The 71,657-nt window shown below is 40.1% G+C and overlaps 5 protein-coding genes and 1 long non-coding RNA gene across 7 annotated transcripts; 3 read left to right on the top strand and 3 right to left on the bottom strand.

The window, feature by feature from the left end:
* Window positions 1-18,033: 18,033 nt before the first annotated feature.
* LOC139779364 (uncharacterized) lies at window positions 18,034-21,987 on the top strand. Its single transcript, XR_011719872.1, has 3 exons — window positions 18,034-19,924; window positions 20,013-20,146; window positions 20,235-21,987. It is a non-coding gene; the product is annotated as an uncharacterized lncRNA (long non-coding RNA).
* Window positions 21,988-31,635: 9,648 nt separating this feature from the next.
* On the bottom strand, window positions 31,636-37,203 carry LOC139779360 (uncharacterized). The gene is made up of 3 exons (XM_071717706.1): window positions 36,048-37,203; window positions 31,850-32,048; window positions 31,636-31,702 (listed from the first exon to the last, which is right to left on the bottom strand). The coding sequence occupies exons 1-3, from the start codon at window positions 37,201-37,203 to the stop codon at window positions 31,636-31,638; spliced, it is 1,422 nt and encodes a 473-aa protein (XP_071573807.1).
* Window positions 37,204-37,508: 305 nt separating this feature from the next.
* On the top strand, window positions 37,509-61,176 carry LOC139779373 (uncharacterized). The gene is made up of 5 exons (XM_071717723.1): window positions 37,509-37,577; window positions 39,123-39,301; window positions 47,081-47,273; window positions 56,806-56,885; window positions 56,979-61,176. Exon 5 carries the CDS (start codon window positions 58,798-58,800, stop codon window positions 59,425-59,427), a length of 630 nt encoding a protein of 209 aa, XP_071573824.1. The 5' UTR covers window positions 37,509-37,577; window positions 39,123-39,301; window positions 47,081-47,273; window positions 56,806-56,885; window positions 56,979-58,797; the 3' UTR covers window positions 59,428-61,176.
* Window positions 47,761-48,519, bottom strand: LOC139779359 (uncharacterized). The gene has a single exon (XM_071717705.1). It carries the CDS (start codon window positions 48,517-48,519, stop codon window positions 47,761-47,763), a length of 759 nt encoding a protein of 252 aa, XP_071573806.1.
* Window positions 49,309-50,813, bottom strand: LOC139779372 (uncharacterized). Of its 2 annotated transcripts, none has more exons than XM_071717721.1 (3): window positions 50,336-50,813; window positions 49,927-50,255; window positions 49,309-49,854 (listed from the first exon to the last, which is right to left on the bottom strand). In XM_071717721.1, exons 1-3 carry the CDS (start codon window positions 50,604-50,606, stop codon window positions 49,573-49,575), a joined length of 882 nt encoding a protein of 293 aa, XP_071573822.1. In that variant the 5' UTR covers window positions 50,607-50,813; the 3' UTR covers window positions 49,309-49,572. The 2 variants fall into 2 exon arrangements, with proteins under 2 accessions (XP_071573822.1, XP_071573823.1); XM_071717722.1 differs by having other exon boundaries at window positions 49,309-49,785.
* Window positions 61,177-62,606: 1,430 nt separating the features above from the next.
* LOC139779369 (putative nuclease HARBI1) lies at window positions 62,607-64,393 on the top strand. Its single transcript, XM_071717720.1, has 3 exons — window positions 62,607-63,072; window positions 63,135-63,360; window positions 63,424-64,393. The coding sequence occupies exons 1-3, from the start codon at window positions 63,037-63,039 to the stop codon at window positions 64,338-64,340; spliced, it is 1,179 nt and encodes a 392-aa protein (XP_071573821.1). The 5' UTR covers window positions 62,607-63,036; the 3' UTR covers window positions 64,341-64,393.
* Window positions 64,394-71,657: the final 7,264 nt, after the last annotated feature.

Genomic DNA, 71,657 nt, shown 5'->3' with positions numbered 1-71,657 from the left:
ATCGAATACGCTGCTGTCGTATGACGTGAGGGAGAAGTCCCTTCTGTGAGAGACTCTGCTTGGCGTACGGTCTGAGACGTCTGAGTTTGAGTCTGTTTGTGTCGGGGTCAGTCTATCGTCGCCGTTACCACTATTATTTTCGTTATTCTCGCGCGCTAAACTTACGTCTATTTCCTCGAACGAAAATTCGCGCTCTATAACGACGTTAGGGTGCAGTTCTAGCACCGGCGTGTCATCGTCTGAAAATCGCAAGTCTAAATTTCGCCGCACGTGGTCTAATGCTTCGCTGTCTGGATGTCTTGCGGCGCGAACGGGGGGTTGACGGCTATGTTCAATCGCACGTCGCGCTCGCTCGCTAAGTACGAAAGACGCGTTGCTGACGGGGTGATGTCGGGGTAATTCGTCCGACATCTATCGGTGCTAGCGATTGTAATTTCGGCACTCGCGAGTTTCGTTTTTCGGCGTTCGCAATCTCTTGGGACGCTCGCGATTTTTACTATCGGCGCTCGCAAGTATAAATTGAAACGGACTTACAATAATGTCGCGTAGCGCATGGTGTCCGCTTTCCGCTGAGTTGTCGTCCGCTGCTACGCTGTCCCGCTGGGCTGCTTCGCTGCCTCGCTGCTCCGTTGCCACGCTGCTTCGCTGCTTGGGCTGGCGAGTCCGTGCGGTAGGTCGGGGCCTTCTCTGGTGTCGCTGATAACACTCGGCGGCTGCTACCGTTGTTTCACTCACTCTGGATCTGGCTGGCTGTTCCTCTCGTCCGGTTAGCAGATCCCACCGTTGCCACCAGTTTGTCGTGCCGCGCCGTGAGGTCTGTCTCAGGGCCGGCACCGGGTTGTTGGATCCGCCGGGTTGGAAGGGAGAACGACACTCGCGAGATTGTGGTTGCAGAGGCGTTTAATAAAACAGATAGTTCTGCGATACACGTGATTTACTTTAATTCACTACCCGGACTTGCGGGCGTAATAAGAATACGGACCAACGCGGTTTGTGCTCGGATTGTCGACTGCCCGCCGCTTATCGGAAGGGCGGGCTTTTTATCGCTCGGAGGTACTTCCTCGTTGCCGACTCAGCTGTCAGCGCTTTTGCTTCCGGGCTCGGGTCAGTAGCCTAGCGACCTGGTGAAGCCCGGAATGCCACCTCAGGTGTATTTGGCAATTGCCGGAACTTGCGCTGACAGCTCGATGTTGCAACCAGGTCAACTTGACTTCCGTCTTACAACAAACCTAAAGCAAGAAGAAAAATTTTTTTTTTAATTTATCGATTTATGAAATTAATTCTTTTTCCGTATTATTTCTCTGTTCTAAAATGACTCTTAAGAGTTCAAAAGAAATTCATTTTTATGTCTTCAATTCTGAGTCCTTCTTCAGATATAAAAGAAGTTCTTTTCATAAGAATTCGCAATAAATTCAAAATTATGCTTCGATACTATTCCAATATATGGAGCTTTATCTGAACGCTAATTTGTATCTGAAGAAGGATAAGAAAGAATCCTTTATGATTTATCTAAAAAGGATTTATCAAAAATCTTCTGATCCAGTTTCTGTCTCAGAAAGAACATAAAATGTACTACCCTTATGAAAAAGTACACTCAACTTTGATGGTTAACACCCAAATTTGAGTGTTAACACTAAATTTACGCCCAAATTTGAGAGTTAACACTCAAATTTGGGCGTAAGTTTAGTGTTTGTCATCAAAGTTAAGTGTCAACACTTAAATTTAGGTGTAGATTGAGTGTTGACCATTAAGGTTTAGGTAAGTTCTGGGTTTAATCCTCAATGATAAGTGTATATTGGGAGTTTATTTTCAATGATAAGTGTAGGTTGGGGATTAAGCCTCAAGGTTTAGTGTAGGTTGGAGATTGATCCTCATCGTTGGATGTTGGTTTGGTGTTAACAGGATGTTAACCTTTAATGTTCTATGTCGATTTAATTAGTGTCGCCATGATCCCTTTATCGTTGGGTGTCGTTTAAATGTTATTGTGTTAATCTTCGTTAAGTGTCAATTGACGGCTTGGTTTATTGGAAAAGTGTTTCAGATAAAAGTTGAAAGGTTTGAAGGGGGCCAATAGACGATCTTATTGGATTTTGGATCCAGGGCCTGTATTGAGCCCAATAGGGCCTAAGTCAAATTTTTAAATGAAAACCCCTATTTTTTATTGTACCATCTTTCTCTATTAATTAATTTGAACAAATTTAGTTTGAAAAATTCTTTTATTTGCTTAATACTGTAGGAATAAGTTTTATGTATGTAGGATTAAGTTTTATGTTTATCTGTATTTTCCCTTCTGTCGCATGTCGGTTAGGCATTTAGGCGCGGGATACCGCGATGCGTGCGTCCGCAATTAAAATCGGGAGAGTTCGGCATGAATGAGTTCGGAATGAATTCAGGCAGGTACGCGGAAAAAAGAGAGAAGCGAGAGCGACAAAAGGAGTCGTGTACGGAGAGCCGAGCGAGCAAGACGTGTGCGAGCTTTTTAAATAAACGCCTTCTTATCGTTAAAACCATTGCCTCGTGAATTCATATTTTTACAATTGGGGGCTCGTCCGGGATCGAGGCTAACGAGAAGGTGAGGAACGAGGAAAAGAAGAATAAGGAAAGCATGTCGCACAACGGCGAACACGACGGCGCAGAAGGCACGTTGCGAGTCGACACGATGACGATAGCCCAACTCAAAGACGAGCTCAGAGGACGTCGGCTGAAGGTGACGGGCAACAAGGTCGATCTCGCAGCACGACTGAAGGCGGCTCTAGTCCTGGACGATCAACACGAAGAAGAAAGCGACGACGACGGGTCCAGCGGCGAGAGCGACGACGAACAAGATGGCGCCGGCGCTAATGGTGCCGGAGACGACGAGGCACGGAGTTCAAAATTCGTGCCAATTTTCAAGGACGTGGAGGAGTCAATCGATACTTTCAGTGGAGACGACGGCAAAAACATAAAGACGTGGATCAGGGAATTCGAGGACCTGGCGAAGTTGTGTGAGTGGAATGCGGTACGGAAAATAATCTACGCGAAAAGACTGTTGCGAGGCTCTGCTCGATTGTTTGTAAAACCTGACGATTGTGGGAAGACGTGGAAAACCATGAAGGCCGCCCTGAATACGGAATTTGCACTGAAAGTGGACAGTCACATGGTGCATAAGGAGCTGCAACAAAGAAAAAAGAGGACCGATGAATCCTATCACGAATATTGCTACAAGATGATGGAGATAGCAGCCCGAGCGGATGTCGAGACGAAGGCAGTCCTCCAGTATATCGTTGACGGTATTGACGACGAAGGGTACCGTAAGTCTGTGTTATACGGTACAAAAACTGTGCGCGAATTGAAAGACAAATTCGATATATACGCAGATATGTTCGGTAAAAGTAAGTCAAAAACGAGCGAAACTAAGAAAAAAATGCCTTCGAACACGGAGAATAAAGACGCGAAACGTTATTATAACTGCGGCGATAGCGATCATTTAAGCGTGGCATGCCCATCGAAAGAACGGGGTACAAAATGTTTCGGTTGTAATAAATACGGGCACATAGCGGCGAAATGTCCCAAAGGCGCGAACGCGGAAGAGAAAAAAAGTTGCAATATCGTACAGTCAGGTTCCGGTAAATGCCGTAAAGACGTTGTTATAAACGGTACGAAGCTGAGCGCACAATAATAAATTCGGGTAGTGATATTAGCTTAATGCGCAAAGAGCAATATGAACAGATCGGGTCACCGACTCTCGGGAATTGCACGATAACATTCCGATGAGCGGGCTCAGAAGAAAACACAACGTTAGGGGATATACATCTAAAGATTTGCATTGATATGGAAATCTACGACATTGTCGTACACCTCGTTCATGACGGAATAATTCCACACGGTATGCTTATAGGATCCGATTTTCTAAATAATGTCGAAGTACACATAAAAAGGGGTGTCGTAAATATTTCAAAGATCGTAAACAATTTCGCGGTGTATAATAATTATCAGAGGTGTATTCAGTACAAAATAACGTCGTGGATTTGTCGCATATTAAAGATGAATATATTAAAAAAGAAGTAGAATGTTTAGTAACAGAATATAGGCCGAAAAAAAAGAAAGAGGTAGGTATTAAAATGATTATAGTCGTAAAAGATAATATTCCAGTTGCCCAAAACGCGCGCAGATTATCTGTAGCGGAAAAAGCCGAAGTAGATTCGCAAATGCGTGTATGGCTTAACGAAGGGATAATACGATCGTCGCACAGTGGGGTATTAGGCCGATTTAGGCGGCCAAAAATCAATTTTCTAAAACTCACTCCACATATTAAAAAATGCCATTTGGCAACGCTAAATAGTCAGGGATACCAATTCCCACCCACTCCGCGCATTCAAGGGGCCAGCAGACCTGTCAAAACTTGATCGTCTCTTTTAGTGCACGTATCTTTTCTCGGTGTTAGCATACTTTCTGCAGTAAATATTTTGTATTCGGGATAGAGCTTGAAGTAAATAGCTATTGATTGTGATGAAGTGGGTACGTATGAATATATTTTAACTATTTTTATGAAGATTGTAACTATTTTGACAAAGCGTTTTGAAAAAACGTTTTTTCGTTATTTTCTTACGCCAATGTTAACAAACTCGAGGATATTAGTATACTCTTCCGGGTGTTTCCCGGTAATTTTTTTTACTATAATAGAAAGGTGAAGGTTTCTATTTCACGATTTCGTAAAGATCAGCCGCAGAATCGCGCAGTTTTCCATGATATAGGTTCATTAACCTCTAGAGAACGGAAAGTCGATTTATCGACTTTTAATGATTCAAGTAAATTTAACGTGATCAGTGTTCTTTATTTTATTTTATCGTCTGAGAAAGATGTTAGACAATGTGTAGATAATGTACAGTGACAATGTGCAGTGTGTTTAAAACATTCTATTCGCAAAAGATAGTATATTGTGCACCAAGGGGCGAAAGTAGCGTTTTTCAGACGAGTGTGAAGTTTGCCGCCCTCGCCTTCGGCTCGGGCGGCAAATCACACGAGTCTGAAAAAGCTTTCGCCCCGAAGTACACACGATATTTTTCACAATACCTTTACGGAAAGTTCGACTTCCATGCCTAGAGAGAGGCGAGAGTGGTCAATTTTAAGCCAGGGCTTACTTTCCTCCCTAGGGCGGAAAGTGGTTACTTTCCACCCGCTAAACAGGGAGGAAAGTGGTTACTTTCCGCCCGCTATGCCGCCCTGGCGTGAAATTGGCCGCTTTCGCCCCTCTCTACAGGCATGGAAAGTCGAACTTTCCGTGGAGGTGTTGTGAAAACCTCATTTATTTGTTGCGAGTGTGACAAAGCTGTTTGCTTTGTACCGTGCTTGAAAAAATGTGAATTTTTTGACCACGTGTTTATTTCTGGTTTAAATTGTTCAAATTTTATTTAAAAAACAATGAATTAGTAAGACAGCACGTTTAGACCCACTTAAACTACAAAAATAATTTTGGCCGCCTAAATCGGTCAAATACCCCACTGTGCGTCGTGTTCTGATTACGCTAGTCCCATAGTTTTGGTAAAGAAAAAGAATGGCGCGACTAGAATTTGTGTGGACTACCGAAGACTTAATGAAAAGATAGTTAAAAACCGATATCCCCTACCGTTGATCGAGGATCAGTTGGATCTTCTGCAAGGCGCGAGAGTGTATAGCACTTTAGATTTAAAAAACGGCTTTTTTCATGTACCGGTCGAGGAATCTAGTTGTAAGTATACTGCGTTTGTTGTCCCTAACGGACACTATGAATTTTTAAAGATGCCATTCGGCCTATGTACTTCTCCGGCGTATTTCCAGAAATATGTTAACGCAGTCTTTCGTGATTTGACGAATGCGGGGGTTACCGCGATTTATATGGACGATATAATTGTGCCTTTAAAAAATGAGGAAGATGGATTAACGCGGCTTAAATCGGTGCTAGAAACGGCGGCTGAATACGGATTATCGATTAACTGGTCAAAGTGTCAGTTGTTAAAGTTGAAAGTAAATTTTTTGGGGCACATATAGTAGAGGACGGAAAGGTTACACCTTCCGAAGAAAAAACCGATGCGGTAAGACATTTCCCAAAGCCGACAAATGTGCGTTCTGTACAAAGCTTCTTAGGCCTTACGGGGTACTTCCGGAAATTTGTGCCGCAATATTCATATATCGCGCGACCGTTGACAGATTTATTGAGAGACGGCGTTGACTTTATTTTTGGAAAAGAACAAGAGCGCGCATTCAATCAGTTGAAACTTATACTTAGCGATAAACCTATTTTGCATTTGTATCGTCCGGCGGCAGAGACAGAACTACACACTGACGCATCCGCTCTTGGATACAGTGCGATATTATTGCAACGCGATAGCGAAGATCGTATGTTCCACCTGGTGTATTACGCGAGTGGCAGAACTACACCGGCTGAGGCAAAATATGATAGTTACAGACTGGAAGTGTTAGCTATTGTCAAAGCGTTAAAGAAATTTAGGGTTTATTTGATCGGAATCCCGTTTACAATTGTAACCGATTGCAGGGCGTTCATGCAGACCATGAAGAAGAAAGACATTTGTGCACAGGTAGCGAGATGGGCGTTCTTCCTTGAAGATTTCCGATACACGATTGTTCATCATCCCGGCAACAGCATGCGGCATGTGGACGCATTGAGTCGGAATCCATTACCGGCAGCTATGTTAGTGGAAGAATGCGAAGATAGCATATTAATTGGCAAGACTTCGTCAGAATCAACTAGAAGATGAAGAATTAGAAGAGATTAAGAAGCAAGTACAAGAAAAACAAGCGGACGGATTCGTGATGATCAACGGACTATTGTGTAAGGAAGTCAACGGCGATACTCCAATCGTCATACCAAAATTGATGCAGATTCCTCTAATTCGTCAAGTTCACGAGCGCGGCCACTTCGGATGCGCAAAGACGGAACAACTCTTGAAACCTGATTATTGGATGAAAAATATGCACTCGAAGGTCGAAAAGGTAATTCAAAATTGCCTCGCGTGCATCATGTCTGCAAAGAAGACTGGCAAGCAAGAAGGATTACTCCACTCGATTGACAAAGAAGGTCCACTAGATACCTATCACATAGATCATCTGGGGCCGATGCCATCGACGCAGAAAAGATATCAGTACATATTTGCAGTGGTAGACGCCTTCACTAAATTCGTGTGGCTCTATCCGACGAGAAGCACCAATACGGCAGAGGTTCTCAACCATCTGATGAAACAATCAGCTGTTTTCGGAAACCCAAGGCGAATAATTTCCGATCAAGGATCAGCGTTCACATCCCACGACTTTAAGTCCTATTGTGAAGACGAAGGCATTAAACATAGCTTAATTGCCACCGGCATACCAAGAGGAAATGGTCAAATTGAGCGGATAAACCGCACGTTGATCCCGTTATTGACCAAGCTATCAATGCCACAGCCGGCTTGTTGGCACAAGTTCGTCACCCGTGCGCAACAATATTTGAATCATGTACCGAGTCGAAACACAGGAATGACGCCGTTCTATCTTCTCTTTGGAACGCAAATGAGGTTAAAAGAAGACCCTCAGATAAAAGAAATCTTGGAAACAGAAAATGCAGTTATTTTCCAGGAAAAGCGCGATCAACTGCGAGAAGAAGCACGCAAGAAAATCTCCAAAATACAAGCTGAAAATAAACGGACTTACAACAAGAAGCGGAAGATACCGAATAGTTACAATGACGGCGATTTAGTAGCTATCCAGCGAACTCAAGGTGGACCAGGCCTAAATTCTGCGCAAAGTTTTTTGGACCATACCAAATCAAGCGCGTTCTACGTAACGACCGATATATTGTGGAAAAAGTAGGCGAAGGAGAAGGTCCTCGAAGAACTTCAACGGCTGCCGATCATATGAAGCCGTGGGCTAATTTCCACGAAGATTCCATCGAATAACGAAGACTCGAAAAAAACGACATATGAGGTCAGATGTCGGTCGAATGGCCGAGTATAGGATTAAGTTTTATGTTTATCTGTATTTTCCCTTCTGTCGCATGTCGGTTAGGCATTTAGGCGCGGGATACCGCGATGCGTGCGTCCGCAATTAAAATCGGGAGAGTTCGGCATGAATGAGTTCGGGATGAATTCAGGCAGGTACGCGGAAAAAAGAGAGAAGCGAGAGAGACAAAAGGAGTCGTGTACGGAGAGCCGAGCGAGCAAGATGTGTGCGAGCTTTTTAAATAAACGCCTTCTTATCGTTAAAACCATTGCCTCGTGAATTCAAATTTTTACAATACTTTTTGAGATATTCAAGGAAAACTTGGTAACATTTCAATATTTAGCTTGTGATATCTTGATGATTGTTTGCCAGAGAAAAAAGTGGTACAGAGGCCTTTTTAACTTAATTTTATTTCAAAAATGTGCTGTTGCATGTTGCAATAGTATACTCCAATTTTTTTTAAATATTTGTGTATGCATCTTCTTGGAGTGTTTACAAATATTTAAAAAAATTGAAGTGTTATTGCAACAGCATATTCTTAAGATAAAATCAAGTCACAAAGTCCTCTATACCACTTTTTCCTCTGGCAAACAATTATCATAGTATCACAAGCTAAATATTGAAAAAGTTACCAAATTTTCCTTGAATATCTCAAAAAGTATTAGGCACATAAAAGAATTTTTCAAACAAAAGTTGTTCAAATTAATTAATAAAGAAAGATTGTACAATAAAAAATAGGGGTTTTTATTTAAAAAATTTGACTTAAGCCCTATATTGGGCTCAATACAGGCCCTGGATCCAAAATCCAATAAGATCGTCTATTGGCCCCTTTCGAACCTTTCAACTTTTATCTGAAACACTTTTCCAATAAACCAATACTTTCTGAGATAATTGATGGAAATAATTGGTACACGAAATAAAACCTTATTATATATATAAACTTTGCATAGTGTGTGGTGATGTTCTCTTTTGCGGGTATGTATTATCGGCGGAAGCAAATTGAGAACATTTAAATATGGGGTTTATTCTCTTTGGGTGTTACTTTCATTTGAGGGTTCATATTTTTAGGGTTTATACCGTCATTTTTAAGGATTAACCATTAATTGAAGGTTAACTATCACTTGAAGGTTAACCATCATCCAAAGAAAAACCCTTAAAGTTGGGTGTGATTAAATCTTTAAATTATGGTTAACCTTCAATTGGCGGTCCGAAATCACACCCAACTTTAAGGGTTTTTCTATGGTGTTTTTTTAACGGTTAACACCGAAAGTTGAGTGTATTTTTCCATAAGGGTAGGTACTGGATTTTGCCATCTCTGCACTGTGTGATATCTCGGATCGAGGTATCACAAAAAATATTAGAGCCAAGTATCTCACAGGTTCGCCTTTTATCCTAGTGCGTAAGGATTTTTGCTTACGAGAAGGTACTGGCGCATGTAGACGTCGTGGCAGCGCATGTTACTAGCGCTCGGCCGAGCGAAAATTTTTTAAGTCTCCTCGCGGCATGTTGCTTTCGTGCCGCGGTCGTTACCTCCGGCGCAGCCCGAGCAAAAGTTTTTTAAGTCCCTTCGCGGCGTGTGGCTTTCGCCGGGACGAATCAGTACGGCGTCCAAGTCCTCTCGGATTGTTTTATTGGCTAAAAATAAACTTGAGTTGATCTTTATCTATACTATTATCTATCTATACTATTATATAAAATCCTTACGGGTGGTGTATGTTTGTGCGTTTTTAACTTAAAAACTATTGGACCGAATTTTTACCACAAGTATATAAAATAGGGGTAGAATTTTCCGGAAAATGCTATAGAGTGTGTAGTATTTCGTTACCGATTTTCTGGCAACCGATTTTTTTAATTTTTTTAATTCTTACGGGTGGTGAAATTAAAAAAATCGGTTTCCAGAAAATAGATAACGAAAAACTATACACTCTATAGCACTCCCCGGAAAATTCTACCCCTATTTTATATGGTTTTAATACAAATTCGGTCCAATAGTTTTTAAGTTAAAAACGTACAAACATACACAACCCGTAAGAATTAAAAAAATTAAAAAAATCGGTTTCCAGAAAATCGGTAACGAAAAATTACACACTCTATAGCACTCCCCGGAAAATTCTACCCCTATTTTATATACTTGTGGTAAAAATTCGGTCCAAATACACCACCCGTAAGGATTTTATAGATATAGATTAGATAGAGTATAGATTTTCTGGAAATCGATTTTTTTAATTTTTTTAATTTTACGCGAAGTAATTGACCGAATCTTAAAGAATTTATATACTACTAGCTGGTTACCCGGGCTTCGCCCGGGAGTCGTTTTTCTTAAAACGACTTCATTTGTGTTTCAGTAGATAGAGTACAGATTTTCTGGAAACCGATTTTTTTAATTTTTTTAATTTTACGCGAAATAATTGACCGAATCTTAAAGAATTTATATACTACTAGCTGGTTACCCGGGCTTCGCCCGGGAGTCGTTTTTTTAAATCTATACTAATACTAGCTGGTTACCCGGGCTTCGCCCCGGAGGACATATGTAAAAAGACAGGCAAATAGATTCTTAAGATTTCAAGGAACATATTGGTATAAGTTTTTTCAAAATCGGTCCAATATTTTTCGAAATATAAAAGCAAACATACATACACACCTATTTATTTCGAGTATCATGAAAGTGAGGTTGAGATTGAATTTGGCGATGTTCGTTAAAGCGGTTTTTTTTTAAGAAAATTTGTACTTTTTGTAGAAATGTTTGTGGTTGCTCTAACTTCTGAAAATTTTTAGATATCGATCTATTTCTAATCATTATACTATTATATAAAACCCGATTGTTTGTCTGTCTGTCTGTCCGTCCGTCTGTCCGTGAATTACTCATTCGTTAGTGGACCGAATTTTTACCAAAAATATATGAAATAGGGATAGAATTTCCCGGGAAGTGCCACTGCCATGATGTGTATAATTTTTCGTTACCGATTTTCTGGAAACCGGTTTTTCTAATTCTTCTAATTTTTCGGGAAATAATTGACCGAATCCCAAAGAATCTATCTATATAAAATAGAATGTCTGTATATGTATGTATGTATGTATGTATGTATGTATGTATGTATGTATGTTCTTTATACACTCTTAAACTATTCGACCGAATTTTTACCAAAAGTATATAAAATAGGGGTAGAATTTTCCGGGGAGTGTTATAGAGTGTATAGTTTTTCGCTACCGATCTTTTTGGGAACCGGTATCCGAAATTTTTCCAATTTTTCGGAAAATAATTGACCGAATCTTAAAGAATTGTATATAGGGGTAGAATTTCCCGGGGAGTGCTATAAACTGTATAGTTTTTCGTTACCGATCTTTTTGGGAATCGGTATCCGAACTGATAAAGGAATTTTTTTCGATTATAATATTGAAACACAAATAAAGTCGTTTGAAGAAAAACGACTCCCGGGCGAAGCCCGGGTAACCAGCTAGTTATATATAAAGTAGGGGTAGAATTTTCCGGGGAGTGTTATAAAGTATATAATTTTTCGTTATCGATTTTCTGGAAACTGGTATAAAAAATTTTTCCAATTTTTTGGGAAATAATTGACCGAATCTCAAAGAATTGCATATGAAACAGGGGTAGAATTTTTAGAGGAGTGCTATAAAGTGTATAATTTTTTGTTACCGATCTTTTTGGAAGCCGTACCGAAATTTTTCCAATTTTTTGGGAATTAATTGACCGAATCTCAAAGAATTGTATATGAAGTAGGGGTAGAATTTTCTGGGGATTGCCATGATGTGTATAATTTTTCGTTACCGATCTTTTTGGATTTTTCCGGAAATAATTAACACACTTAATCACTACATTAAAAAATGACTATCTAATTTGCTGATTTCACATAATATATGAAAAAATAAATGACTATCTAATTTGCTGGTTTCACATAATATATGTCATTTTGAAATTGTAAAACAGAATAATATATTGAAATATATTTTAATTTCAAACGCTAAGTCAAAATGGAAGATTTTAATAACACTCCAAACGAAATACAACAATTTCGAAATTATAAGTAGACACATTAAGTAAATATTCCAAATTAGTCTATATACATGTATTTATTTTATTCAAGTATGTATTATTTCATAATTATAGTTCTAGATTCTAGAAGATGGAATGGACGAATTATTGCTTAATGCCATTATTAAATATGAAAATGAAATCGAAGAAAAAAGAATAGTCACAGAAAATAATCGGAAGAATAATTTTGAAAAATGCGAGGTCTAAATTAAGGAAGATAATAAAGCCAGCGGTAACATATTAAAGTCTACGAAAACAGAATAATATATTGCAATATATTTTAATTTCAAACGCCAAATCAAAATGGAAGATTTTAATAACACTCCAAACGAAATACAACAATTTCGAAATCGTAAGTAGATACATTAAGTAAATATTCCAAATTAGTCCATATACATGTATATTCTATGTTGATTTATTTTATTCAAGTATGTATTATTTCATAATTATAGTTCTAGAAGATGGAATAGACGAATTATTGCTTAATACCATTATTAAATATAAAAATGAAATCGAGAAAAAAAGAATAGTCACAAAAAATAATCGGAAGAATAATTTTGAAAAATGCGAGGTCGAAATTAAGGAAGATAATAAAGCTAGCGGTAACATATTAAAGTCTACGAAGAAGTTGAAGAAAATGCACCAAAAATAATAATTTTAAAATGAAAATTAACTTATATAGAAACTTAACATTTATATAGGAAATGACCGGCCGTCAGGGTCAACGCAGATCCTTGTGCGTAAATGTAATAACTTGATTTATTATCCTCTAGTACATCAAACCGTACATTATCCGGACGTTTCGGCTTAGGTTTAAGCCATCTTCAGCAGTAACGAACATTTAAAGTCACACGTTTTCCGTGCCGTAAGGCGAATTTGCTGATTCACATTCAGAAACCTCGACCATTTAATCCCTATCTGTAATTTGTTTCAATTAGTGATAAGATATTGAGAGGAAACTTTTAGCAACTCACCAAACAGTCCGAAAAACGTGGAATAAGACGTCATGTATAACAAGAATGAAATGCGAGGAGACTCAACGGTCTCGTCGAACACGCCACACAACAATAAAATGACAAATTTGCAGAGGAGAAAGCGTGTCATAAGTCAAAACAACGGCAAATTTTATACATAGTGTGTCAAGTCAATAACATAAATTAAAGATATTTGGTATACCAATGGTAAGGCAGGATCTAACAACGTCATATTTTATGTACCAATAGCGAAGTATTACTGAGCATGGATTACAATTTATTGAGAACCGTGATATATGCGTGATGCAAGAATTCTGTGTCATTTTGTAAATTAATACCATTCTTTTGTAGTTTGATGTGAGTCATTTCAGAGACTAATCTCCTGGATAAATATCTTTCGCTATCTAAAATTTGGATATTCTCCCAATTGAATTCATGATCAAAATTCAATCTATGTTCTGTAATAACCGATTGAGTCGTTGTGTTTCTATGAATGTGGTTGCGGTGTTCTGAGATTCTAGTTTTAAGTTGTCTCATCGTTTGGCCCACGTATGACGCGTCACAGTTTTTACAAGAAATTTTGTATACCACATTTTTATTAGATTGGATTGGGAGGATATCTTTCTGCACTTTAATGAATTTCTTAAGTTTGTTCAAACTATAAAAAGACAAGTTGACATTTTGGTCTTTAACAACCCTTTTAAATTCTTTGGAAATACCCGGAACATATGGAACAGTGAATCACGTACATCGTTCCTCTTCGTTCGTGGGTGGAGACTCATCTTGTCTGCGAGTACATCCATTCATACGCGTCACTAATTAGATGACGAGGCATTTGGCTACCTTAAGAGAGTCATAGTTACTCCCTTAGGACACCTGCGTTATTTTTTGACAGATGTACCGCCCCAGTCAAACTCCCCGCCTGGCAGTGTCCTCGAATCGGATCACGCGGGAGTATTAACGGCGATCGGCCGCGAGGCCTTACGCCACTCTGACACGCTTGGCTCTAGAACACCGTGACCGTCGGGGCACGAAGCCCTCGGGGCACGCGTTCCGCCTAACCGAGTAAGTAAGGAAACGATGAAAGTAGTGGTATTTCACAGGGACCTAAGTCGTCTACAGACGATTCCGAGTCTCGACATCGAACTCGCGAAACTCATGTTCGACCGTTAGACGCCGTGCCGTCGTAAGCGGTGAGATCCCGACGACGGGCAGAGGCGCCGTACGGCAAACCGGGCTCGTGCGACGACCGGCCCGCGAGGACCGGCCGCCTAGTAGTGTGTCACATTGTTTTGAGCCTTTCGACTCACGAGACTCCTAGAGATATCATTGCCACCTTTGACTAGAGAGGATACGGCCTTAGAGGCGTTCAGGCATAATCCCACGGCCCCAAATATCTTTAATTTATGTTATTGACTTGACACACTATGTATAAAATTTGCCGTTGTTTTGACTTATGACACGCTTTCTCCTCTGCAAATTTGTCATTTCATTGTTGTGTGGCGTGTTCGACGAGACCGTTGAGTCTCCTTGCATTTCATTCTTGTTATACATGACGTCTTATTCCACGTTTTTCGGACTGTTTGGTGAGTTGCTAAAAGTTTCCTCTTAATATCTTATCACTAATTGAAACAAATTACAGTTTTTCAATTATTATGACGCAACAGGAATGTACGTGTTAACGTCTTGAAAGCTCGCGACGGACTGTCCGGGAGGAACGGGTCAAATTCTCCCACCTCAGACTCACGCATGCGCTGAGTCTGCCTTTTAGGCGCGTAGCCATCGTATTGGCTGTTCGTACCATAGGGTGTAGATGGTACGACTCCATCTGCACTTAGTGCGCCGAGTCGGTGTTGGGACTCGGCACCTGCTCTAGAGATGCTACACTAAGTGCAACGGCGTGAGTTGGCTATCGCCCGACTTTCGCGCGTGAACCAATCACGTCGCTGCACCGATAAAAATCGCGCAAGCGAACAAGGAGTCACTCGATTTGCACCGAGTGACTCTTAAAAGTCACAATGACGAATCCCGATTCCAGGTAAGTATTCACAGGTAATTTTTACCCATTTCTAATCTTTTTCTTTCTTTCAGGTACCCAGGATCGTTATGGAGTCGTCTCATCTAAAGTTAAGTATCAAAGGTAAGTATATCGCGACTTAAAACTATCGCACGCATAATCTAATAATAATCAATCTTAAAATCGACAGGAAATCATGTAAAAGTATCAAAATCATTATTAAATAGTTAAATAGGCTGAAAGCCATCAAAAGTGTAACAAAGTACTGTAAAGTGTAAGAAAGTGTAAGTAAATATTCAAAACTATAGTAATGTGTATAATAAATCATAATTAATGTAATTTGGCCTGGAATCGCTCCATTCGGCCCCTCTCTCTATTGCAAAACATAATTGTTAATAACACAGGACCACAAAAAAAATCGATGAAAGGTTCCTTTGATCAGACCAGGTGTATTATATGTTTTTGGGGTCGCTGAACATGAATCTGAAGTCCGTTTTGCTCCATCACGTCAGGATTTTTTCCTAACCTCAAAAAACATGGCGGATATTGACGGATTTACTTAAATCTTGGTATCCAGGGGTTTTTGGGGTCGCTGATTACGAATTTGAAGTCAGATTTTCAAAATCCAAAATGGCGGCTCAAATATGGCGGTCGAATTTTTAAAATATGATTTAATTTTTATGAAACTTGGTATCTAGGGGTTTTTGGGGTTTGCTGATTACGAATCTGAAGCCAGATTTTCGAAATTCAAAATGGCGGATCCAATATGGCGGTCAAAATTTTGAAAAATGTTTAGAACTCGATGAAATTGTCCGTACAGAGATTTTTGGGGACGCTAAATCCAAATCTGACATCAAATTTTCAAAATTCAAAATGGCGGATCCAATATGACGGACCGATATTCGAAAAACAAGAGAAAAGTTCGATGAAATCGTACATTATTACGTTTTTGGCGTCGTTGAATCCAAATCTGTTGTCAAATTTTTAATATTCAAGATTGCGAATCAAATATGGCATCTAGAATGGTTAAAAGGTCCGGAACTTGATAAAATTGGTAATATCATGTTTTGAGGTCACTGAATTCGAATCTGTCATCAAATCAACACCTTAGAATTCAGATTCTTAAATAAAAGAAACTTTCCAAAGAGGTAAATATTGTCTTATTCTACTCTCAGCATGACCCAGAGAAAACGACGTGGACGTGGTAGATTTCTTTCTCCTTCGGGGTACTTGTTTTGAGTGAGCCCCCTTGCCTCTCACTGTTTGAGGTGTGTAATTAACGTCAGTCCCCTTGCCTCTCACTGATCGGGGTGCTTGATTTATGTGAGTCCCCTCGGCTCTCACTACTCTTAAATGAGCTTATGACTTTGTAAACAGATATTTTATGTGACTTGACTCTTAGAGTGATAACGAGTTCTTTTATAGAAATTGTCTACGCTCTTGCACAATTTTCTTCTTGTAGCATTATACTCATCAAAGGCCAAGTTACCCACCAATGTAGAGCTGCGGTTGCTTGATGACGACGCCTGCGGACCCGCTTTCCCATCCTGACCAGCCACCGATACTGGGATTCCGTCTCCCTGCATCGTACTTTTTTTTCGTGTGCCTACCATGACGGCATAAGGAGCGTGATCCAGGGACTTTGCCAGATCACGGAACAACTCCGTTGCCCGCCGTCACCACGTGGAGGTGCCCTGGATGCAGACACACGAAAAAATCTGAGATTCGGGGTTTCGGCCTCACGTGCATGGAATCTGAAAATCTGACTTCAAATTCGTAATCAGCGACCCTAAAAACCCCTGGATACCAAGTTTCATAAAAATTAAATCATATTTTAAAAATTCGACCGCCATATTTGAGCCGCCATTTTGGATTTTAAAAATCTGACTTCAAATTCGTAATCAGCGACCCCAAAAACCCCTGGATACCAAGATTTAAGTAAATCCGTCAATATCCGCCATGTTTTTTGAGGTTAGGAAAAAATCCTGACGTGATGGAGCAAAACGGACTTCAGATTCATGTTCAGCGACCACAAAAACATATAATACACCTGGTCTGGTCAAAGGAACCTTTCATCAATTTTTTTTTGTGGTCCTGTGTAATAAACTGAAAATCTAATAAATTTGAGTAAATCTGCACCTAAAATGCTAAAAGTGTAATAAAAAGTGTAGAGCCGCTACTGGCTCATCTCGCACGCTTAATCCTAAGATGTAAGTGTAATTAGTGTAAGAAAGTGTAATCAAAGTGTAGAGCCGTCGCTGGCTCATCTCGCACGCTTATTCTAAGTCGTCGAGTGTAGATGGTGTAAAAAGTGTCGGAAAAGTGTAAATGTTCAAAATGTATCAAAATGTTGATAATTAAATATCTTTGACTCTTGATTGACCAGAAGGGTTGTTTTCTGAAACTGAATCGTTAAATCCTTGTAATTATGTGAAACTTACGTCTTAATTGGCTGAAGGCCTGTAAAAGTGTAATTAGTACTGAAAAGTGTAATGAAGGTGTAATCGCTAATAAACTCTTAAAACACAAGTAATCGTTATAAAATACTCAGGAATTCGTCCTCCTCGTTGTCAATGTAAGTAGTGTAATCTAAATAAACGTATAATATAAAATTAGTTGAATTATCAACGCTGGCTGGAATTATTCGCAATTATATAAGCTTAAGGCCCAGTTCAACAGTGGCCAGTTAGCTTAACTAGTAGTTAACTCTTACTCTCCTTCTCTTTCTAACCTTTGAGGGCCTAAGTGTAAAATGAATGTTGTTTGACTCGACTGTCACTCGCGGATCAATCGTGGATCGACTCCTATGCTTAAAATTAATATGTATAGTGTGGACAGTGTATAAAGTGTAAGGACTATGTCCATATTCGGGAAACAAGTAAGTATAGGGAAAAATATTATTACTGAAATTATTATAAATTCTTTAAATCTCATTATGGCACGTGAAATGGTTTTAATGTAACTTTAGCTGAACTAATTAATAATATCATATATACTGCAAAAATAGTAAATAAAATTAGAATGAATATCAATATCATTAAATAAAATCTGTCAGGAATCATTGTCGGAACTTTGGTGTGGTAATTGAAAATGTATTTTATTGTTGTTCGCTTGTCGTATATATTTCGCTGTCTTTTATGTGTCATAAGTGTCACTGTACTCTACTCGGTGTAGAAGGTGTATCTTCGTGTATCGCTTAATTTTAATTAACTTATAATCTATCGTGCTTAGCGTAATAAAATGTGGCTATTTGCCCTAAAGTTTAAAATATCCAAAGTGTACCTTTCAGGTACTTCACGCTTATCGTATGTTATTATTTATATAGAAAAATAAAATATGAATAGAATTTCATGTCACGCAATCAACTAAGGAATAAAAATTATAAAAGGTTCACAATAAAATCCTTTGCCCTACAGGCTCTCGTACACAATCTCCTGCGATTCGACTGCACTCGGCTGCTGCTCCATCTCCACTTCCACGACCGTCGACTGGCTCTCGTGGACCTCGGCTCGCTGCTCCCTCGGCTCAAAATGGGAAAGGAGGATTTATCCTGCGGTTCCAAGGGACAAATGGGTAAACCTGGTGTCTAACCTTAAAAATGCACACTGACCCGGGCAGAGTTTGACCGGCGAATTTAATGCAGACCGTACGTGAGGGTTCGTATTTGTAGGAAGAGCCGTCTTTAACGCGTCGATTGAGTCTGTGAACTTCGAAGGGCTTAGGTGAGGATTCTATTTCACCGAGCAGACTTTCAATAGGGAGCGATTGAGGGATATCTTTAATGATCCCGGTTTTCGTTGTTTTGTACGAAGGAATAAATGCTTTAAGATTGTATGCCGCAAGAGATTGATCGTCTGTAAGTCTATTAGCGACTTTCGGGCTAGACAAGAATGCTTGGACGTGGCCTTTATTATTTTTCTTTATTTCCAGAAGGCCTGTTTTAACGATTTGCATGAGAGTGCGGCCGATTAAAAGGGGGTGGGTGCTGACGGGTTTAGATGCATCTCCCGGTTTGTTATCCAGCGTGCGCACGTGCACTATGTAGGGTTTTTTTTATCTAAAGATGTGTAACGCACGTTAACGAGTTTCCGAATTGTAGATAGGGATGCCGAGGTAGATTTTACGTTGTGATTTAAATCGCTGTCGTTCATGTTACCTTGGTTTGTGGATTTAGTGCTTTTACTTGCCGAGATCCCTCGGGCGTCGTTGGTCGCTTTTCTCTTATTTACGGGTGAGGCGATGTCCATTGGCGTTTGTTCCGCGATAGACCGCGCAGCAGGCACCAAGGGTAATTCGGTTACGATTTCGTGCCCGGACGGGTTTTCTGGTGTTGGGGAAACAAAATCCAAGCTATTGAGCGATTCCGAGTGCGAACTCGAAACCTCGACGTCGCTATCGGGAGAGGTTGTTGCGTTCCTTCGGACGGTAGCTTCGAATTTTTCATGGATGGGGAGGGGAAAGGAAAGGTTAATGGCGGTGCGCGAGCGCGAGCGCAACCGCGTGTACGACGTCGAGCGAGAGCGGGTGCGAGACAGGGGCCATACACTCCCGTACTATTTTGTCGTATAGCGTTTCAGCGCCATCTAATCTATGTCCCTCGTGAAAATGGAACTACGTAGCCAAAATTCAATATGGCGTCAGTTGAATCAGTCCCGAGTGGCCGAGTCGCCGACAGTCGCCGAGCATCGCCGAGTCACGTAGGTCACGTACATACCAGTGTATACGTAACGGGCAACCGGGCAACAACGGGCGAGCAATCACGAGCATCGCGACTGATCGCGACACGGAGTTATTACGATCGGTCATTTTGTGTGGTATCGTTGTGTACATACATGGATGTGTCTCGTGCGTCGTCCTGAAACGTTGCGTCAGCCTCTCGCTTTGGCCTTCGACGCATTCCACTTCCACATTCGCAAGGAACGGGGCAGATTGGTAAGTTAATGATCAGAATTCTCGTAAATGGTGAATCGAGCGAGAATCGGCAGTGTATTAATGTCAGTGTTTTTATTCTATTTTTCAGAATCGACGATCGGCCGTTCCTCTGTGTATATTATTCGGACGTATCTCGTGCGTCGTCCTGAAACGTTGCGTCAGCCTCTCGCTTTGGCCTTCGACGCATTCCACTTCCACATTCGCAAGGAACGGGGCAGATTGGTAAGTTAATTATCAGAATTCTCGTAAATGGTGAATTGAGCGAGAATCGGCAGTGTATTAATGTCAGTGTTCTTATTCTATTTTTCAGAATCGACGATCGGCCGTTCCTCTGTGTATATTATTCGGACGTATCTCGTGCGTCGTCCTGAAACGTTGCGTCAGCCTCTCGCTTTTGCCTTTTGCGCATTCCACTTCCACATTCGCAAGGAACGGGGCAGATTGGTAAAAGATAAATTTATTGAGATAAATATATTTGTAGCCGACGTATAGCCGATTTGCAATACGTAACGAGTACGCTCGACGAGCGGCAATAATGATTAATAATGATTCGAGTAAATTGCAAGCGAATTATGTCGAGCGAATGAGCTCTCTGCATCTCATCTACACGGAAAAGAATAAACAATTCAATTGGATATTATTTTATCCAAAGATGTATTTCGATTATTAAAACAACTGTCTGATATGTTTTCGTTTAAATAATATCCATTGGAATTAACTGTTTGTTTGTAGCGGCCCGTGACGCCGACGTTTAATTGCGGCGTATTTTTTTCCGTGTAGCGTGGAACATTCTTTGACATACCTGGACATTCAGTTTCTCCGTGTTCGGAATCGTTTGGAATCGTAGCCTCTACGCGTGATATATTTAACGTTTCGTCCTTTATATGAAGTGCGACCTCTCGCCGTCAAATTTATTTGTTTGTCATTGTACCGAAATGACTTGCCGACATTGTCAATGTTGCATCTTTGTAAGAGCATCGGTTTAAAACGCGAAAATAGTCGTATGCTGCATTTCAAATTTCAAATTTTTAACTTTTGATTTCAAATTTTGTCCATTTTTTCTTGACCGTACAGTCGCAGAACTAGTTACAAATCTCGCGCAGGTCATTGGTTACAATAAATTTTTCATTTGCTCATGTGGTTTTTTTGCTTGAAATGATTTTTTCGGTTAATTTTTTTTGGTCTTTTCCGGTTAATAATGGCGATTGTTAAACAACCGCACATAATTTATGGTTCATATAGATTTTAATGTGATTTTTCTGCTTTAAATGATTTTTCTGATTTAATTGTAATATATCTTTTCTAGTTAATAATTCATTCCAATTTAAATATCCTCGTAATGTCTTTTGGATTTGCTGGCAGAGTTGGTCAAAGTTATAAAAATAATTGTAATGATCTCTCCAATTATGTCACTGTCACTACATTTACGCGAGCGTTCCTTCTGTAGTAACTTACGATAATTGACTCGCGGAGTAAATTATCGTAAGTTACTAGAAAATCCCGTTTACGCAAAGGAATTATTGTAAGTTACAGATTTAACGCTCGCGTAAACGTAGTACGTATTAATACTCCGGTCATTTTCTTTTTATAATTAAGTTTTTCTGTTGCTTTCACACATTTCGTATTTGTTTATAAAGAAAATGTGTGAAACAGCGATCTTAAATTATCCAACAATTATCCATTTTGTTCAATTCAGGATTGCATATGAAATAATGAAACGATTTGGATCCTTTACACTATTTATTATTTCGTATACAATTCTCACAGGCTTTGAATGTAAACATGGAATGTAAACTAGTACTACGTTTACGCGAGCGTTACTTCTATAGTAACTTATGAGAATGCATTCGTTTACGCGGAGTAAATTATCATAAGTTACTACAAAATCCCGTTTACGCGAAAGAAAATCTCGTTTACGCGAAGAAATTATCGTAAGTTACTACAGAAGTAACGCTCGCGTAAACGTAGTAGTAGTATAGGCCAATAATATTATTGTATTATAATTTTATTACACGCAGAGTTGTATAACAACAATAAAAACATTTATAAAACGTAAATAATAACTTTTTTACTCATTTCAATATCCTATATTTATATATTATATTTTTTAAAAATAATTTAATTTTTTATTTTTATAATAAATGTAAGGGCCAGTTTCACTATCTCCGATTAACGTAATCCTTCGAAACTTATTCTTTGTCTCTTTCTTACGAAAGAGACAAAGAATGAGTTTCGAAGGATTACGTTAATCGGAGATGGTGAAACTGGCCCTATGGATACTAAAACGTTGCGCATTTTTACCGACGGATGACGCCATTTTGGCTACGTAGTTCCATTTTTACGAGGGACATAGATTAGATGGCGCTGAAACGCTATACGACAAAATAGTACGGGAGTGTGCACCCCCTGGTGCGAGATCGCGGGATCGCGGGCGATCGCGGGATCGCCGGTGCCCAGAGCCAGAAGAGTCGCGATCGTACGGAGAGGAGGTCCGCGGGGACATCCCTGGGCCGCCCCCTCCTACCGTTGCAAGAGGCCGAAGCCTCTTGCATAATGGCCACGTGCGCGGAGATACGGATCCGATTCACACGCCGAGAACGAAATAGATGAGGGATAAAGGGCTCTGACAAGATTGTCAGGCGTGCACGGTACGAGACGGTGAGAAATCGTCCGTCACTCGCAATTATAGCACACTACGCGAGAGATACAAACACGGGCGGAACAGCAGCACACGTCCACTCGTGACCGCAGCTGGCGCGCGAATCTGAATAATAATATCTTGTGGTGAATGTGTACTTATAGGGTGCATTCGTTTACACAGGGCTGCGTGCAGAAACATCACCCGAGCGCTGAAAATCTATAGTGCACGTAACATATGCTGTAGGATCTTTAGCACTTGGGTGATGTTTCTGCACGCAGCCCTGCGTAAACAAATGCACCCATATAGACGGAGCAAATGTTAAAATGGCTTCCGAGATTCGAATGGCGGTCAAACATAGATTGTGTGCATGGGATAGAAAGGAAAGCTTAAGAGGCGAGAGTGGGGAGAGCACAAGTCGCGCACGATTCAAATTCGAACATCGATAGCCTTATGTCCGTTCTAGACCTGAGGATAATCCTACTCGCGGCTCATCCTAGTGAATAGTGTAGACGGATAAAAATCATACTGGAGTTAGCTTTCAATCGTACCAACCCAATCGCGTATAGCTATGTGGGGTTTGTACGTAGTTGCCCCACTAACTATCGCGTGAGGGTCGCGCTTCAGGTGCGAGTAGAATAACACAAGGTTAATTAATACTTTGGTTTATTTAATACAATATGCGTGTTGTTATATGACCGTTAGCTCTCTGAGCGCGGGAACTTGACAAGAGACGACTAGACTGTAAAAACATAAAACTGGAGAAGGGTAACAACACTCTATTTCGTGTTTGTCTACGGTGGCGCTACTCGTGGGAAGAGAGATACCCACAGCTATTGCTAGTCTGGCGCCATCTAGTGGCTGGGGTACTTATGCCCTATCTAGACCGGAGGATGATCCTACTTGTGGCTCATCTTAGTAGTGTAGACGGGTAACAATTGTACTGAAGTTAGCTTTCAATCTTACCAACCTAAAACAACTTAAAATTGTGCAGTGTAGACGGGGACGACCGTAGTCGGATGAGTCGCGAGTAAGATCATCCTCAGGTCTAGAACGGGCATTACAGAAGGCCATGATAACGACCAGGATAACGAGAAGGCCATGATAATGATGACGACAAACTTTATTAGTGGGTTTCTTAAGTACTTCATAAATGTCGCGGCAGTTAGGACCCTTACATCTATAAATTACATTTCGTAGTCTTAACTATATCTAACAGTAAGAGGGCAATGAAATACCAGATGATTTTTGTCTTGAATTCTGCTCCCGCACGGACAAGAGCTGTCATCAATGAAATTTTTTCGATATAAACTATGATTCAAATTATAGTGATTAGCTCTAATACGATTTACAGTTACAATGGTTTCTCTATTAAGCCCAGAAAAGTAGTACCAGGGTTTTGGCGTTTCGCAATAAATGTTATTGTAAAAATGAGTTCCTTTGTGAAGAGCGCGAGCAGCAAGGTATTTCTTGAAATGATTAGTGACTCTTTCCCTTGGTATGGCTAGTAGGTCGATATAGGGAATTTTGAAGTGAGGAGGAGAAGTTTCCTCCCTGATAGCTCTTTTGGCTAAAGCGTCGGCCACTTCGTTACCGATTATACCCTTATATGTGAAAGAATCCAAATAAATTGAATGCCAATACCTCTTTCTTTGGCCATAAGCAGCTTGGCTTTAATAAGCGGAATGAGGTAATTGCACCTGCGGGAGTGAGGCGCAGCGAAACCTTTTAGAACACTTAGGGTGCAAACTCATGCAGCGGAACGGCGTACGCAGAAAATCGCGGAACGAAAGCCTTGACCAATCACAAGCTTTCCGCTGTTTTCGTTACGCGGATTCACGATCCCTATGTACCTATGAAGCGTATCGAGAGCAGCGCGGATTGCGCCCAACCAATCACGAGTCTCTATTTGAAATTTGTTTAAACTTTATTTTAATATTTTAAGCATTAAGTTAAATAAATTGGAGAGATAAGGCTCTGTTGGATGTCCACACGTGGGAGGAACCGGGCTAATTAAGGGTGAAGTCCCATGGAGCCAGCGTACGGCGTACGGCGTATTGGCGTACAGCGTATCGGCGTATGGCGTAAAAAAGCTTGGCTAATCACAGACTTTACGCTCGTTTTCGTTACGCCAGCACAGATGTTACGCTGGTTTTTGAAGCGTTTCGGCGTTTATGTTACAATGATACACACCAACGTACACGCATATGGAATATTGCTTCATGTATGAATGTATGTGTTAAAAATTGCGCTGAAAATTTCATCGGCTGTCCCATGGGGCGTATTTACGCCGGTGTAATGATAAATAAGTCAATCAAAATACCCCTTGAGGATCCATTTTGAAAATAAGCTTTGTAAAACAACACTGTGATTGGTTTATTAATCATTACGCTGCTTAAATACGCTCCATGGGACAGCCGATGTTTGTGCTGGCGTAACGAAAACGATCGTAAAGCCTGTGATTAGCCAAGCTTCTGTACGCCATACGCCGGTACGCCATACGCTGGCTCCATGGGACTTTACCCTAAAGCATTGCGATCTTTATGTTCCATTACTACAATTGTAAAAAACTTTGTTTAGATGCTGAAGATGGTCCGAATAGGGACCGAAACGTACGTTTAATTCCACAGAAGAATAAATATATTTTTTCGCACCGTCACCCACATAGCATGTATATCAAAAAGACGTCCAGAAGATATCCCGAAGATATCCTATCTCCTAAATATATCTTCGGGATATCTTCTGGACGTCTTTTTGAAATGCATGCTATGTGGGCAACAGCGATCGGCTCTTAATTAGCCCGGTTCCTCCCATGTGTGATTAAGTTAAATATTTCTAACCGGGAACTCATTAAATGCAACATTTATGAACATGATAATAATAATTACTTGTAAATAGAACGATTAAAAAGTAATTGAAACATAACTAGTCGTTACGCTTTGCTCATTCCGCTTCATGGGAACCTAGGGCCAGTGATTTCGTGTAACAGATGTTGCGAATGTAGAGCTTAAATATCCTTTAAAGCAAGGTTGTAGACCAGCACTTATAGATAGCCCAAGCTTCAGCAGTAAAAACCAAAACTTGGGGCAACTTGTTTAAAATCTTTAATTGTAATTGCGGAGAGTGACAAGCTGAGCCGACAAAAGCTCCTGGCTGGGTTTTGGAGCCATCTGTATAAAAGACAAGAGAATCAATCATAACGTTGTGAAACGCTTGCTCAAACACCGCCTGTACCTGCGATCGAGGGATTTTATCAAACAGATCTAAAAGATCCGGTCCTGGTCGATAATAAGGGGGGGAATAAAAAGATGAGTAAAAGGAGTATTGAAAAATGGGCAATATGGCTGACTGACGTATATGATGAGTATACTGAGTAATGTCACGAAAGATTTTCGCTAAGGGGAAGTTACGTGCAATATAATTGGCTTCTTCCGGATCTTGGATCGCGTAATCCACTATTTGCTGCAAGGACTGAGAGTAGCAGGATAACGGGCACTCCAGTCCCCAGGCATGCGGTTAGGCGGGTCGGGGGTGGCCTTGCTCACGCGGGGGGAACGCCCGCGCCGTAAGAGGTGGGCGAGGGGGGCGAGGGACGGTGTTAAGGGTCATCGGTGGGGGGAAACTGCGGGGGGAAAAGTCCCTAGGCGATTTACTAGTATTTACAGGGCGAGGGGGGGAGTTCGACGCGGGGGAAAGGCTGTTTACTGGTATTTGTCGGGTACTTGTAGGACGTAAATTCCCTAGGCGGGTAATTAGAAATTTCGCGCCGCAATGTATCCAACGAGATTCGGGGTGGGGGACCCGGGCGTTCCGAGGGGGCGCTCGGATCGGCGGTTCCGCGTTATCGACCGCGCTCCCGAAAAAAAAGAAGAGGAGCGTAGCGTTATCGACCACGCGCGGAAATCGCGCGTCTTTCCGAAGGAGGTCGAACGCGTTCGAACTCGTTCGAACACGTTCAAGGTCGCTCCTCTCGACGTCCCGCGAAAATGCGTTCAAGGTCGTTCTTTTCGCGGATCCCGATCACCTTTCTTCGTTCTTGTTTTTTTTTCTCCGTTCGAATCGGTTCGGATCGTGTCGAGATAGGTACGGATCTGGGAAAAAAGGAAAAAAGAAAAAGAGAACACATAGATGAGATATGTAGTTTTTTATTTTGAAAAATAAAAATATACATACGTCGACGTGCGCTTATATTATTTTGCGCGTATGAATGTATATTTGTAGACATGCGTCGCGACATTAGGATCGGAAACAGAGCGCGGTAATCTCACAGTCGACGATGTTGTTAGGATCGAAGAATTCGCTCTTCAGTATCGCAGTTTTAGCCGAAGTTCCCGTCTTGATCGCGTTGGCGGCTATCTCCCAATAGCGCGAATACTTATAGCGTCGACTTCCTCGGTCGCCGCGGTCAGCGTCGAGACGATGCGATCGACACAAAATTGGAGATCGTACAGCTTGAGCAGGGTGGTGAGCGACATCGCCAGAAGAGTCGCGTTGGGTAGCTCCATACGCAAGATCGACATTGTTGATCAATCCGAATCGCAGCGTCATGTCTTCGATCGATATAGGCGAGGGGGGGGGGCGGGTTGCGTCGACGAGGTTGGATCGCAGACACGACAATATGTCGCGTTTGCGCTCGACTAGTCCTTTCCACATATCGAGCGTCAGAGAGATTTCCTTGCCCTGTTTATCTCCCAGGGCGATATCCACGTACGAAGGCGCGGGTATACCGTACCACGGTGACTTAATCGTGATACCAATGGCTAAGTATTTGTAGCCAGTCGTCGTCAGCAGATAACGCGTCGTCAGGATGCGCACCGCAGGCGCGTCGACGGTGTCGCGAACGTCGGCGGGGGGGGGGGGGGGGTGAGAGCTGGAACGCGACTCCCGATGATGATGATCGTTCGTCAATTCGATCCTTCGTATTTTGCCGTTGTCGTTCACCTCCGAATCCGTCTCGCGAGAGGAAGAACCCCTCGGCGCGGGTCGATCGGTCAACGTCGAGAACATTTCGCGCACACACGCTGTAGTATCGTTCGTTTTTTATTTTTTCCGACGCATCGTATTCGGCTGACGATGCGATACTGATGCTTTGGGGGAGACACATCGGTATAAGTAGAAAAGTTCTTACTTATATCGCGCGATGTGTGGTGTGGTGTTTGAATTTGCGCAGTCCTCTACTTCCTTCGGCGGATACGGCGATCGGAAAGCCGAACGCCGCCGCCGTCGTCGTCATCGTCCGAATCGCTCGCCGGTGACGTTAAATCGTTGATGCGTACAATTCGATCGAGGAGATCGCGCAACTGTTGCAACAGTTCGGCCTTAGGGCAGACGATATTTAGCATCCGCAGATCAAATTTACCAGCCGCCGTGACGGTCTTCGTAAATTTGTTGAATCTGTAGAACTGCGTCCGAGTGGTGAAGTACAGATTGCCGTCGACGTATCGGAAGATCGACGTCACGCCGGTCGGTATTCCGGGAAACGTCGTTTCGAGAGGCGTAAATCTGACAACTCTCTTCGCACATTCGTCTATCTCGCCCACCGAGTTACCGTTGAACACCACAAAGCAACGTCCTTTGTAGGTGTTTACCGCTCCGTTGATTATCGTTTTTTCGGGAAATCCGAGTTCTTGCAAGGTCCTCGGTCAATTTGGCCGCAGAGTAACCATCGACAACGAAGATGTCCCCGAAGGTTGGCCGTCGTAAAAATGAAAAAGTCAAAAAACAATATGTAAAATATAATAAAATAAATGAAACATATATTATTATTATTAAAAAAATAACTCACGTTTCTGTCATATCGCTCCCTACCCACCCAATCTCACGCTCGGCGTTATCGCTCGTAACCACACCTCGCGTTGGAGCGGCTCGGCGTTATCGCTCACTCGCGCTCGTATCCACGCCTCGCGCTGGAGCGTCTCGGCGTTCTCGTTCGCTCGTTCGTTTTCGTATCGCGGTATCGCTCCCACCCGCCTCGCGTTCGACGCTATCGCTCTCTCCCGTCTCGCGCTCTCGTTTTCGCTCGTCGTTTCTCTCTGTTTATCTCGTTAAGAAATATCGCGTTCCCGCGACCGGCCATTTTTACGCACTTGGCATTATCGCGCTCCCGCGACCGGCCATTTTTACGCACCGGCAGCTTATAATATATGTATGTACAGAATACGGGGTAGGTATGTGAAAAAAAGGAATATCATTGTTCATCGATTTTACATCAGTTTATTATTTAATACAATACAGATAGAAGGATATACATGATGGTGTAAAAAATGAGTAAATACAATATAGATAGATGGATACATATGGAGTAAAAAAATGAGTAATACATTAAAAATGCAATTATGTCATACGAGTAATATATATATAATATGTATTTACATTTAATCTGCGGAGTCGATGTTGGAGAGACATTCGCGTCGCTCGATCCACCAATCGCGCAACTTCATCACGTTCTCCATCGCGCAGCACCGTTGATGACGTCCGCAGCGAAACGCGCGATCGGCGCGAAGAATCTCCAACCGATCGATGTCGTCGTACTCGGCGTCGATGACCCCGATCGTCGCGTCGACGTCGCCGAGAATCTCCTCCAGTCACCTCTTCTTTTCGAGATTTTTTACATAGATTCGCGCGCCGGGCGTCTCTTCTCTCTCCCACGTTTCTTCTAGGTTGTCGCACACCGCGCGTCGAATAATCGTCTTCGCTAGGCGATAGTCTGTGTCCCCGTCCTCCCAACGGAGGCCGTAATGGTTCGCCATCAGCCAGGTGGCCTTTGCCTTCTCGGCGCTCGTCAGCAGAACCCAATTCATCGGCGCGCGAAACACGTGATGCGCGAGTACGCGCGTCTCGCTTCGGAGCACGGCCACCTTCTTCGCGACGAATCTGTCGCCCACTACGAATCCCTGTAGGTCGACGAAGATCGTCGTCGTTGCTGCTGTTGCCATTGAGTCAGCGCGCGTTGGAAAAAAATATACTCAAATTGTTTGATCTTAACGGGATCTGAGGAACGATCGAATGGTTACCCGGGCTTCGCCCGGAAGTCGTTTTTCTTAAAACGACTTCATTTGTCTTTCAATATCCTTATTGTGGACAAACATAAAGAGTGTGTCGGGTGGTTGATTTAAAGACGATAGTTTAACTTTTCCGCATGAATAACACATTCTAGGTGCTTAAGTTTTAAACTTTTTTGCTTAAGGGGATCCTGGACAGGGGACAATTACCGACAAAAACAGTCAAAGCTCGTTCTTTGAAACGGCTTTATAGATCGCAAAATCCTTTTACAGGAGTAAAGTATAGGTACTAATGAAGAGTGGGAATATAAAAAATTAGTAATAATTGAAAAAAAAATGTAAAAATGCTGTCACCTCATAACCATATTTTCTAATATAAACAGTTGTATAAGTTATATGTACGAAATGAAATGTTCCCACTCTTCAGAATACATGCACAAACAATAACGTACCGTTGAAATTGAGATTGAAAGCCCGGAAAAAAAATTAGAGCTTCGAAGAAATCGTGTATATTTTCCACAAAAATATACACGCAGGCTAGTAAGCAGAGATGGCGCAGCAATCGAACAAAGACAAATGTCATTTTGTTAGACAAAGACAGATATAGGAAACAAGTAGAAACTTGCACATTGCTTCCTCATAGTTTTTAAATGTGCAAGTAGAAACTTGTACATTGCTTCCTCATAGTTTTTAAATGTGCAAGTAGAAACTTGTACATTGCTTCATCATAGTTTTTAAGTGTGCAAGTGGAAACTTGTACATTGCTTTCTCATAGTTTTTAAGTTAGAAACTTGTTTAAGTGAGCAAGTAGAAACTTGCACATTGCTTCCTTTTTTTAGTTTTTTTTAGTTTTTTTAGTTTTTTTAGTGAATGTACATAATTATGTACACAGGCCCCTAAAGAATTAAGTGTGCAAGTAGAAACCTTTGCTCACAAAGCTTCCTCTATGAGGAAGCTTTTATTTTATTTAATGTATTGTATAATTATTAGTAGGGGAGACCGGGGCTAAAACGTCTACGGGGTAAATACGTCTAATCAAATATCTCGGAACCTGTATATTGTGCGAACTCGCTATTAACATTGTAAACGCTGCTTATAGTACCCATGTGACCAACGGAGTTTCGGCAGGTTACCTGCCGTGTTATGATTTTTACAAGGGCAAACGTGTTTTCGGAAGGTGAAAGTTACATTTTCTGCGCGTGGAAATTTTGTAATATCTGCAATAATATTTGCTCTCCAAATCTCGAGGTACGTGATTATAAAGAGTAATGCATGCTGAACACGAATCCAGTGTAGTTTTTTCATTATCGTTGATGTCTAATATTTCGTGGGCGATCAAACCTGAAACTTGTGTTTGGGGCTAATCGGTCAGTAAGCAGTCCGGGTGCATTTCCAAGGCATTTTCGGGCTCACTGCATATGGAATATGGATGAGACGGAAATTACAACCGTTCAGACACCGAATAGAGTCATCGGACGTCGAGGAGTAAAACAAGTCGGGCGAGTGATTTCTGCGGAAAGAGGAACCCTCGTAACTATTTTTTAATAATGTTTTGCATAAAAATTTTAAATAAATTTTTATATTTTTTTCTTAAAAAACAATTATTAAAATGTATCCTATTATTTTTTAGGATTAGATGTACGTATATGTATCGAAAATGCAGTGCAGACTGTTATACCCCGGCATTTTTGAGATTTCAATTTTTCCACCGTTGTCGTTTTTGCTCTATACCGGTTAAACAAAGCGACATAGACAAAAATTTCCTATATAAATTTTGTAGCTAAAGGTTCACTCTTTACAGTGGTATACCACATTTAACTACAATTATTTATTTTGTTGTTAAAAATCGGCACCGAAAAAAAACGGACTGTTTAGCCCCGGTCTCCCCTATTTATTTGTTTTGGCTTCCTCATAGAGGAAGCTTTGTGAGCGAAGGTTTCTACTTGCACACTTAACTCTTTAGGGGCATGTGTACATAATTATGTACATTCACTAAAAAAACTAAAAAAACTAAAAAAAACTAAAAATACTAAAAAAGTAAAAAAAACTAAACCAGCAGTAGCTGCTCGGCATCAAGCTGCTGCTGCGCCTGCTCCTGCGGCTGGTCCCGGGGTTGGTCCCATAAATTTCGTCAACATCCTGTAACACGAAAATACGAATTAAAATACTCTAAATAGTAAACACAAAATTTAAATATTGTATAATAAGGTAAAGATCTCAATAGCCAGACATCTAATTTACTTTACCATAATATACATAAACAATTTTTTTTTATTAAAAAATTACGTACTAATTAGTCCCTGCTGCTGCTGCGCCAGCGGCTGCTCCCGCAATGGCTGCTCAGCGTCAACCTGCTGCTGCGCCTGCTCCTGCGGCTGGTCCCTTTCCATCAATCTCCTTTGCAGGTCCTCAATTAGGAGCCGTTGTTCCTGTAACTGCTGCATTAATTGCTGCAGCGTTGGCAGGTTGTTGTTATTATTTATTTCTGCAAATAAAAATATAAACTGTCTTAATTGCAAGTTATTTATAATTTATATAAAAATTTATTTATAATCTAGGTAATTCTATAGAATAAGGCCCTTTCCGAATTTTGATATTTTCTTGCGGTTTTCTTGGTAAAAATTCGGAAAGGGCCCTATCCTATAGAATTAATATAATCTATATAAATTATATTATTTATTTTGATCTATATAATACTTACGTGACATTTTACGAGACGTCTTTTTCGCTTCACCGCAATTTGTTTTTTTTAACATAAGGTTTTTTTTAACAAACTTCACTATAAACTTATCAAAGCCGTTATAGTACGACTGGTTATTTCACTTGTGTGTCTTGTGCGCGATCTCTTTTAATAAAGAGATTAATTTTGAATGTACGAATAGTTATTTCCGCGAAAGCGCGAGTGCGAGCGTGAATATGTAAGTGTTGTCTGAAAAGCTGCGGATGTTACGCCGGCCCGAATGTAACATTTATTTAACAGTACGAGGTTAATAGAATATACATTCGTAAAGAAAAAGAGAAAAAGATAGATTAGTGTTGAATATTTGGCAATGATCGGTGAACGGGTTACCAATTTTTAAAAAATGCATAGGGTGGACCGAGACAAATCGGATTACGAGCTATTTTATCGTGCTAATTAGTAATTCGATTTGTCTGATATTAGAGGGATATTTCGGGTTTACCGAAATTTTTATAACTCCAGAACTAATCAATCAAATCTTAACGAATTATATATGAAATAGGGGTAGAAAAGACTGAAGAATATAATAAAATTAGAAGTAGCCCAATATTTCAAAATTTGCAAAAGTTATAGCAACCACGGACATTTCTAAAAAAATAAAAAAAATTTTTTTTTAAAAAGAACCCTTTTACCGATCATCGCCAAATTCAATACCAACCTTCCTTGAATAATACTCTATCGATTAAAAAAAAATTCAGCCCGATATCTCAATATTTACGAAAATTAGGGCAACCACGGACATTTCTAAAAAAATTCAAAATTTTTTTAAAAAAGAAATCCTTTACCGATCATCGCAAAATTCAATACCAACCTTCCTTGAATGATACTCTATCGATTAAAAAAAAAACAGTCCGATATCTCAATATTTGCCGAAGTTAGAGCAACCACGGACATCAAATCTGCACATACACACATACATACATACGGACATGCGATTTTAATGCAATATTTCGACATTTTAAAACACTCTGAACATATTGGCATCAAAAACTCAAAAAACAATCTTTTCTTTGGTTTCTTCTACCCCTATTTCATATATAATTCTTTTAAATTTGGTTGACTAGACCCAACTTTATACGCAATCAAAGGTTCATATACGAAATTCACGAAAACAAAGCTTCCTCTATGAGGAAGCAAAAAGGAAGCAATGTGCAAGTTTTTACTTGCACACTTAAAAACTATGAGGAAGCAATGTGCAAGTTTCTACTTGCACACTTTTTTTTATAGATGGAGTATCATTAAAGATAAATTGGTGTTGAATTTGGCAATAATTGGTAAATGGGTTTTGTAAATTTTAATTATGGTTTTATAAAAAACCAGTACTTTTCTGAAAATTTGATTGCTTTTGCACCTTTTTTTTTTAATTCTGATAAGTTTTATTGCGATTAATATTTGTTATACTAATGTTATACTATTATCCATTGTAGTTATTGTTATACTATTATCCAAAAAATTTATAAAAGTTACAGCAACCACGGTCCTTTCTAAAATAAAGAATAGATGGTCTTGAATTTTGTAACACGACCTATTCGTAAGTTTCTTATAAATTGTTCTCACAAGTTAACGATTACCTTACTTGTATTTCTTTTCAAATAGATGATGTAGAATATAAATCTTTTCGAATTGACTGTTACAATATAAATATTGCGACTAATATCTGTTATATTAGTCGATATCTCAAAATTTACGAAAATTAAAGCAACCACGGACATTTCTAAAAATAGCCAGAAATCGGTAATCCTTTCACCGATCCTTGCTAAATTCAACACCAACCTACCTTTAATGATACTCTATCTATAAAAAAAAAAATTAAGCTTGATATCTCAAAATTTGCGGAAATTAGAGCAATCACGTTGATTTTTTTAAACAGAAATTGGTAACCCCTTTATTATTAGCAATTTTTATTAATTCTATTATATTCTTCAATTTTTTCTACCCCTATTTTATATATAATTCTTTAAAAATTTCTGTTAAAAACAGTCAAGTTTACTGAAATTTCTATAACTCAAGAACTGATTGACCAAATTTTAACAAATTATATATGAAATAGGGGTAGAAAAAACTGAAAAATATAATAGAATTGGAAATAGATCGATATCTCAAATATTGAGAAAGCTACAGCGTAAAACACACTTTTCTAATACCGGTCGACAGATTTTAAAAATCGGTAACTCCTTCATCGATCTTCGCCAAATCTTAAAGAATTATATATAAAATAGGGGTAGAAAAGACTGAAGAATATAATAAAATTAGAAATAGCGCAATATTTCAAAATTTACAAAAGTTAGATCAACCACGGGCATTTCTAAAAAAATTCAAAAATTTTTTTAAAAAGAACCCCTTTACCGATCATCGCCAAATTCAATACCAACCTTCCTTAAATGATACTCTATCGATTAAAAAAAAATTAAGCCCGATATCTCAATATTTGCGGAAGTTAGAGCAACCACGGACATTTTAAAAAAAATTTAAAATTTTTTTTAAGAAGAATCCCTTTACCAATCATCGCCAAATCCAATACCAATTTTCCTTGAATGATACTCTATCGATTAAAAAAAAAAACAGCCCGATATCTCAATATTTGCGGAAGTTAGAGCAACCACGGACATTTCTAAAAAATTCAAAATTTTTTTAAAAAAGAACTTCTTTACCGATCATCGCCAAATTCAATACCAACCTTCCTTGAATGATACTCTATCGATTTAAAAAAAAACAGCCCGATATCTCAATATTTGCGGAAGTTAGAGCAACCACAACATCAAATGTGCACATACATACATACATACGGACATTTTTTTTAAGGCGATATTTCGACGTTTTACAACAATCTGAACATATTGGCAGAAAAAACTCAAAAACCAATCTCTGCGTTGGTTTCTTCTACCCCTATTTCATATATAATTCTTTTAAATTTGGTTGACTAGACCCAACTTTAACTTTATAATCAAAGGTTCATATACGAAATTTACGAAAACAAAGCTTCCTCTATGAGGAAGCAACAAAATTAGAAATGTTGACATTATCGACATCGAGGAAGTTCGGCCGTCACTCCAGCATCCCCTTAACAATAATCACATATTGCATCCATTTGCCCAATTATTACTCTCGGATAAAATTGATATTCGTAATTTGAATCATAACTAAATGCCTCTAATTTCAAATCGAACCGCATAAATGTTTTCATGGATTAAATATGTCGTAACCGATTTTTTTCTACTCGAGTTTCACACTATTGAGTCATTTCCGCTTTTCCGATAATTCATCAGCGACTTCATCCCTTGGTTTTCCGGGCGTTTTTTCGGGAATTTCGAGATTGCTCGCTCGCGATGTACCCAGAACCTCGATATTTCACTTAAAAAATGCCTTGGAAAATCGGTTATCGGTAAGTAAAATATCGAGGTTCTATGTACATCGCGAGTAAGCAATGTATAGCACTCCCCGGGAAATTCTATATATACCCCTATTTCACATACAAATCTTTAAGATTCGGTCAATTATTTCCCGAAAAATTGGAAAAATTTCTAATACCAGTTTCCAAAAAGATCGGTAATGAAAAATTATACACTTTATGGCACTTCTCAAGAAATTCTACCCCTGTTTCACATACAATTCTTTAAAATTCGGTCAATTATTTCCCGAAAAATTGGAAAAATTTCGGATACCGATCGAGTGGATCGTACTCGATGACGCGATCGTGAACGATGAGACAAAAGGCGGTGGTTTTCGGCGGAACGTTTTCCTTGCTTTCGAATTCGATGCGCACGTCCACGGTGGCGCTCTTCACCGATTCGTTTTGACGGGAACAATCGATCACCACGAGCGGAGCTACCCACGCAAATTCGCGCGGGGAAAAGAGCGCGTCGTCGCGACTGTCCCCGTAGTACGCTCCTCGAAATTTCGCGTACATCTCGTACAGCACGGCAAACTTGTCGCTTTCGAAATCCGCGTTCACATCGTCGTAGGGATAGAATTCCGAGTTGAGATACAATTTCACGTTGGCGAGCGCGCAATGATCGAACCTCGAAGCGTCCTCCGTGAATTCGTTTCGCCTTCCGGTCTGCAGCGCGAATATGACATATCGCGGCTTCTCCAATTGCGGCGCGACTTTCACGGCCCACGAATGCTTGGTCGTGCTCTGCAGCAGGGGAAATTCGTACAGGTCCCAAGAGCGAAAGCCCGCGCTCAGAAATCGTCCGCTCTCCAACGTTCGCAATAGCGATAATTCAGTCACATCGTTTAACGCCACGTGAGGCATACGCCGTTGCACCTTCAGCAACGTAATTTTAGGATCCTTGGCTGGATCTCTCGGCACGGTTTTTTTCGGATCTACGACGCAGTTGACGTCGTTACGAGCGCGTATCAGGATAAGCTCGTGTCGCGCGTTTATCACCACGCGTTTATAGTCCTCGCAGAAACCCAACAGAATATTCAAAGGTACGCAAAAGTTGAATTGATGGGATGCGCTGTTCAGATTCGATTCGTTCGTCGGATAACTCCATCCGGCGTTCTGCAGTCTTCTGGCTCGTTCGGCGGTCAGCGACACATAGTTCTTTATCGTGCTGGTTATTCCGACGTTTCTACACCGGTCGATCTCCACGCCGTCGAGTTCGTATCGAATTTCGTCGAACATAAACGCGACGCAGTTGTTAACTAATTTCGCGTATTGCCTTTGATCCTCCCTCCCCTCCAACGTCGTCGCGCCGTCGTCGTAGAGTCGTCCCTCGACGTACAGGAAACTGTCGCACGGCAGCGTATACAGATCCTGCTGCTGTATGGGTATTCGTATCTCGTCGTTGTGCCCGAATGTCGTGTTGACGTATGGGTTATACGTGTGAGTCTCGATTCCGACGATGCGCTCGTCGAAAATCGGCTCACCGCCGATACTCAGGATGTCGGCCATGGTCTTTTCTTTCGATGTAGAAACGACGCGGCGGTGACGCGTTTCTCACGGCGAGACCCAGCGATCGTAGGAACCTGACGTTGGCGTTGCTGAGAACGGCTCTCCTTCCTCCTCCACCTCTTCTCTTCCCTACGCTTCCGATCTCGTCGTAGAACGGGCTAGCTCGCTCGTTCGTACAATCTGCGCTAGATCCGTTCAGAGCATCCCTCCTCTCGCTCTCTTTCTTCAGGTACGCGCGCACACACACACTAACTGTGACGACGACGTACGTGCAGTCTAATCGTTATCTCCTCGCCGCGAAAGTCGATCAACCGATCTTTCTGATCCACGACTCGCACCGTGATATCGGTGACGTTTCGCGCGACGATCGGAAGGTAAATGATCTGCGTCGGATTTTCCGACAGTTTATATCCCGGTGGAACTTTTCACGGCGAATTCGTGTATCGCGTGCACCGAGCGTCCGTTGCTGTACGCTCCCGTGGTGATGCTGCATTCGATGCGAATTATGTTCACGCTCATGACGTCAACGGGTCCGTTGGAAACGCACCATTTGTTCGGTTTCAGGATACGATCGCGCGAGAAACCCAAAAGAGAACCAATGTTGTTCGGTTTTGTAAAATTCACTCTGTAGGCGCACTTTATCTCACTCCTCATGGTATTCTCGTTGGCGCGAAGAGCGAGTATCGTTCTATCACCGCCGTCATCGTCGTCGTTCTCGCCGTCGCACAGAGGTCAATTTGACCGATCTGAGCGGTGAAAATTATTTAAGAAACCAAATCAACCTTTATTTATAGAAATACGTATATACGTTTATATAACGTTAGAATTCAATAATATTTACACAGAAATAAAAAATAAAACTCTACTTTATTACTGATTTTAATGCGTACTTAAAAAAAACATGTTAAAATTTTTTTTTGTTATATACATAAAGAGTAACGATTCTAGAATATATAAAAATTAAATGATACATATTTGGAAGTATTAAATATATATTTTGTCAACTTGGAATAACAATAAAAAATAGTGAGAAAGTTCTAATCACTGTCAGTGTCGTAATTTAGATTATTAACCTTTAGACCGCCGGCATTTGATGAGCTTTAATCCTCTTAGAAAGTCCTCAAATTGTTGTGCTTATATCTTATATATAACATATACAAAGTTCCGATCACACGTAGAGTCTATATTTAGGTTTTCCGGCGGTCTAAAGGTTAATAACAGAGTCATCGGATGATGCAGCTTTCAGCAGGGTTAGCACTTCTTTGGGTAATGCAGCACTTTTTTTGATGTCTTTGATTCTTAAATTTGTTATTATGGGATCTGACGAAATAAGAAGCATGTGAAACATATCTTCTATAGTCTCTTTCCTAGAAAATTTTCTTGAATGAAATTCTCTGTATCTTTTGACATCCTTATTCCGTGCTTCCTGGGCTTCTTCGGACATCTGTCCGATTGGTAAAATTGCTGTGTTAATTATTTTTCCTCCGTGAATTAATATTTTATGCACACTTTGTGACATGTAATACCACTGGTATAATTGTAGGGGAGACCGGGGCTAGACCGTTAGTTTTTTTTCGGTGCCGATTTTTAACAACAAAATAAATAATTGTAGTTAAATGTGGTATACCACTGTAAAGAGTGAACCTTTAGCTACAAAATTTATACAGGAAATTTTTATCTACGTCGCTTTGTTTAACCGGTATAGAGCAAAAACGACAACGGTGCAAAAATTGAAATCTCAAAAATGCCGGGGTTTAACCGTTACACTGCATTTTCAATACATATACGTACATCTAATCCTGAAAAATGATAGGATACATCTTAATAATTGTTTTTTAAGAAAAAAATATAAAAATTTATTTAAAATTTTTATGCGAAACGTTATTAAAAAATAGTTACGAGGGTTCCTCTTTCCGCAGAAGTCACTCGCCCGACTTGTTTCACTCCTCGACGTCCGATGACTCTATTCGGTGTCTGAATGGTTGTAATTCCCGCCTCATCCATATTCCATATGCAGTGAGCCTGGAAATGCCCGGAAATGCCTTGGAAATGCACCCGGACTGCTTACTGACGGATTAACCCCAAACACAAGTTTCAGGTTTGATCGCCCACGAAATATTAGACATCAACGATAATGAAAAAACTACACTGGATTCGTGTTCAGCATGCATTACTCTTTATAATCACGTACCTCAAGATTTGGAGAGCAAATATTATAGCAGATATTACAAAATTTCCACGCGCAGAAAATGTAACTTTTACCTTCCGAAAACACGTTTGCCCTCGTAAAAATCATAACACGGCAGGTAACCTGCCGAAACTCCGTTGGTCACATGGGTACCATAAGCAGCGTTTACAATGTTAATAGCGAGTTCGCACAATATACAGGTTCCGAGATACATATTTGATTTGGCGGATTTTCCCCGTTAGCGGTCTAGCCCCGGTCTCTCCTACATATAATCTGACAGTATCTAAGCAGTATTTCTCGAATAGAGGAACGTTGATTTTAAACCTACAACTAATGGTTTTTAATATAATGCCAAATTTATAAATAAGTTGTTTGTCTACTCCAGTAATATTCGACGAAAGTTTCGGATTTTCAAAAAATCGCCGGGCTGTGTTGCCATCATTAGTTGTACCAAATCCGTATTTTGGCATATCAATTAAGAGCCCCATTTCACGACGAAATCTTTCTTGGATCTCTTTCTTTCTCTGATCGACTTTGTCTCTGTCTGACTTTTGAATTTGCCAGGTTTTTATTTCGAGACGATAAGATACATGCAAGAGACATTGAAAAACCTTGATCCATGCATGGAGACTTGATATTCCATAAGCTAAGTTTTCTTCTTTTATTGGTCTCTGTAAAACAGTGTCGATATCATTCATTTGTTTGGGTGTAGCTCCACACAAATGACAATTTTGTCCAGCGACATTGGACAAAGAGCTGCATATTTTCCCATCCACCATAGTTAAAGATAGTTGTGCGTGCACTAATAATCGTTTTCCATTAAATTCCATGGATGTGGGTGTCAGAAATTCGATCTGCTGTTTAATTTTGTTTACTTCTTCCTTTACTAACAAGGGAACGGTCGGGGGTGTCCGAGACCGATTTGGATGCGCTTTGGATATGTTGTTGAGCATCAAAAAATATTAGACTCGTATTTTTTTTTTGCGGCTTATCTCGACGTTTATTGGTCGAAAAAACCCGATTTAGAACCTACCCGATTTGGATGCGCTTTGAATATGTTGTTGAGCATCAAAAAACATTAGACACGTGTTTTTTTTTTGCGGCGTATCTCGACGTTTAGGGGTTGAAACAACCCCTCGAAAATAACGGATTTTATAGTTTTTAGCGAATATCTTCGAAAATATAAGGCGTATGAAAAAAAGTTTGGTACAAAAGGTTTATGGCTTTTTGTGCTCTTTACAATGGCGTAATCAGATTTTTCAAATTTGTCACATTTTTTAATTTAACCCCACCCCCACCTATTATTTTTGCCAAATATAACAATTTTTTCAACGCAAATTTAAGAGCGTCAAATGCCAAATACATCCATGTGTATTTTTATTATGATACCATTATTAGATTTTTGGCAAGACGAGATGATATGTGGTATAGGCGTCGCGCTGTAGGTAGGTGTTGCGTTATTTCTGTTCAAGTTGCGCCGTACGCTTAAAAATTTCCATTTCAACTCCGGGATGACCGAAAGCGCTGATGCGAAGGCCAGCGCAAGGCTATTTCGAGAGTCCTGGACTAGCAACGGAATGTCGACTCCGACATTATAAATACCGCCGAATTGTATCGGGCGGGCAGTCGCAAATTGGAAAGAGACGGTATCAAACCTAACAAAGACCACTCCATTAATTATAAAGTGCGTATTTATTTATATAATTAAAGTTCGAGACAAATATTTAATTTTAATATCTTTCAGAATGAAGTTTAATCCATACAATGTAATAATGCTACTTTCTGCAACTTTCACTGCTTTCAACTATTCACCTCTCTCTCTCTCCAAATTATGTTATGTACTTCTCGCTCAGCGACTCAAATCTATCTGCCGTCCGTCCGTGCCTTCCTTCAGAACGCGCGAAGGCTTTCCCCTACTCCATATAACCTTCCGGACTTCCTGCTTATTTATTTTCGTGCTAACGCTATCGAAATAGCGTAAACTCCTCGCTGTCAGCGCCTAGTGCTGACCTTCGCATCAGCGCTTTCGGTTGTCCCGGAGTTATAATTGGGATAGTGTATTATTGTAGCGGTTAATGTGACGCACGTTCAAATTTGCGACTGCCCGCTCGATCTTACAATTCGGCGGTGGTATTTATAATATCGGAGTCTACATTCCGTTGCTAGTCCAGGACTCTCGAAATAGCCTTGCGCTGGCCTTCGCATCAGCGCTTTCGGTCATCCCGGAGTTGAAATGGAAATTTTTAAGCGTACGGCGCAATTTGAACAGAAATAACGCAACACCTACCTACAGCGCGACGCCTATACCACATATCATCTCGTCTTGCCAAAAATCTAATAATGGTATCATAATAAAAATACACACGGATGTATTTGGCATTTGACGCTCTTAAATTTGCGTTGGAAAAATTGTTATATTTGGCAAAAATAATAGGTAAGGGTGGGGTTAAATTAAAAAATGTGACAAATTTGAAAAATCTGATTACGCCATTGTAAAGAGCACAAAAAGCCATAAACCTTTTGTACCAAACTTTTTTTCATACGCCTTATATTTTCGAAGATATTCGCTAAAAACTATAAAATCCGTTATTTTTGAGGGGTTGTTTCAACCCCTAAACGTCGAGATAAGCCGCAAAAAAAAATACGAGTCTAATATTTTTTGATGCTCAACAACATATCCAAAGCGCATCCAAATCGGTCTCGGACACCCCCGACCGTTCCCTTGTAAGTCTGCCGTTTCCTTTTTGAACATAATTTTAATCGGACGGCAGTGCCTGGTTGATGACGGTTTCATGTTTTGCCATATTATGTGTTTTTTATTATTACTATCTGTCATAGTCATGCATAATGGTACAAAAGATACAGTAAATAAATATGAGTCGTTATGTTCGCCGCTTTCAAAAACTTGCTTATATTGACTTTGGCCTGCAGCACCATCGCATCCCCATTTTATAATTAAATATATGTTTGTAGGTATATCACTGCTAAGATTTAAAAGTTCAAGAACTTCGGTTTGAACGGAAATCAATCTGTAAACAGTATGATTTATAAGCTGTTGGAGTCCAACTTCTGCAGAAATTTCACTTATTATGATGCCTTCAGGATAACATTTCTTTTTTGCTTCAAGTATCTTATTATAATTGGGATAAATATCTGCATTATGATGTTTATTGACCTGCTGTATAGTAATATATTGTTTTTTTGTTAAGTTGGTGTCCATGTATAATGCTAAAGCTTCTTCAGGTGTAAGTTTCTGGGGCATTTTTTTAGGCTCCGTTGTAAAACATTGACTGAGGCCGCCGCGTATTCCGCGTTTCACGAACAGCACCATGTCAATGTCGGTGAGCAGCTCAAAACGCACGCCGGTGTACCCAGCATGGCGTCCCACGTGTACCCCGGCAATGTATAATAATGCGCGGTAACTCGCCAAACACGTGTCCCGAAAATTTTCAAAAATATCCGCCAGAAGAAGCACGTCGGTCTTGAGATACAGATCGCTGTACTCGCCGAGATCTCGCACGCGAAAACGTCGCCAGACCCTCGTCGCGTGCTCGTAGTCGCTCTCGCTCGCGGTCTCGTCGGTCAGGGAGCTGTAAAAGACCTCGTGCGGCGGAAGCTCGGTCTCCCGCAGTTTGTCCACGCTGTCGACGTACTCGTACGGAAATACTCCCTTGCGAGTGAACAGATCGAGATCCTCCGTGCTCAAATCCGCGTACTCCGAACGCGTTATTCTCAGCTTGTCCTTGTTCAAATAGGACGCCAGGGTTTCGATACTCGCGGCTAAAAATTTGTACGAATCCACGAATGGAAGCTTCACGTACCGATCCCATCTTCCGTCCGTCTGCGTCTCCTTAACGGTCTTCGAGAACGATATGTAACTTTCCTTCGTAAGCGGCAGCAGATCGACCCCGCCCTCGAAATCGTTCGCGATTTTCTTGACGATAAAGTGCGCGCCGTAACCCGACAGATTGTGGAAGAACACGGGAATCACGTACACGTTTCTGTAATTCAGATTGCAACGAGAATGCGCCGGACCTCTGTAGCGTCCGGTTAGATGACAGTGATCTCGCACGCGCTTGTCCTCCGGTTGGAACGCTTTCCCACACACGTGACAATGCGTCGCGAGCCAAAACTCGCGTTTCTCGTTCTCCGTAAGTTCTACCATCGATATATTGGTGGAAAATTTAGTCTTAACGCGATGTGCGAGAACGCGAAGCTCAATCATATTCCCGTTCCGATCCGTTCGCAATACTCTCTCTCGATACATTTGTCCGTCTGGGTCACCGTTTGCCGCGCTGCATCGCTCGCCTATTCAATTTATACTCGTTCGTTATCTCAACGGAGGATGTACCAACTAGAATACACTCTTTCCCGGAAAAACGACAACCGCTCGCCGCATCCTCCGAAAAAAATAAAAGGAGAAAATGACGAGAGCGACCTCGAACGAGTTCGGACACGCGCTAAAAAAAATAATCGCGAAACGTACAAATCGAGTGGACGAAAAGAGTCGTCTCGTCTGTCTTTCTCCCTATCGAACCCTCGTCCTCGCGCGCGCGAACGTTCTCTCTCTCGATACGCCGGGGTGGGCCGGAAAACCGCGTCCGGCCCATTAGGAGAAAAAAGCGCGCGACGCCGCGGACGGAAGGATGCGCGCGTCGCCGCGATCGACGACGCGACGCTCCTCTTTCGGGAAGACGCGCGATTTCCGCGCGCGGTCGATAACGCGGAACCGCCGCTCCGAGCGCCCCCTCGGAACGCCCGGGTTCCCCGCCCCGAATCCCGTTGGCAACACTGCGGCGCGAAATTCCTAATTACCCGCCTAGAGAATTTACGTCCTACAAGTACCCAACAAATACCAGTAAACAGCTTCCCCCCGCGTCGAACTCCCCCTCTCGCCCTGTAAATACTAGTAAATCGCCTAGGGACTTTTCCCCCCGCAGTTTCCCTCCACCGATGACCCTTAACACCGTCCCTCGTCCCCCTCGCCCACCTCTTACGGCGTTCCCCCCGCGTGAGCAAGGCCTCCCCGACCCTCCTAACCGCATGCCTGGGGACCGGAGTGCCCGTTACCCTGCTACTACTGAGCAACCGGATGTTCCGTAACAGACAGGACTTTGATGAGATAATTACTTGCTAGAAACCGGAGTATATATCTTAAAGGAGGTTTTTTGGTTTCCGCGAACATAGTGTTAATTGGAGTTGAGATTCGATATCCTAAACTAGCTCTGATGACTTTATTTTAGATAATTTTAAGCCTGTGGAACTTGGTAGAGTCTTTAAAGGCTTACACCTGAGTTGAGTGACCATATTTAGGGAATTTTTTTCTTGGGAAATAATTGCTTTATTCAAAAACTTTTTTTTCTATTAAAAAGAGCATGTATTCTAGTATGTTTGTGAATTTTTTTATTAAAATTTATCAACAATAAATATTGGGTATTGGCGTCAGCGTAAGCCCCGTTTTTTTGTGGTGTTTACCATTTTGAGTTGTTACGTCATCTGAAACAAAAATAGGCATTAAATTCCTAATTAGTGATATACAAGATAGCTACGAGCTGAAAAAAATTTAAAAAAATATATTCGAAAAATGGCGGCTATTTGAAGTTTGAAGGCGATTTTTGATGTATTTTTTCAAGTTAACAATGCATTTTTTAAACATTTGTAAAAAATTTTTTTTTAAAGTCTGATCGTAGCTAATTAGACAAAGCATCCAAGAATATCGTGTCCAAATTTTAAAAAGATCTATCGATCCGTTCTCGAGATATCGTGAACACCGTTTTTGAAAACCATGTTTCGAGAAAAACGCGTTTAAAGTTTGGGAAGAGATTTGGAGTATCATTAATTGTTTATAATGCTATAACTCGAAAACGGCTCGTCTTACGAAAAAAATGCAAGAGACAAAAAAGTTTTATCTTGACCCGAAATTATTAGTAATGATTAAAAAAATATTTTTTTGTTAATTAACAATAAAATTGTTTACTTATTTTTTTTTCTAATGTTACCTTTAGTTGGCGATTCCGGGGCCATATAAAAGTCCTTCGATTTCAAGCAGGTTATCAGCATCAGCTGCTTGCAATTGTTTACGAAGAATTCTTCCTTCCCGTGTTGTATTGACGGCTTGGATCTCGGCCTGATAAAGACGATCTTTATCTGCCTCCTTACAGTAATTGTTGGCATTTGGTCCAACTTTAATACCCAAGTATTCCATGACTTTTAGATATGATTTGCTTTCTGCATTGAATGTACAGGCTAAAACCTCACATTCTTCTCACACACGCATAAACTACTAAAGGCTAAAACTAGCCCCGCTCCGCCCCGCTTCAGTAAAACCTGCGTAACTTCTACAATTCTTCGAATTTCTTAATAATATTTTAACACAATATTCTTGAAACTATACATTTTCAAGAAATGCAAAAAAAGAAAAATCGATTTTTTTCAAAATTCTACTCAGGTGTAAGCCCTTAAGGCAGAATATATGAGAAGCATATTCTAAAGAGCCTCTTAATATGGCTCTGTACACGTTCATAAAAAGTTGGGGGTGAGAACCCCACCAAACTACCCGCAAGGAAGATATGATGTTCGCGGTAACTCTAGCTTTGGCGATCAAGTGATCCATGTGGAAGATATCTGTGAGCCTAGAGTCTAACACAACTGAAGGACTAATAATCTGATCATCTATGCTAATTACAAAATTCTCGAAGTTCTGCTTGAAGCGCGAAAAGATCATAAGCTGTGTTTTGGAGGGGAAGATTTCGAGTTTTCTATCTCTCAGGTATTTTTTCGTATCTGATTAAGTGATTTTTGCAGAGTCAATAGCTTTCTGGAAGGTAGTCGCTGTAGCATAGATCACGATGTCATCTGCGAATTGGAGGATCTTGGTACGCCGATGTAACAGTTTCGCTATTTTCCTAAGATATAAGATATATGTTAAATAGGGTTGGGCTAAGTACCGACCCCTGGGGGATGCCCTTTCGGGAAATCCGGGGAAGAGTCAGCTTACCATCTACCACAAATTGAACATTTCTAGACAGGATCAAATTCTGAACAATTGGCAGATTCTTTTGGGAAATCCAAGTTTTATCAGGTCCCGGACTAGGATATCCGGGATGACATTATCAAAGGCTTCTTTGATGTCCTAAAAAGGGCTGCAGTCACTTGATTCTGAAGAAAACCTTTTTGAATTTCCGAAGTCAAAACAGTAAGATTATCAGAACAAGATCTAAACTTACGGAGCCCATATTGAAATTTCGGAATGATACCACAGTATAACCAGTAGGGGCACTCAGCGAAAATATGCGTGGTCGCGCAGGTACAGCTGCGCAGCTTTTGTTTTTGGTAGGATCCAATGAAATACAAGGGGACAGGAACGTGCATATGTACGAACATGTGCCCAGACCTAAGTTGTCATCTGTGGTTGTCATTTTTCAGAGATTATGAGAAATAGGTAAAAAAAAGCAACGATATATTAAGTGCAGTGTTAAACAATGCACTAATAACAGTTCGAATTCACAATGTAGTTTTTTCCGTTATCCAAAAGATATTAAAAAGTAAGTTTTCGTAATGTAGAAACTAAGTTATGTTAGGTTAAATGAAATGAACTTATAAAATAAGTTTAAACTATTTGACAAAAACTATTGACTTATGAAATAAGATGATATTTGTAATTACATTGTAATAAATTGTGTTTTTAAGGGCAAAGCAATGGGCTAGCACGTGCTTTCGAGAAGATCTCATATGTAAAGCACACTTATTATACAATTGTTACAGAGTGTATAGTGATCATTTTGAAGATATGTTTACAAATTATTTGAGAAATAGATTAAATTGGCTTGCAATCCCAACTTTAAACATCACAAATAATGATGAAAATGATCAGAACGTCCAGGTTAGTATGTCATATAAATGCTACAGATATTTATGTATACACTAACGTGCAATTCAAAGAAAATGTAAAATAAGTATTTTTTATTTTTTATTTTTTTTTAGTTTAGGATATTAATTGATTATATTTTGGTTGACTACAACAACTTCAAATCCATCAATTTATGCAATGCAACTGAAATTAGGTATGTCCTGTTGACTTTTGCACGAGATACTATTAGTTCAAACAAGGATGAAGTTGAGAAAATAATAACCACACGTTATACTTTGAATATCGCTTTCTCGTTATATTTGCACAGAGGTATGTATACAAAGACGTGATTCTCGCACAGCGGATCGACTTCAACTGACGAACCCCGCTCGTCGCCACTGGTGGTACGCCTCGCTCTGGTCGAACCGGAAATGTCGACAATAGCGCCACACATTGCGCGTGATTCAAAAACGAGTGTTGAAACATTTTCTCCAACACTTCCGCCGTTTCACAACTCGTCTTACTCCTCGCAAAGTCCAATACTCGTACACATTCTCTTGAACAAGTCTTTTGCGAGAGCCTTCGTAAACACATCCGCTCGTTGACATTCCGTTCTTACATACTCTACAACGATTTCGTCATTTTCTACTTTCTCTCGTATGTAATAGTATCGAACATCTATATGTTTAGTCCTCTTATGAAACTGAGGGTTTTTGACTAGGCGGAATGTACTTTGATTATCGTCATGTAATACTGTAGGTTTTACACATCGATGTCCGATACCATTTAACAGATTTCTCAACCACACAAATTCTCTAGCTGCACATGACGCGGCTATATATTCTGACTCAGTCGTACTCATAGACACCAATTTTTGTCGTTGAGACGACCACGTTACCGCTCCGTTCGCTAATATAAACACGTAGCCTGTCGTCGACCTCCGCGTTTCTATGTCTCCTGCGTAGTCGGCATCTGAAAACCCTACTAACTCGAGTTTGTTATCAAAGGCACTATACTCTTTACCTACACTTATAGTAGTGACTAAATACGCAAAAATGCGTTTCACAGCCTGCCAGTGGCTCCTACTATGTCGATTCAGGTACCTACTTACACTGTTGACGGCGTACGCTATGTCAGAGCGAGACACGATAGCCAAAAACATCAGAGACCCTACTGCCTCGCGATACGGCACGCTATTCTCTAGCTCCTTGTCTGATTCTACAGGATACAATACTGCATTAGGATCGGCCGGTACCGATACACCTTTTGAGTCTTTCATCCCGAATTTCTCAATCACAGACTCTACGTACGCGCGCTGATGAATAAACATTGATCTATTGCTCCTATCTCTACAGATTTATAGCCCGACAAAGCAGCTGGAATCACCTAAGGTAATATCAAAAACTTTGCTCAACGAATTTACAATTAATTGAAGCACTTCTTTTGATTTCGCAGCAATCACACCATCATCGACAAACAACGCTAAATAAACCCGAGAACCTTCGTAAATACCGAGAAATATACACTTGTCTGCGTCGGTTTCTTTTAGGTTAAACTTGGTTAAAAAAACTCGAGAACTTTACGTTCCAGCACCGAGGTGCTTGTTTTAACGCATACAGAGATTTATTTAGTTTACACACGGTCCCAACACTCTCACTTTTTTCTTTACCGACAGCGAGTCCCTCTGGAATCTCCATATGGATATCCTCTTGGAGCTCTCCGTACAAGAATGCCGTCCGAACGTCGAACTGCACGAACTCGAGATCGTCCTGCGTGAATACAGCCAGAAGAACACGTAGCGAGTCATATCTCACCACTGGAGAGAATGTCTCCGTGTAGTCCGTCCCCTCTCTTTGGAGAAATTCACGCGCCAGTGTTGCCAGATTCTAGTTGAGAGCTCCCGCCGTGAGAGGGCCGTAAATCCGCCCAATTCCGCCGCGTTTCAAATGTACCAATTCCGCCCAATTCCGCTCCTCCAACGTCACATTTCGCCCATTTATAACTCTTGTGTACTGCGCGGAAGCGGGAAGATTGAAAGAATTGACAAAAAAATGTTATAAAAATCAAACATTTTTAGATACTTTTATTTAGATAAATACTCTTTTTCTATAATATTTATACTTTAAAGATAAGACTTTACATGCAAAGCAGACCATAATCAAAGACGCGCGGCTGCAATCGCGCGGCTTGAGCGTCAAAAATCGCGCTATTGACACTCGACCTTTACTCCTGTCGACCCTTAAGTTGATAATTTAGTTGTTGAGAGTCTGTTTAGCGTCTTGATTACGCGTCAGGACTCCACAATGGAAGCCTCTCAACAACTAATATATATCTATTCTGTCATGTCTGTCATGTCATTCAATTCCGCAAGCAAATTTAACATTTGGTTCCATTCCGGGACGGGAGCAATATCTACGCCGTCTATATCCCCATCTTCAGAAGTTAAGCCGATAGCAATGGTAGGCACCTCGTTTAAATTACCATCCACTTCCTCTTCATTGTTGGAAGCAGCCACTACCGCTTCATTTTGTCTTCTGATGTACATCTGTTTGGAGTTGAAATTCTCTATCATTTCTTTCGATGGCTCAAAACTAGAGCAGCAGACGCCGTTTACCTGATATGAAATACTTACCACAATCACATTTTTTAAATAATATATCAGTTAGTAGAATAAAGCAGTTCTTACCTGAAAATGGGTCCTGACACGTAATAACGCTTCTAACATTTCTATTTGAAGCTTGTTTCGTAATTTAGTCTTTATGACATTTAAGACGCTGAACAGTCTTTCAACAACTGCGTTGCTTAGTGGGAGGGATAATGCAGAAAGTACAAATTTGGCTAAGTCCTGGAAAATGTGATGGCCTGCCCCATTCTTCATATTCCAAACACATGACCAGAATTTGATTATATCGACTACTTCAACGTCATCCTCATCGGGGCAGATTTCAGACAATTGGAAAGAGGCCAGTTTCATCCATTGGCTCTCCATGGCCTCCAAGTCTAGGTTTGAATCCTCTGAAACGAAAGGGCACTGAGGTAGAAAAACAAGTTCTAAAAAACTTAAAAATGTTAACCGCTTATTAATGATAACTTACGGATGATATTTAATGGAAGATTTCCGAACTCTGGTCTTCCCCCCGCTCCCAGTGCGATGTTGGGTGAGAAAGCCTTTAATTTTTCTATAGACTCGATGCAAGAAGGCAACCTGTTGGTCAACTCTTCAGTGAGCCTCACTAAAAAATCGGTACAACGATTCTGAACCTGGCGCAGTTCCTCATCAGGCAGCTTTATATCAAAGGCGACTTTCCAGAAGTTTTCTCCATAGTTTACCAACTCAATAGGCTTAAAGTTTTCCCGTCGTAGCATCGCGTTTCAGGGCTTGAAGTTCAATCAGACGGAGCATTCCTGGTTGAGATTGTTTGAGAGCTTCAGGCTTGATTATGCGGTTCGCCAGACTAATGAGAAAAGTCCTGAGATCTTTGTAGACTTTAGAGATGTCAGCCACTGAACTTTGAAAAACCACGTTTAAAGACGTGATTTCGCGCAGAATTGGTCTCAAAAATGTGAGGTACAGCATATTTGACATATCTTCATGTAAGGCTGCCAAGTGATGGGCCATGGTACATTGCTCTTTAGGATCTGCGTTTGCTGCAGTTCTGAAAAGGGTTTGAAGCTGTACGTATTGTTCAAAGTGCGACTTCACAGCCCCATACCAAGATAACCAGCGAGTGGTAGCCAACTTCACCAATTGAGGAGGTTTTTGTCCATTAGTAAGGGACTGTAAATTGAAAACAATTAAATTTTAATAACGTAATTAGACTCGTGAAAGCTTCAATAATTTAAAATTGGCGAATGCGAGTCGGGCGCGGAACGTGGTGCGCAAATAAAACTTAAAAAACCATGTATTCAGGTGTGATGAACGTTTCGGCTCTTCTTTCGAGCCATCTTCAGCATTTATTGAGACAAGAAGATTCTATTCCTGCAGAGCTCGAGGCAGAAAGCTCCTTTCTTGAGGAGATATGTCGTGACAAGCGAGCTGGTACGCACGGTTATAGTGGACATTTCCACTCAAGGTCTGCAGCAGTCAGAGAAGTACAAAAATTGAAAAATCGCAATAAGATGAATTCGAAAAGTCGCACATTTCGGAAATTAGAGAAGAGTATAAAGTAAAGTTTCACGCATGTAGGTTGGGTTTGTGACCAACCGATATGCGTGAAACTTTACTTTATACTCTTCTCTAATTTCCGAAATGTGCGACTTTTCGAATTCATCTTATTGCGATTTTTCAATTTTTGTACTTCTCTGACTGCTGCAGACCTTGAGTGGAAATGTCCACTATAACCGTGCGTACCAGCTCGCTTGTCACGACATATCTCCTCAAGAAAGGAGCTTTCTGCCTCGAGCTCTGCAGGAATAGAATCTTCTTGTCTCAATAAATGCTGAAGATGGCTCGAAAGAAGAGCCGAAACGTTCATCACACCTGAATACATGGTTTTTTAAGTTTTATTTGCGCACCACGTTCCGCGCCCGACTCGCATTTCGCATTCGCCGATTTTAAATTAATTACATTTTAATCGCATTGGTTACAAACTTCCAATTTTTACAAAAAATTTTAAAATCTCACCTTGTACAATTCCTCATATTGCATCTTACGCAATGCACTATGCGAAAACCAATTTCGCGACTCTCTTAACAGAAACTCTAGGCTTTCTGGGAGGGATTGACTTGCTTTACTGGTGCACTTATCAAGGCCGTGGCATATGCATTTAATCAAGTGTAGGCTGGGGGCAGTCATATCGTTTTAGCAATGCATATAATGAATAGTTAGAGCCGCACAGATTTGCGGCGCCATCAGTTCCCAGAGCAAGCAAATGTTTCAAGTCCAGGCCAATTTTTTGCATATAGAGCTTGAAGACATTATACAATGCTTGCGCTGTAGCTTGCGGGGTTACCACAAGCCCCAACAAGTCCGTAATCATTTTCTGCTTGGTATAACTGAAATATCTCACCATTAAAGCCAAGTGCTTCACAGTTGCATTGTCTGTTGATTCATCCAAGATTACAGAATACCAGCTATCGCCGATATCTTCGATTAATTCCCGCAGCATACATGGTGCTAACACTCTGCATATTAATTTTGAGCATTTTGTTCTATGAAGCCTTAACTCATTTAGCTTGCTGTCCTTTCCAATGTTCTTGAGTAGCACACCCAAATAATCAACAGTTTTGACACTGGAGTGACATGCAACATGTGCCGCAAGTTTCAGATCGATAATTTTTGATTCAACCGTTTTGGACTTGAATCCTTAAAGAAAATAAAAAGTATGACAAAGTAAAGCAAACACCAAACCAAACCACGTATACATCTAAAATAAAAGAACTCGAAAACATATATTGCACACCATAAGACTGAAGAATAGTCTGACCGCTGCCTTTACGAGAAGGTAGAGCACTTTCGGCTTGTTTGTGCTTTTTGGCTTTGGTATGGTCCATTAAGTCTGTTCGATGAGGCCTTAGGGTTGTGCGGCATAGTTTGCAGTAAGCCTCAGGCTTTCCTTCGTTTATGAGAACCTTTGAGGTCCTTTGAAGCCAATCTAAATCACAAAAAGAGAGAGAGAGTACTTTAAAACTATTATAAATATATGCAATAAATTCATAGAAAAGTTTGGTATTGAGGTTAAGAAGATATCACTTACGAGAAAATATAGGTTCTTTCTCCCAGTCTTCATTATATTTCTTTGTATATTTTGAATACTTTCCCATTTCTATTCACAGGATGAAAAAACAGCATTTAAAGTTGTTACGTACGAATCGTACGATTACCGCCTCTCCACATAGAAGCTGTGTTCTAAAATGCACTGTGTTTTACCCGTATTGGCCGTATTACACTAGCCGCTAACGATTGGTGGGTGACTGCGTCTCTTGACCAATGAGAAAGAAGCTGTTGGCGATTCCGGCATTTTTCATTGGTCAAGAGACGCAAACGCAGTAATTTTTCGACATGTAACGATTTTCGCCCAAATCGCGGATTTTTCTTTCCCATCCCGCCCATTTGGCGGATTTCCGCAAATCAAAATTTTGACCCGCCAACTGACCTCACGTTTCCGCCCATTCGGCGGAATTCCGCCCAATCTGGCAACACTGCCACGCGCACAAAGGCGCGCCTTGAAACGTAGCACGCTTCCATCTGTGTCCCTTAAGATTTTGAACACCCATTTGGAATCTATCGTCTTTTTCTTCGAGACTCTCGGCACGATCGTCCACGTACGATTGTCTTCGTGCGCCTTGAGCTCTTCTTTAACGGCTTCGCACCATTTCGACGCATCTGACCCCATCACTACTTCCCTGAATGTTGTTGGAATATTGTATTCGACTAAATTCGCTTGACGCTGCTTAGGACTTGCAGTGTCACTTTGATATCTCTGCGGTCGCTCGATAGTCGCTCTATTTCTTAGCGAACGAGCCTCGGTTACCGACTGTGGTGTAGATCCTTTGGTAGGAGTTTTCACAACCCTGGTCTTGGTGTCACCTGCCTTCTCGGCAGCTGTACTCGCCCCACCTGCTTTACCTCCTGCTACTCTACTGGTACCTGCTATACCGACTGCTGCGTCATCGAAGTCTTCGTTCTCGATTACTGTGTCATCGAGCTCGTTATCCTCGATCGATGTCTCGTCGAGGTCCTCGTTATCGACCATAACTTCATCGTTCTCTGCATCATCCACCTTGGGTATCTTTATCGTTACCTCCGATACTGGGTCTTGGAAATCTTTGATACCCACGAACTCGTGGAATACAACATCTCTGGAAACAGATACAGTCTTGTTCTCTATATCATACAACCTGTAGTTGTTGGAGTCCCCTTGGAACCCCACCAGGATCATCTTCTTCGACCTCGCGTCGAATTTCTTCACGAATTGCTTTGGAGTGTGGACATAGGCCTCCGATCCGAAAATCTTTATGTGATTCAGGTTCGGCTTCTTGCCCATCCATCCCTCGTAAGGCGTGCCACTTCCGCCCTGTCCCGACCGTCCAGCTTTATTCAACGTGTACACTGCGGTACCTACGGCTTCCGCCCACAGACTCAAAGGTAAATTCTTCGATTGAAGCATTGTTCTCGCGCACTCGACAATCGTGCGACTGTCCCTCTCCGCTCGACCGTTTTGAGCTGGAGTATACGGAGCTGTATTCTCCATCACTATACCTTTGGACGTCAAATACTCGCGCATCTTTTTATTGCAGTATTCGCCATTGTCCGCACGAAGTATTTTTACCGGCCGATTGAATTTATTCACGAGCATCCGCTCGTACTCCATGAACCTGTCGAAAACATCTGCCTTGTGCTTAATAAAAAACACATGACGAAACCCCGTGGCATCGTCCTTGAAAGTTACGAAGTATTCCGCACCACCGAGAGATCGCGTCTGCATCGGCCCGCACACGTCGCTGTGGACGAACTCGCCCGGTTTCCTCGCTACCTTCACTACTGGCTTGTCGAACGGTAGCTTATGCGATTTTCCTAGTTGACAGGCCTCACAGAAAAACTTCGAGTAGTCTTCCACGGTTACACCTTCTATGACACCGTTTTTCGCTAATTCACTCAGTGACTTTCCGTTTATGTGGCCGAGTCGCTCGTGCCACACTCTGATGTTCTTTTCCGAAACATTCATTTCTTCCCGCACTTTTGGTACTCGCAAAAACAACCGGTAAATTTGATTCGTTTGTCTCACTCCCGTTGTCGTGATCTGTCCATCGCGTTTGATCTTGACACTTGAGTCCTCAAAATTCACCCCAAAGCCTTTTACTGTGCACGCGCCGACAGAGAATAAGTTCTTTCTCACATTCGGTACCAGGAGAACGTTGTTAATCGTCCCTTCCTTCCAGACGCCATCCACGAGCCTCTCGATTCTTATAGTTCCGACCCCTGTCACCTCACACACACCGTTGTCACCTAGCGAGACACTGTCTCCCCGCGTTTGACGAAACTCTACAAACCAATCCTCTCGAAAGGTAATGTGTGCTGACGCGCCACTGTCGAGAAACCAGACATCTCTTACATCGGCACGCAACAACTGCTGCTCCTGGTCTCGTGTGGGATCTGTATATCGACTGTCACTCGTTGCTCGCGACTTCCCATCCGTCGCGGACGTCGCTGCCACATACGCGCACGAACTTTTCGTCTGTCCTTGTCCATCGTTCGGCTTATCCTTCGTTGGACACTCACTCGCGAAATGCCCTTTTTCTTGGCATCGATAGCACACTATGTTCTTTTTAGAACGCCGCTTTTTCTGATTGTCTTCGCTCTTCGTACCGGTACCCTTTTTCTGCGCACTTTTTCTAGTAGCTGCTAACGCACTAACACTCTCACTCTCTACGTTCAGCCGAGATTCTTCGCGAATCAGCCTCTCTAACAGATTGTCTACAGTCTGTCGCGCGGGTTCTACACTATCCCACGCCGTGATGAGTGTACTGTACTTAGTCGTTAGGCTAGCGATTTTTGCCATCACAGTCAGATCGGTCACTGCCTCACCGACATCACTGAGTTGCCGCGCCATGTTCTGCACCTTCGTCACGTGTTGCACGACCGAATCTGTCGGACTCATCTTGTACTCGTGGAATCGCTTCGTGAGAATCAGCTTGTTGGTTTCTGACTTCTGTTCATAGACTTGACACAGCTTTACCCACATCTCGCGGGCGGTGGTACACATGATTACGCAGTCTAGCTGAGCGCTCTCTAGAGATGCCGCAATAATCGCCTTTGCTTTCGCATTGTCTTTATTCCAGGCTTTCGTTATTGCTGCGTTCGCTCTCTCTGCGTTCTCCGGTTTTACCCTCGTGCCATCTACTACGTCGAAAACTTCCGTTGCCTCCAACACAGACTGAACATGGAATTTCCACCCTTGAAAATTCGTCCCATCGAGTCTCCTCACATTTCTCGCGAGTTCGTCCGACATTTTCACTCTTAGTTCTCTGTACGGTACCAGAGAACACTGCCACGCTACCACGACGCTTTGCGGAAAAAATGGCCGCCTTCACACGACCGCGTGCGCCACGGAAAAATCCGCTCACGCTCCCTCGTGCACCTTTTCACGCTACTTCTACCTTGCGAGCTCTATTACGCGCAGGTAGGTGTCTGGGCCCATAACCTGTTGACTTTTGCACGAGATACTATTAGCTCAAACAAGGATGAAGTTGAGAAAAGAATAACCATACGTTATACTTTGAATATCGCTTTCTCGTTATATTTGCACAGAGGTATGTATACAAAGACGTGATTCTCGCACAGCGGATCGACTTCAACTGACGAACCCCGCTCGTCGTCACTGGTGGTACGCCTCGCTCTAGTCGAACCGGAAATATCGACAATAGCGCCACACATTGCGCGTGATTTAAAAACGAGTGTTGAAACATTTTCTCCAACATGTCCAACGTAATGACATGCAATATGGTCAAATAAGACCACAATGTCATAGTACTTTTTTTATTATTACTTTTTTATTATTATGACAAATTATCATGTTGTTGTATTATTATAATTATAATTATTACGATTTTTAATTATAATAAGTTTGTTTTTAGAATAATGCAGTCTCTTCACAATCATCTATCAGAATTTTGGAAACACATACATTCCCGTCGTCTTTACAGGTATTGATCATAATTATATAATACAATATAAATATAAATATGAATTTAATTATAAATAAAATCAAAGGTTAATATTATATTTGCAATTTACAGAATGCACAAGATGAATTTGTAATATCAGATTTGCCAAATTCTTCTACTTCATATATCCGTGATGAATCGGAGAATATTCCAATGAAACAGGAAGTAGCATTGGCACAGATAGATGTACATGGATTGTCTCTTCAAATGTCATCAGAACATTACGATTAACTGAACAATTTTAAGGTTTTCATTCAAAATTCTTCAACTTATAAACCTCCTGAAAAAAAGCGAAGATTAATGTTTAATCATGAAGAACAGACTTTTGAATGTCAGTCATTATCTGGAAAAAACAAAAGCGCTCAAACATCATATACATTGATAAATTTTCATAGTAACTGGCTTGAATGTAAAAAATTGTGAGCTAAAATAAAAAGACTTGAAATAAAATTAATGCGTAAAGAAAATAAAAACTTAAAAACTAATGGATTAGAAAAACGAAAAGAAAGTTTGGATGATTTTAAAATGCGATAAGTTTTTACCTCGTGAAATGGCTATGTTCGTTAAAGAGCAGCTTTCACTTCGTAATAAAAAAAAACATGGCCAAGATATTCCCAGAATTTAAAGAATATTGTTTCCGTCTTTATTTTAAAGGCCCAAAAATATATCAAGTATTATCTTCAATTTTCATGCTACCATCGAAAAGAACATTGATGAGAATTAGCAATAAATATCAAATCGCAAAAGCTGGCATAAATCAAAATGTCTTTGATTTAATTTCAATAAAAACTAAAGCTATGAAAGAAGCAGATACATATTGTACAATTTGCCTTGACGAGATGTCAATTAAATTTCATTTGTATTATGATACAAGCAAAGATGAAGTGATTGGTTTAGTTGATAATAGTAAATGCGCAAGTCGTTCGTTCCAGCAAGACAGGCGTGTGTTTTTCTGGCGCGATCTATATTTGGTACCTGGAAGCAACCATTATTATACGTGCTTTCTGCATCTACGACTAATAGTAAAATCTTAAAAGAATTGTTAATGGAATGCATCATTAAGTTGCAAAATATTAATTTGAAAGTTGTAACTGTAGTTTGCGATATGGGCTCCAATAACATAATGTTGGCAAATCAACTTGGAATCACACAAGAAAATCCTTTTTTACGATAAATAATAATAGGAAGTTCCGGTTGGAACGTTGGAGTGAGTGGACGGCTCGAGGATGGAAGAGCGGTGAGATTGGAGGAAAAGGAAGGAAAAAGGAGGGAAGTCAGCGGGGGATGGGTGAATCGATAGAGAGAGTATGGAAGATGATGAGGAAATGAAGGAGGTGAGAAGAATGGAACGTGAGAGGAGATATAGAGGAATTCGTACATGAAGAAGTTTGGAGGTTATGACGGAGCCGGTCGTGACGAGCGGGGGGAGACGAGAGAGGGGAGCAGAGCAGATGTGGACACGGAACTGTGAAGCATGGAGATGGCGCTGAGGTGAGAGGGACGGGCGCCGGCTAGGGCCGAGACGGCGTGGGGTGCCGGCCCCTCCAAAAGAGTGGGTTGGGACCACTGCGGGGCGTCGAGGCGCGGCATTGGAGCGCGCGGATGACAGTGAGGAATGGAAGGATCGAAAGGAAGAATCGATAGAAGGAAGCGATAGAATCGAGAGGAAGAGGAAAGAAACGCACGTGGCAGCAGCAGAGTAGTCGAGCTTTGAGAAGAAGTGGATAATAGTAGTAGAAAGTAAGCGGAAAGCTGATTGTAGAAGGAATAGTACAATAAACTTGGAAGGAGCAAAGGTAAAAAGTAGAGGTGAAAGAGATGGAATTCAGAGGAAAATTTATAATGGAAAAGGAGGCGATGGAAAGGATATGGAGAAGGATCTGAAGAGATAATGAGAGAGGTCAAGGAGGGCTTTAAGAAAAGAGATGAAGAAATAAAGGACCAGAGAGAGAAGATAGAAAGCTTGAGAAGAAAAGTGGAGAGGTTAGAGCAGAGTGCGGGAAAAAGGAAGAGGGACGATAGCGAGGAGCGGAGGGGTAAGGCAGAGGCGAAGAATTGGTGGGAGGATGAATACGAGGAAAACGAGGAGGAGGAAAGGAAGAAGAATGTGATCCTAAGAGTCGAGAGAGAGAGATGGATCGGAAAGGGAACGAATTGGGAGAAAGTAAAAGAGCTATTTGAGAAGGGATTAAAGGTAAGAGTAGAGGTAAAAGAAGTAAGCGTGATAGGACAGAGGGGGGTTTGGTTGACGGTATTAGTGAAGATGGGAAGTGAGGAGGACAAACGGAGGGTCTTGGAGGCGAGGAGAAGGGAAGGGTACAGGCTCAAGGTTAAAGTGGCGGAGGATAGGTCCGTAGAGATGAGAATAAGGGAAAGGGAGGAGAGTGAGAGGAGAACAAAAAGGACGGAGGAGGATAGAGCGGTTTGGAGGAAGACTGAGGAGGACGAGATCGCGAAAAAAATGGAGGAGAGTCTACTGATGGAGTCGGGTGAGGATGAGGAGGACAAGAAGGGAAAGTAAGTGAAGAAGTCTGGCAGGAAGGAAGGAGGCAGAGAGACATGGGTGGGGAAAGTAGAGGGAGGAGGACTGAAAGATGCCGGAGGAAACGGGAGGGAAAAAGAAGAGTAGGAGGGATGGAAGAGTAGGAGGGAAGGTGGAGGAAAAAGAGAGAAAAAGGAAGATGGAGGGTATGACGGCAGGGGAAGGGGAGAGGAGGAGGAGAAGTGAATAGGAGGTAGTGTTAACGCAGTATGTTTCAGAGTCTGAGGACAGGGAAGAACCGAGACAGGATGGACGGAGGCGGAGGGACGCAGATGCGGAGGAAGCGGAAGAAGACAAGCAGAAAGGGAAAGGAGGAAGAAGGAGGGTTGAGGAACTAGTCTAGTTGTAAGGTCGTAAAATGGCCAGGCTAAGGGGGTGTGATCTGTAAGAGGTTTGGGTACGTTCCTTACAAAAACGCCTTGTAAACCCTGCGGGGATATGCAATAAACTTATCTACGATAAATAATACTATTGTTTCCTTTATGTATGATGTACCACACATGCTCAAGGCGCTTCGGAACATGTTTTTGAAATATGCCTTTTTATTTGCAAACAAATGTGCTTCAAGTAAGTATATTAAGGAATTTTATGCACAAGATTCCAAATTTAGCAATCGACTAGCTCCAAAATTAACAAATTCTCATATCAATCCAAGTTATTTTGAAAAAATTGAAGTTCGATTTGTAGTTTAATTGTTAAGTACATCGGTTACAGCTGGTATGAACATGTATATTAATTTTAATAGATTACCTGCTGAAGCTATTGGTACAGTCACTTTTATTGATCAAATTGATAAACTGTTTGATATTTTAAATTTGACAGAAAAATATAATGGAGAGAAAACATATGCTCATGTTTATAAAGGTCTAGATTTCCACGTTGAATTTCTAAATGAATGTCTTAATTTTTTTGATTCATTACAAATTTTTAATGCCAGAGGAGAAAACATAACTAATAGAATAAAATTTATTCCAGCTTGGAAAATAACAATTTCTTCGGTACAAAAAATATGGAATTTTTTGGAATAAAAAAATTTTCAGTTTTTTCCGACAAGAAAACTAAATCAAGATCCACTTGAAAATCTTTTTGGAAAGATTTGTTTCAAAGGAGGAAATTGTTTAAATCCGACATCGACGTCTTTTACTAGGACATTTAAAGTATTACTTTGTCATAATTTTCTAAATACTGGTCACGAAAATTGTAAAAAAGATTTTAATGATATGTTAATGCAAATTTAAAAAATGAGCGAGGTAGAAAAATTTGAAGATAATCGAGAAGATAATGAAGTTGAGAAAGAAATTGAGATTAATAACGATTTTACTTTTGATAGTACTGATTATCAAAAACTTGACTTGATGGAAAAAAATTCGATTACATATCCCAGGTAGCAAACACAAGTCATTTTGACGTCAAATACTAGTCATGTTTGTACAAATGACGTCAAATGACCAAAAAGCGACTATATCTTTAAAAATGACATTATACTGACGTTATTCCATAACATCATTATGACGTCTATTTTTAGTCATTTTTGGTTAGGTTAGTCTATGACATCGGCGACTAATAATGGACGTTTATAAGACGTCATTTCTTAGACCATCTAAAGACGTCATTTTAAAGACGTCTTAAAGTCGTCCAAATAAGGTCTTTTTGTAATATAACTATTTTTACTTCTTAATATTGTTTAATAAAGTAATAATAAAATAAAAACCACAAAATTAACTGCAATATGTTTGTTTAGCAACTTTATGATTGAAGTGGCGAATTTATGGTATAAGTGGATGTAGTTGCGTGTGATTATAGTTTTATGATAACTATTTCACGCAGTGTTATAGCTATCAAGAAGATTATCATTACAAGATTTTTGAACACTTTAAAGATGTACCTGTTATAGACAAGTACAGTTAATAAGGAAGCATCAGGGTGAGAAGATCGTCACTGTCCACTAGATCATCGAAGTCAAGCGACTCGGACGCGGTACTGTACTAGGATGGGTGACCGCCTTGAGAGCGGCTATACGCACATGGCATGTAACGAAACAGTTAAAAAAGTTTTTTTTTCTTAGATAAAGAAAAAAAAACATTTTTTTATAAACGTTTATCAAGTAGACATTTTAACATTTTAATTTCATAAAAAACATTTCTAGAAACCGGTATGTCGTACAATGGACCTATTTTTGCCGTCAATAAGACGTCAGAAAATGACGTCAATTGTCTGTGACATTAGACCGTCATTTTAACGTCATTATGCCGCCAGTTAGTGACGTCAGGAATGGTCAGTAAAGGACCAAAATTTGACGTCAAAATGACTTGTGTTTGCTACCTGGGATATTTGTGGGTATTTAATAAAAAAATGTCTAACAAAGCATACATGCAATATCTGCAAAGAATATAGTGTAAGTCACACTGAATTTGATGATTGTTCCTTATTCTCTTTTTTTTAATCTACCAAATAAATTTTTCTGATTTTGGAAAACTTAATATGCCACATGATAATTCTATCTATTATATTTGTAATTTAGAAGCCATTTTTATTAAATGTTTTGAAAATTTGGTTGTTCAACAATATGTTCTGAAAAAGCTTTTGATAGAATTCAACAAAGTTACTTTTACTCATCCATGTAATCAATTTCCACAAATGTATCTGAAAAAACTTTATAGTAGAATGCGATTATATTATACATTATTTATTAATCGCAATTTCAAGTCGCCAATAAACCGGAAACAATTAATTATATGGAGACATGAGTAATACTTTTATTTTCATTTTTCAACATGTCATTAATATTAATATATAAGTATGAAATATAATATATAAGTTAATATGTACGTACTAGTTAATATACAAACCATATGTAATACGATTTGAGAAAATATGTGTATTTTTATTTTCGCGCGAATAAAATTTATTACTATTAATTTTTTAAATGTTATTTTCTCTTTTTACAACTTATACATAAACTTTTATTAAAATACATTTCATGATTACATTTTATTACATAAAACAAGTATAATTTTTCTTTATTTATTTGATACTTATATTTATTTAAATAATATATTTTTTTAATCTTATACAACCAAGCACATATGTTTTTGTTTTATTTCTAATTACCATTTGATTTAAATAAGTTTAATTCTTGACTTATTTATTAGTTTTTTTATTATTTTTAAATTAATTTTATTTATTATTTTATATTTTTGCAAAATTTGAAAAAATTGTAACTGCATTATTACTTATGATAGGGCACTACCTCTTCCATTAATGTCCTTTATACGGTCCTGTTATTAACATGGCGGATGGTCACGTGATCTCCACGCGGAGATCAAAGGTGTCGACATGGAGTGCCCCTACTGGTTATACTGTGATGATACTCTCAGGGAGAGCGCGTGATTCTAGTTGCTTTCCATTTACACTCAAGTGATCTGAGTCACTCAGTTATGTGAGTATTTTATACTCAGGTAAGATGTCAGTTGCTCAGTGAGCAAAAGGAACGCGCAAGTGAGAAAATATTCTCACTTAACCTCACATAACCTTAAATTGTCTTGTATTGTAAATTGTATCATTGAGAGTTTTGGTTTAGCTAAAAATATGACTTCTTTTACTGTTTCAAATATTATTATGAAGGTAAGTTAATACATGCTAATTGTTTATCACTTAAATATACATTAAATATTATATGCCATTAGATTTCAGAAGACGATTCGGAATCGGATTGGACTAGTTCAGATTCAAATGAATCCAAAATTTTTTCCTCTTCTGAATCGTCATCCTCGAACTGCTCCGACTTATCTAACTCTCCCAGAAGGAAGTTACATCGAATAACCACTTTTATGGACACTGTGAAAGAATATGATGACAGAGAATTTAAAGAACATTTTCGATTAAATCGTTCAACTGTTGACCTAATAATAAGTAAGTATGATCATCCACTAATAAATAAAGTAAACTGCAATGTTTAACTTGTATAAATTTTAGATAAGATTGAAATTGAACATGTTTTACCTCAACATAAGTTTGGAAGGCAAAAGATATGTGTACGAAAAGCAGTTTTAATGACCCTGTGGTATCTTTCTAATACAGAGACATTTCGACAATGCTCTGACAGGTTCAATGTCACCAAAAGCTCTTGTCATCGTATCATCACGAAAATAATAACATTTTTAGTAAGAAGAAGTGGACAGTATATCGTATGGCCCACTGTTCAACAACTGCACAAAGTAAAGTCTGAATTTTTTAAATTGCATGGGATTAACGGGGTAGTTGGAGCTATAGATGGGAGCCATATAAAAATAAAAAGGCCAGCTTCCAAACACCATTATGTGTATTATAATAGGAAAGGAGATTATAGTCTTCTTATACAAGGAGTTTGCGATTATAAGAAAAAATTTATTAGTTTTTTCTGTAGAGAACCAGGATCCATCCATGACAGTCGCCTTTTAAAAAAATCGTCTCTGTACAGAAAAGGTATAAATGGATTCTTGGGTCAAAATTTCTTATTGGAAGACTCAGCATACCCTTGTTTGAATTGGCTGATCTGTCCATTTAAAGACAATGGCAACTTAACTCGAAATCAAAAAATATTCAATTACCGCCATTCCGCAACTAGAATTGTAATTGAAAATGCTTTTGGACTTTTAAAAGGGAGATTTAGGAGACTAAAATATTTTGATAATGATGATTTAAAGTTTGTAGTAAAATGCATGATAGCTGCTGCTGTGCTACATAATATTTGTTTGGACAACCAGGACGAATTTGATGTCGATGATAATAATAATAATGAGAATAATGAGAATACATGTATGATAGATGTAGCAGAAGATGTAACAGAAGTTAGTGGTATAAATGAAAAGTATTCCAGAAGAAACCAAATTTTTGCAAAAATGTTTATTTAGATACATATGTTTAAGAAAAATAGACAATAAATAAAAATTGTATTTTAACATAACTAACAGTTTCATTAATAAATATGAAACAAACATAAATCTCCTTCAGTCTTTCTTTTCAAATAAAAACGACAATAAAGAGATTCTTTTCAAATAAAAAAAATAAACAAACAATAAATATTCTGAATAAATTCTAACTAAAAATTTCTTCAATGGTACTATTTTATGTTAAGATAATTCTTTAAATGTAAAAAAAATTGCATTCTGCGTGTGCTATTACTAAAATAAAATATTTTTTGTTGTCACCTAGTACCTAGTATCTAGTACGAACTAAAATCAAAACTTGTGTGAAAACTTAACTGAGGATTAAACCTTCGATTGAAGTTGTATAATACTGACCATTAGTATTCTGTATTTTTTTCTTTTAAAATCTTTTGTAAGTTTTCTAATACATTTATTTTCTTCTTTTCCATTTCCAGTTTTATTTTATATAGATCTAGCTTTTCTTTTTTGTATTTCAAGCTTTCTTCAACATAAAGTTTTCTACTAACTTCTTTTTCTTTGATTTTCTCCAATTTTTCTTCAAAAAATTTCTTTTTTACTTTTACTAGTTTCATTGATGGATTTTTTCTTTTTGGAGTACAAGATGAATCATTGGAACAAGAAGGTCTTTCTGAGCTGGTGTCGGAATCGAAATCCGGTGTTGTTTCGACTTGAGTGTCTTGCGATTGCAATTCGTCAACATCTAACGAATGTGGGCTTGCATTCGATGGTGAATCACCCAATAACTCATCCAATCTATCGTAAAAAGTGAATTTTACAGGACCTCTTTCCGTTCTAGATTTTACATCCTTTGTATTTTTATAAGTACGCACTAAATTTTGCCACTTTTTTTTGCATGCCAATTCGGAAACCTAAAAATTAAAGGAAATATTTTAAGGCATTATAATCAACATGACATAAATTCAGATACTCACAAAACAATTGTTTGAAAGAGCAAGAACAATAAAATAAAGTTCAATTGCTTTTTTATTATTATTGTATAAGTAATTTCACTCACTTCAATATTTTGACTACCAAGTTCTTCACTAATAATCGACCAAAATGTTTTTCTTTTATGTACGTGTTGCATATCATCATAACGTGCTTCTACGGCTTCTATTAAGGCACGAGTTTCATTTACAGACCAGGTAGTTCTTTTTTCTTTTATCTTCGTAGTATCTAAATTTTCGACTTCGACCACACTACTTGTTCCTTCAGACTGGGATGAATTTTCATAAAAATTTTCAACTTCGCTTACATTTGTTCCTTTAAACTCGTGGCTTATGTCAACAATTTTTATAATTTTTTTAACGTTATCATTTCCTTGATTTTTAAAATATGCTTCATTGTTTTCATGAAATCCTATTAAATTATTTGGGACCCAGATTCTGCATTTTTGCTCTAAAATACATTAACAAAATAATATTGTTATACAGTTTATTTATTTCACAATACTTATAGGTATCTTCCACATAAAAATCACCATCTTCATTAGTGATCCATCCATCTGCTATCCGCAATAAAAGATACGACATAACTAAAATAATATTATTTACAAGATTATTTACAATTATTTTATGTTATTTTGTACTTAGTTTTGTATGGTAACGTAACATAATGGTAACGTGAGTCAACGCGCAAGAAACGTACTATATAATGCCGTAATAGATTACCAATAGGTTCTTGTGCGTTGATCCACGTTACATTACGCTACGCTACCATACGAGAGTCTTGTGCAAAAGCTCTTACCTGCTTATTTTGATAACAAAGCTATCACATAAAAATACAGGTTTATAACCTCACTTTTAATGTCAGCCTATCAGATTCACTAAAGCACACGGTCTCGATTGTGGGTAAAAACTCAGTTGAATCTTACTTGCCAGCATCAAAAGGAACGTGCAGTTAACTGAGTTATGACGTCACAAGTGAGATTTATCTGAGTTTTGATGTAAATGGAAAGCAACTTCTATGACCCAATGCAGTCTGTTGAGGATCAACTAACAACTTTTCAAGAAGCTTAAGAACACAAAAAGTAAAGACTATCGGACGTACACCATTACCATGAGGTTTAGGGATCAGATTCATCAGAGAGTGCGACCAGGATTCCGGAAAAGAACCTTCCAGAAACAAATTATTTAAAATTCTTAGCAATAACCTTTTCAGTGTGGCGGGAAAACATTTGAGCACCTGATAGTCTATCCTACCAATTTCTGGACTAGATTTGGTTTTAACTGAGCCGAGGGCGGCCTCAAACTCATTGTACTGAAACGTGTTGTCCATCCAAAGTAGAGTGTCAGGAGTGGAAGAGCTGTCCGGAACATTCACCGGCTCTGTTGTACACGATGGAGGACAAATAGTATTCATAGCGGCTTCAACCTGTTCGTTGTCCACACCAGAGGACGGATTAGCTGAGGCTAACTTCCGGTTTCGGTACCTTTTCAGCATTTTCCATATTTCTGGAGTGGGAGTGAGAAAATCGAGCGAAGAGCAGTCCCTCCAACCGTCTCTTTTGGCCCTTCTCAGGACCTTCCTGGTCTCGGACATCTGCTCCCGATACGCCTGGTAATTAGACACCGTTGGGCTTTTGCAATATGCTTTGCAGACTCTTTTCCTAGCCTGGACCGCCTCGGTGCTTTCCCTAGCCCACCAGGGAGCAGAAGGGGGGCCTGTACAGGTTCCATCTTTATTTCTATGTTTTAGAGAGGCCGAATCCCTAACAGGAGGAGAAAATTCACTAACAAGGGAACGGTCGGAAGTGTCCCTCACCGATTTGGATGGGCTTTGGATATGTTGTAGAGCATCAAAAAATATTAGACTCGTATTTTTTTTAGGCTGCGTATCTCGACGTTTAGGGGTTGAAACAACCCTTCGAAAATAACGGATTTTATAATTTTTAGCGAATATCTTCGAAAATATAAGGCGTATGAAAAAAAGTTTTATACAAATGGTTCATGGTTTTTTGTGCTTTTTACAATGGCGTAATCACATTTTTCAAATATGTCAAATTTTAAAATTTAATCTCACACCCACCTATTATTTATGCAAAATATAACAATTTTTCCAACGCAAAAATTTAAGAGCGTCGAATGCCAAATACATCCATGTATATTTTTATTATGATACCATTATTCGATTTTTGGGAAGACGAGATGATATGTGGTATAGGCGTCGCGCTGTAGGTAGTTGTTGCGTTATTTCTGTTCAGTTGCGCTGTACGTTTAAAAATTTCTATTTGTGCATATATTTTCTCATACTACAATATATACTATATACTACGACATAATATACGATGAAAATCCACGCAGAGGAAAAGATATCACGTCATCCGAAGTTCAAATGGCGTGTGCGCAAAACAGTGTTAAATACGCGTCGAAGTAAATCAACAACCAAAGTTCACGCATTTGAATATCATTTGCTCGTGTTATAATTCCGGAAAGGAACTACATTGACATATACTGTTACGTCCAACCCCGGGATTAGGATAAGAAAATCTGGGAAGCGAAGGAAAGGCTAACCAGAGGGGTCGGGGTAAGGAAGGACGCAACTAGACGCTTAAGAATACTACTCGCAGGTACGCGCTCTGAGGCGCGTGGCGCGAGCCGAACGCACTTTTATGACTCAGGAAGGGTCAACGTCCGTAGGGGCGCTAAGACGCCTTCCGTGAGCGGTGCGATCGTCGGTCCTCTTTCGAGTCAAGGAATTTAATCCCTTTAACTCAGGATCGGACCTCGTGCAATTTCGAGAGGGAGATGAGTGGTGAGTGAGGTCTTAAATTAAAGAATGAATGGAGATATCTTTAACATAAGTATTTATATTTATTTGACATAAAAAGAAGTGTTATTTAATATAAAAAAAATTATTATAAACTATATAGGCGTTAGTGTAAAATGTGTATATGTATATAATAAAACAAAGGAGAGTTTGTAAACGGTTGTTGTACATTATGCGGATTCTGGACAATTTGCGTAGGTACATTTAATGAAATTCTCTATCGAGGCGAAACGCGCGGTGATCTCATCAATATCTGACGCGGGTGGATTTTCTGTGGTTAAATCGATGACAGGTGTAGGCGCAGTCAAGTCGATTACTTGCGGCGCGGGTAAATTGTTATTCTCTGTCGTCAGAGCAGAGTGTAGTGTGTTAAACCGGCGTAGTTCGGCTAGGGCGTGCTCGGAGATGAATCTCCCGGAGAGGACGGATGTTATTACCGGAAAACGATTCTGCCGGTTTTGATGCTGCAGAATGCGTTCTCTCCGCTTCCTGCCTGCTCTATGTTTCCATACCATCTATATAGGAAAAGGCTTTTTAATTACTCCGAGCGGATAATCGCTAAAGCAACTAGGCGGGAGAATAACTTTAAGGAGGAACAGCGGATTGATGGGAGGTCCTGAGCTAGTAGCGCTAAGACAAAGGATTCTTAATTACTTTGAGCGAGTGACGCTAAAGCAATTGAACGGGACTATTGAGAGGTCCTGAGCAAATAGCGTTAAGACAAAGGATTTTTAATTACTTTGAGCGAGAGACGCTAAAGCAATTGAACGGGAGTATTGAGAGGTCCTGAGCGAATAGCGCTAAGACAAAGGATTCTTAATTACTTTGAGCGAGAGACGCTAAAGCAATTGAACGGGAGTATTGAGAGGTCCTGAGCGAATATCGCTAGAACAAGGAAACTGAAAATCCTCTGAGCAGATAATGCTTGGGAGATTACAGCTGAGTCGTGAGAAGCAGAATTACGGGCCGGTAAAGGAGTGCCTTGAGCGTGTTGTCGCTAAGGTAAAGGATTCGATACTTACTCTGAGCAAGTAATGCTAGAGCAATTTCGAGAGGAATTATAACAACCTTGAGCGGAGAACGCTAAGATTATTTGAGGCAGGAATAGTATGGCTATTATGATACAACTTATATAGATTTATACGTGTGCAGGCAATTGAAAGTTAGAGTAAACGAATATTTAGGACTTACTATTTGTTGGAATATATATATATATATATATATATATATATATATATGTATACGTAAAATATATATATATATATATATATATATATATATACTAGGTGCGCAACTAAGTTTCCGGGTTTCACACATAGATGGCACCAATAACACATGTACTCGACCTACATGTCTGAAGTTGTCTGAAGTTATAGCTTGGACATCTGTTAACAATAACCAGTCGTTATATAAACACATATCGCAACGCAAAAATATTTTTTCTAACAACGGAGATGTCGAGTTTTGTGCCAAATAAACAGCATTTGCGGGAAGCTTTGCTTTTCTGCTTTAACTTGAAAAAAAATGCAGCTGAAGCACGTCGTTTGCTTGAGGAGGCCTACGGCGAACATGCACCATCGAAAACTACCTGTGAAGATTGGTTTAAACGCTTCAGAAGTGGCGATTTCGACACTGAGGACAAGGAGCGCTCCGGAAGACCAAAAACAATTGAGGACGCCGATCTGCAAGCGTTATTGGATGAAGATGATACGCAAACACAAGATCAACTTGCGGAGGCATTAAACATGACTCACCAAGGTATTTCCAAACGTTTACATGCCATGGGAAAAATTAAAAAGGAAGGAAAATGGGTGCCGCATGAGTTGACTGAGAGACAGATGGAAAATCGAAGAGCCACTTCCGAAATTTTGCTTTTGCGGCATGAAAGAAAGAGTTTTCTTCATCGAATTGTTACTGGCGATGAGAAGTAGATATATTTAGAGAATTCCAAACGCAAAAAATCGTGGCTTTCACCTGGTGAAGAATCAACATCGACGGCACGGCCAAATCGTTTTGGAAAGAAGACAATGCTCTGCGTTTGGTGGGACCAGAAAGGAATCGTGTACTATGAGCTGCTGAAACCGGGCGAAACTGTCAATGGGCATCGCTACCGACAACAACTGATCAATTTAAACCATACATTGCTCGAAAAACGGCCAGAATGGGACACGAGACACGAACGAGTGATATTGCAGCACGACAACGCTCCGTGCCATCGCAGTTCCATCGTCCAGGACACCATCAAAACGCTGAAATGGGATCTGCTACCGCACCCGCCGTATTCGCCAGACCTGGCGCCTTCCGATTATCACTTGTTCCGGTCGATGGCGCATGGCTTGGCTGGGCTACACTTGACCAATTTCGAAGAAGTGCAAAATTGGTTGGATGAATGGTTTCGGTCCAAAGACGCGTCGTTTTATTGTCGCGGTATTCATGTATTGCCAGAGAGATGGCGAAAATGTATAGCTAGCGAGGGACGATACTTTGAATAAACCATTTTTTGTATTTCTCTTGAAATTTTCCATTTTTTATTGATCAAAAAAACCCGGAAACTTAGTTGCGCACCTAGTATATATATATATATATATATATTTCTGTCGGGCGCTGGTGCTGACCGCAGGTCTCGCCGAGTCGCTAGTGAGGGTGATTCGTGGCACTTAGCGCGCACAGAATTTACTCGCGATTCTTTAGGATGGCAAACAACAAAAAATTGTCTTTAATATAACAGTAAACGAAAACTGGGATGAGTATGCGGACTCAGAAGTAAACTGTCTCGTGCCGGATTGGAAGTGTCTCCAAGTGCGTAAAGTCGCGATTTTTATACAGAACTAAGGGGGCGGGATTATTTTTTAATATGATTCGATTGGTGGAGTTCTCTTCCGATCGTGACGCAACTTTCGGTTTTTCGCCTATCCCTTCGAGCTAGATATAATTATCTATTTTTAAGGTTGTCCATTGGCGAGTTTTGTCGTAAGGCCCACCCCCGCCGTCTTATTTTTTTAGGGGTGTAACCCATCGCTTCTTCTAGTGACTCGTTTGTTTTCGACTATCACCGATTTCTATTTTATTAGGGTCCCTTATTTATCTCGCGACCCTGCTCGAATTACTGACAGACGACGTATATCCTTCTAATCTTAATTGCATTTTTATTGCAAACAGACCTCCGCCACGTGCCCTTACAAGATTTCTAAAGGCACGTTTTAGACATCGTTTCTGTTTGTCGGAATATGGCGCGGGCAATTCTGGCAGTCGCGTGATGCAATACAGATTCCCATCAGACCTTGTCTGGAAGTAAGGCCCCTTTTGACGCGTCGCACAGTGGGCCAAAACGGCAATCTAGCTGGACAAAAGTAGTAATTTTGTTTTCATCGTTAAACAAATGTTCTCTAATAGAAGTGTTCTAAAATAGAAAGTAAACATGTACAAAGTATATCAGTTTAATTTGATAACATTTAATATACAGGGTGTTCCTTAAAAACCATCCACTAACTACATAGCGCTATTCCTTATCAA

This window comes from Temnothorax nylanderi, unplaced genomic scaffold (assembly GCF_030848795.1).
Source record: "Temnothorax nylanderi isolate EJ_2023f unplaced genomic scaffold, tnyl_v1.0 TNYL_tig0222_pilon, whole genome shotgun sequence".
NCBI classification, from domain to species: Eukaryota; Metazoa; Arthropoda; class Insecta; order Hymenoptera; family Formicidae; genus Temnothorax; species Temnothorax nylanderi.
The sequence above is the reverse complement of the archived record's forward strand: the minus strand, read 5'-3'. Positions and strand labels throughout refer to the sequence as shown.

What these genes read in the sequence shown, in the direction of transcription:
- LOC139779360 (XM_071717706.1), bottom strand. Translation starts at nt 37,203, where the DNA reads ATGGCCGACATCCTGAGTATCGGCGGTGAGCCGATTTTCGACGAGCGC. An exon ending in CGTGCGCATCGAATTCGAAA is followed by an intron (nt 32,049 to 36,047) that starts GCAAGGAAAACG and finishes TTTTATTTGCAG; the next exon opens with AAATAAATAATAACAACAAC. An exon ending in CAGCAGGGACTAATTAGTAC is followed by an intron (nt 31,703 to 31,849) that starts GTAATTTTTTAA and finishes TTCGTGTTACAG; the next exon opens with GATGTTGACGAAATTTATGG.
- LOC139779359 (XM_071717705.1), bottom strand. Translation starts at nt 48,519, where the DNA reads ATGAAAGACTCAAAAGGTGTATCGGTACCGGCCGATCCTAATGCAGTA.
- LOC139779372 (XM_071717721.1), bottom strand. Translation starts at nt 50,606, where the DNA reads ATGCTACGACGGGAAAACTTTAAGCCTATTGAGTTGGTAAACTATGGA. An exon ending in TCTTCCATTAAATATCATCC is followed by an intron (nt 50,256 to 50,335) that starts GTAAGTTATCAT and finishes CTTTCGTTTCAG; the next exon opens with AGGATTCAAACCTAGACTTG. An exon ending in GTGTCAGGACCCATTTTCAG is followed by an intron (nt 49,855 to 49,926) that starts GTAAGAACTGCT and finishes ATTTCATATCAG; the next exon opens with GTAAACGGCGTCTGCTGCTC.
- LOC139779373 (XM_071717723.1), top strand. Translation starts at nt 58,798, where the DNA reads ATGAGAGAGGTCAAGGAGGGCTTTAAGAAAAGAGATGAAGAAATAAAG.
- LOC139779369 (XM_071717720.1), top strand. Translation starts at nt 63,037, where the DNA reads ATGACTTCTTTTACTGTTTCAAATATTATTATGAAG. An exon ending in TTTCAAATATTATTATGAAG is followed by an intron (nt 63,073 to 63,134) that starts GTAAGTTAATAC and finishes ATATGCCATTAG; the next exon opens with ATTTCAGAAGACGATTCGGA. An exon ending in AACTGTTGACCTAATAATAA is followed by an intron (nt 63,361 to 63,423) that starts GTAAGTATGATC and finishes TATAAATTTTAG; the next exon opens with ATAAGATTGAAATTGAACAT.